We start from the raw sequence: 71,639 nt of genomic DNA, 5'->3' as shown, positions 1-71,639 counted from the left end.
CATAATCAATAATATCAACAACCACGACGAGTGCTACCCTGTGATTCGTTCCATCTTCCAATTATTTTTCAGCACTTGTTTTGTCCCGTTGGCCTGTGCGTAATATGATTTTTGAACGTATATACTTCCATTTCTGAAATAAGTTTGTGTAAACCATGCGTTTGAAGATTTATGGGTGGAGTTCAAATACTGCAATCCATGTAGCGTGTCTCTGAAATTCAGTAACAGAATGTTTGCTGAATCGAGCTGCAGGCCAAGGTTCACAAAGCAGAGCAGAAGACCACTGCCGTGGCCCGTGGTTGCCGACACGACATTGATTACGCGACCAAGTGTCAAAAGTTGCTACTATTATATTGAGTGAGGAGAAAGATATTTTTAGGTGGGATCTGCATGGGAAGGGCCGATTCACAATTCGTTCAATGTCTAATGCTTTGATACAAACTGCTGGTACTTTACCAAGGAAGTGTGTTTTGTGGAAATTAAAGGTTCCTCTCAAGATTAAGGTTTTTCTATGGTATTTGAATAAAGGAGTGACTCTCACCAAAGATAATTTGACCAAAAGAAGTTGGCAAGCAAGCACTAAGTGCCGCTTTTTAATGCATCTGAAACAATACAACACTTGTTTTTTGATTGCCACTGGCTCGGTTCTTTTGGAATACCATTTACATTGTTTTTAATATTCGACCACCTTCTAATGTATCTGCCTTATTTGGATCTTGGCTAAAAGGATTTTCATCTAAGCTTAGGATCCAAATTTTAGTGGGTGTAGCGGCTCTATGTTAGGCTATCTGGTTGAATAGGAATGATATGGTTTCCAGTAGAACTTTTACTAAATCTTCCTTGCAGGTGGTTTTTCAGGGAGGACTTATTGGATCAGAGAGTGGTCGTTGCTGTTTAAAGAGGAAGAGAGAGATGAATTAAGAAAAGGATGCCGGATTCTGGAGTCTAGTGTTATGGAGCTTTTCAACAACTTCGGTTGGAAATTCGGTTATATGATTGAGGCTCAGCATTCAATCCTTTTTTTTCTTTATTTTTTTAGTCTATGTACTACCTTGTACAGTGTGAGGCTGTATACATCCATGATCCATGGGTGTAGAAGCTGGAATTTTTTTCCCTTTATCTATAAAAAACTGGCAGCGCCGGCGGTACCCTACCACTATTATGACAGGTGCTGCTGCCAATGATAAAAACATAGGCACCCGGCCGGCCATTCCAGTATAAAAATAATGATGTATTAATTATTCCGTTTCATGCTATATTTCCAAATAATGATATATTTAAAAGGGATACCCATATTGTATTGCAAAATCTTGGATGTCGATTCATCCAGGAATAATAAGTTTTAATGCTGGTGATGTTTGTTAACATTACTTCCGTGGGATAACAACAGTGAAAAATATGAAGCTATGTAAAAACTAAAAATGGCAATTTGTTGGCCTAGGTTTCATGAAGTGAGGCCTGCAATACCCAAATCTGTTATCCAGTAAGGAGAAGTGAAATTAAATCTATCATATATCTATCTTTATATCTATCTATATATCTTTATATCTATCGAGGAAGGAGGTCTTTAGTCCTGGGTGAATGATCCGGGATTAAAAAAAGGGACCTTTTGTCGTGAATAGTTAGTTTCGATTGGTTTTTCAGAATCTATGTGTCTTACTAACCAAATTTTCCACCAATATCTTAATATGCAGTGCAGCGATATATATTAAAAAAAGACACTGCATGCACATACATAATTAAAAATCCGTAATCGATTGGCTGAACATTGCAACATGATGTTTTGTAGAAATCAGGATATAGATTATTTTAGAGTAGGATTTAGGAAAATTTGTTTTTCCAAAAAATCTACTTTACTACCCTCACCTATTCACGTTTTCCGTTTAACCCCTGATGAAAAATTTAGTTTCGATTTACTCCCTCAATTATTTTTGTTGGTCCACTCCAACCTACCCCTTATTGAGATTTGTATTTTTTTTTCTCCATGTACAAGTTGAGTTTTGAGTTCAAATTTTTATAGGTGGATTATAACACAACGCCCAATATTAGAAAAATAAATTATGAATTTTCATGATTACTTCTCATGCAGTTTTGTATCCTAGGATCAATTTCGTATTCAATATTTCTAACATATGAAAATAAACATAAAAAATCTTAATATATCTACTATGTGCCATCATTTTCGTTACCTACTCACAAAAGTTGAATTTGAGAAATAAAAAAGACAAATTTTATTAGGGGTAGATTGGACCAACTAAAATAGTTTAGAGGAGTAAATTATTCCTAAATTTTTTTGAGGAGGTTAGATGGACAAAACACATATGTGAGGGTAGTAAAATTGATTTTTTCCCAATTTTTTTGGTTGAAGGAAAAACGGCGTGCGGACGAAACACTTTGGGCTGCTTGTGGTTTGGGGGCCATTTCGGGCCTGTTTAGATGTATACGCATACATACGCTGGGCCGCTGCTGGATCTACCCAAGATGCACAAGCTATTACAGTCCTCTAGTTTGGGCCTTCTTAGCTGGCTGGCCCGCATTAGAGAAAGAATTCGTCAAATTATCCCATTTTTGAGCAAGATCAGATTGACAAATTTTAGCTGTCGAGAATGAGAGATCAAAATATTAAGTGCATAAAAAATAAAGTGAAAAATCGGCGAACTGATAGCTTGCTATCACAGTCGTGCAATGCTTTGTCATTCACAAAATTGGAAAAATAAAATGAAAGAAGTTGCTCCAGCTAGCATATGCATATCCTACCAAAAAAAAACGCCTTAGCATCTTGGCTACAAATTAAGTGCTTAAACATTTCCATACACAATTCCACAGATAAAATACAAGAGCAAAATGTCACCCTCGCAGAGGAACAATACACTCAAGACGCCAAAAAAAAATAAATGTTAACGGAAAAGAAACTTATAAACACTAGAAAAATCTGCACATGTTTCCTATCCTCTTAAGCTTGTCGATGAATTTGGGCCAAATGTTCATATTCAGGAAATGCCTCTGCGATTCGCTCAACTAGGCCGCCCGGCAACGTTTGGGCCCGCAAAGCGGGCTGGTTCTGCACCAGGCAAAGGATCACTTCTTGCACGTCCACTTCATCTAGAGAACCTGCACTTGCTCAAAGAGAGAGAAAAATATATGGTCACAAAACCATCCCATTTTTTTTAGAAAAAGAACATCTCTACTATAAAAAAAGCAAAACCAAGACCAATTTTTCGTACGTCGTACCCTCCGTGATCCCTTTTCATCCCGCGCTATACTCAATTTCCTCCGTCCGCTACTCATGCACCGATCTCTGCCCTTGGTTCTGGTTTAACACGCGAACCTCGCCCACCCCCGATGCCTCCTGCCTCCTTCCTTCCACCGCCACCCCCTGGGATTCCTGCAGCCTCCCATCCGCCGCCACCCTGCGGGAGCCACCTAGGCGACCTACTCCGCATCACCCTAGGCCTTGGGCCACACTACCGCAACCGCAAGTGCCTACTTCGCCCTGCTGCACCCTCGCCGCAGCACCCGCCCTACGCCGCCCCGCACGACACACCCAGCTCACCGCCACCCTTGCGCCTCCTCCCCATCCTTGCCGTCCGCTCCACCCCCGCTGCCCACCTCCCCACTTTTTTTTTCCGTTCGCCCCCGGCGCCGTGGCCAGTGGGTGCAACACGACCAGCGGTCTGTGGCGCTAGTGGGGCAAGGTGAGGTGGCGCCTTGCTCCGCGAGGATTAGTGCGAAGGCGGGATGCGGCGTCGGAGACGGCGGGCGCGTATCGAGCGGACGACAGCGCCCCTCTCTCTCCCTCGCTGCTTTGTCTCTCAGATCCGGCAACCGCGAGATCCGGCGGCGAGGGCAGCCGCCGCATGCGGGATCCGGTAGGGACGGTCGGCACGGCCAGCGGGTGCGGGATCCGGCAGTGGGGACCGCCGGCACGGGCGGCCGACACAGGATGCGGCAACAGCAACGGCCGACGCGGGTCGCGAGACCTCCCAGGTACACCTCTCTCTCTCTTCCCTCCCTCTCTCCCTTCCTCTCTCGGGTCGATAGCGACCGCCAGTGGGTGTTGCTTCGGCGGCTGGTGGATCGTGGTGGCGCGTCACCGCATCGGCCGGCGGGTCGTGGTGCCTCAAGCACCACTCCTGTCCTTCGATTCATGTGTCACCTCTTTGTCCAGGAGATGCAGTGCCCGAATGGATCCTTGAGACTTGCAGTTCGCCGACATGACCCAGCTTAATCCTGTGATGCAGCTCCCAACTCTATTTGTGTATCCTTTGATACACTTCTCAAGAAGTGAGAATCTACATTATCTTTCTTTGCTCATTAACCTGATAAACACTTACACAATCCAGACAGGATGTCAATATGATCAGTAGTCAGGAAGAAACTGTTAGAACAAAAGGTTTTTGACCTAAGATATTCATCTATGTCCATTAGGGTTTTTGAAGTGGTCAGGTCCAGTAATTGTAAAACAATTTCTGTTGATTTAGTTCATGTGCTGACATGTGATATCTACTGGTACTTATGCATGTCATATTGATTTTGAGTTTATTGTATGAAACAGTTGCCAATTCTGTCTATTGCAAGGAGAAGAAGGCTCCTGAATGATGAAGTTTTGACTGCTCTTGCTGAAAGCTCCAGGTAATTCCTAGATATATCTGGATCTGACGTAACTGATGTTGGTTTGGCTACTGTAGCAAATGTTTGTAGTAATCTATGGGCAGTTGATATTAGGTAAGGGTTTGTGTCTTGTCAGCTGTTACTTGCTCGAAGTTCAAGAAACTATATCTTATTTATGACATATTGTTCTCATGCAGTCGCTGTGAAAAAATTACTACTGCTGGTGTTTCTGAGATTGTAAGCCATTGCCTATCCTTGGAGATATTGAGATGTGGGTATGACTTCCAACAAATTGCATGCATAACCTTATGGTCAATCAATCTCAGTTCCAACCAAGCTCCTTTAATCATACATTTGATGAAAATACCCTCTACATAGCGACTTTATTTATGCAAGCTTCACCATATAAGTTCCCTTGTATTGGAAGCATGAACTGTCTTTGTGTGGTGTAGAATGGGCAGTAATCATGCGATATGACACAACACTGGGGAAATATGATGGAAAGCCTCGCTCTGGAGGAGTGCAGTCAACTCTTTGTGTGTCATCACAGGTAAATATATCTGTTTTTTTATTGGATGTCAGGTGCTCTTAAGTTTGGAAAAACTTGTTTCCAATGGTTCAAATCTTTTGCTAGGAGGCCTGTTCAGATCTTTATTCTCATCAGAGTACTATGATTTATGATTTGCGCTTGTGACTTTCTTGTTAATGGTGTTAATTTTTCTTCCACATTACTAAACAGGTTGGGTGCAAGATGGGCTGCAGATTCTGTGCTACTGGAACAATGGGCTTCAAAAGCAATCTGTCTTCTGGAGAAATTGTAGAGCAGTTGGTCCATGGCGCTATTCTTAGATTCGAAATATTGTTTTCATGGTAAGTTAATTCATGTAGTTTTAAGTTGCCTAAAATTTCTATTCAAAACAAAGAAAAATAATGCCAGTCAAATGCAATGATTATGCACCTTCCGTAATCCCTTCGAGTGATATTTTCATCTTGACCAAGCTGACCATATGTAACAGTGTTACTTGGTTTTCTTGTTGATTCTGTGAATAAATAAGGTCAGTAAGATTCATAGATTGGAAAATTACATCTTTTCTTTTGCTGACATGGGTCGCATGTGACCATCACATTAGATGGTACTCCTAATTTGATTATTGCGATAATACTGAGCATTTTTACCCTGATTTTTTATATACTTCACGTACAGGCAATTTTCTTGCATACAAAGAAATTGGTTTTGCAATTATTACTGCTGTAGAACTGGTAAAAGATTACTGCAAGTATTAGTAAAATATTTTTTATAAACTATATGCTAATGCTGTATGCAGCCTACTGTGAAGTGGCTGCTGCCTGCTGGTAAACTTCTAGGTGTCCTACTACATTTCTTCTGTGATAAGCCATAGGGAAGTATCCAGGTGCATGCCCTGCTCCGATTACCCCTTCATAATGAACATATTGTTGGAGGTATGCCCTAGAGGCAATCATAGAGATGATGATATTCCATTTGTATCCATGATTTGTATATTGTGTTCATTGAATATCCATTAAAGGCTACTTGAATTGATTTGCAATTATGTGAATTGTATGTGAAACTCTTTACTTGTATGGTTATTCTAAAGTTGTCCCTAGTCGGAGTTCATGTGAGGACACACATGAATATTAGACTAGCACATGTATTAGTTGATGACTATGTTTCACAAGTCATGGATATGGAGATGTTGAACTAATAATGTGGACACATGTGGAGACATGTGTTAGGACTGACCCAACACGAGAAATAGTTCTCTCTTTAAACAACATATACGCTTTGTCCTTAGACCTGAGATTGTCGCATGTATTCTAGATGTGGATCGACCTACTTAGGGGCTATCAAACGCTACGCCGTAACAGGGTAGTCATAAAGGTAGCTTTCGGGTTTGTCAAGAAGCATGCTATGAGACATGGTCAATCAAGATGGGATTTGCCCCTCTCTGATTGAGAGTGATATCTCTGGGCCCCTCGAGTGATCGGATCCGAAAATGCATGGCCATGCTACGTACGGTTAAGAGTTAACCTACAAAGGGATTCCGAATCACAGGATCGAGAAAGAGTGGTCGGCTTGAAGCTAGACCAAATATCGTGAGGCAAAGGGAATAGCATGTATATTATGTTGTGATGGTTCATCTGATATGATCTTCGTATGCGTATAGGAGTTGGCACGTCTTTCTAGAGGCCGCTACCGACTATTGGGCCGAGTAGGAGTACTCGGGCCATGTCTATACGTATCCGAACCCATAGGGTCACACACTTAAGGGGCTGGAAGCCCAATTCGGATCTGATCCGAGTTGGATTAGGTTTAGGAGTACTAATGGGCCTCGGATCCAGAGGCCCATCAGGAACCCCTATAAATAGAGGGGTGGGGGCGCCCTAGGGTTTTACACCTTTTGGCGAAACACTTCTGCCGCGCCTCCCACGCCCTCGCCTGTTGCAACTCGCGGATCTAGCAATCCGGCTTGCGACGCTTCCTCCCTGCACGTGTGGATACCTTGGAGGTGTTGCGCCTGCAGCACTTGGACGAGCCATCGACGAGCCGCCGACGAGCCACGACGAGCCGACGACGAGCCGCGGCACCGGAGGCGATCTTGCTGTGCACGTGGACGAGCTGCTGAGGAGCTGCTGGACGTGATCGACTACGTACGACTACGTTGATCGACTACGTACGACTACGTGATCGTCTTCACTGCACCGACGCACATCTACATCTTCCGCACCAGTAGTGCGTCGAGTGGTAATCCCGTGATCCTTATACGGCAGTTCTTCCTGGTTATACGCGGTAGAATATTTTATTTTGCGCTAGCGTAGCCTACCTCGTATCCCAACAGTGGTATCAGAGCCGTAGCTGCTTAGTTTTGGATTCGGGATGTGTGCATATGGAGATATGCGAGTTCTCTGTTTGATCTATGTCCTGATTTCGTGCCCTTGCTGCAATGGTAGTGTAACGACATACTCCTACCGGTCGGTTTCCGCCATCGGAGTTAAGTGATACACGTAAACCCAGTTGCAGTGAGGGAAGATCAATATGATTGGTCGAATCGAGATCCAGGGTCATACGCCAGGCGCATTAGATGTGCTATAGTAGATGTGATCTACTGCCGGGGTCGGGATTTTGCCGTATGCGCATGCTTCGGTAAATCAGCCGTAACTTTTCGGTACGATCTCGGATCGAGGCGATTTCTATACGAAAATTGATCTACAGAAAAAGTTACACGTGAATTTCAACCGCTTCGCCGTTTTCGGCGAAATTAGATTTGCCAAATTCGGCTTGGAAGATGGAGTTTCGAGCCTCCGAAGTTTGGAACGTTAGGACGCCTAACTCTATTTTGCAGGATGTATGTATATATCTTGTGATCAGTATGGCCCCCTTGTGTATGTGATGCATGTGTGTAACTTATTCGTGACCTGCGTGTCACGCGTACGGCAACACGGCAGGAGCCATATGTGTTGTCACTTTAATGTATTTAATGGTCTGCGTACCAATCTGTGATGATCCAAGCAACTGTGTAATCTTCATTACTAGATTCTTTACTAGCTATTAGGCGTAATAGCATAGTTCTTGGAGGACTCATCACCAGGAGGATGGCGCACATGGAACATGGAGATGGAGATCACCATGGTGAACAGGTTCTATGGAGATGGAGATCACCATATGAAAAACGGGCCATACTGTGTCACAACTGTGTGAATGCTATTCTGTTTATGTTTTACTTTCTGCATGCTGTGATGTTAGAAGTAGAACGATCCCTCACAAAGTTTAAGTTAGTATGCCCTCCCAACTAAAACTTGCACCGTCCCATGTCTTGTACAATTAGTGGTGGGTCTATGAAATTAGGGTGCCACTAGTTTTCCTTGACTAGACGGGTTTGTGTCGGACACTTACACGCATAAGGGTTGGTTAGCTTAACGAGGTCATCTTAACGGTTAAGGACCTTGGGGCATAAAGGTTGGGCGCCGAGACATAGAGATGTCACCCAACAACAGGAATCATATGTGATATGATTAGCAAAAGTTGCTTACCGATCTACCTCGTTTGCTAGCGGTGATGCTAAAGCTCACTAGTAGACTTGTTAGTTGTGGATCCTGAATCACTAAGTTTCAATAGAGGGATATTGATTTTAGTGGGAGTAGATTCTGTTAAAATAGTTTAATGTAATTTTCTCTATCATGGATACGTTTGTCTTAGTGTATTTTGCATTACTTTTGTTGTAGATTAAATGGCACCTAGCAACACCACCACATCGTTTGCTTTGCGTTCGGTCCTTGAGAAGGACAAGTTGAATGGAACAAACTACTCGGATTGGATCCGCAACCTGAGAATTGTTCTCAGGGCTGAGAAAAAGGAAGATGTTCTAGACAACCCACTACCAGAAGAACCTGCTGAGGATGCACCCGCTGCTGCTAAGAATGCTTACAAGAAGGCATGTGATGCTAACCTTGAAGTAAGCTGCCTTATGCTTGCTTGCATGGAACCCGAGCTGCAGATGCAGTTCGAAACAAACCATGAGGCGCACGATATGATCGTGGCGCTTAGAGACATGTTCCAAACACAGGCCAGGACTGAAAGGTTCAATGTGTCTAAGGCCTTTGTTGAGAGCAAGCTAGCAGAAGGCGCAGCAGTAGGACCACACGTAATCAAGATGGTTGGTTACACTCAACGGTTGGAGAAGCTAGGCTTCCCACTGGGCCAAGAGTTGGCCACTGATTTCATTCTTTCATCTCTTCCGGCTAGCTATGGGAACTTCATCTCGAACTACCATATGCATGGGACGGAGAAGGGTCTGAATGAGCTGTGTGGTATGCTCAAGACAGCAGAGGCTGACATAAAGAAAAGCGCTAGTACCAGCCATGTGATGGCGATACATAACAAGCCCAGCTTTAAGAAGAAGGGCAATTCTTGGAAGAAGAAGGGCAAGGCTGGAACGTCCAAGCCAAACCCACCGCCCAAGGTTAAAGCTGGACCTGGACCTGCTCCAGATAAAGAGTGCTTTTACTGTCATGAACTTGGTCACTGGAAGAGAAACTGCAAGCAGTACCTAGCTTCCTTGAAGAACGGCGGAAGTAAGAGTACTTCTACCTCAGGTACGCTTGTTGTTTATGTTATAGACAACATATTTCTCGCTGATACAGTTATTAATTCTTGGGTATTTGATACCGGATCGGTTGCTCATATTTGCAATTCGATGCAGGGAATGATAAGAAGTAGAAGCGTGGAAAGAGGAGAAGTTGATTTCCGCGTGGGCAATAATGCAAGAGTTGCTGCTTTGACCGTCGGGACGATGCAACTCCACCTCCCGTCAGGATTTATTATGGAGTTGAATAATTGTTATTTTGTTCCTAGTTTAAGTCGAAACATTTTATCTCCTTCATGCTTGATGAAGGATGGTTATTCATTTGCGAGTGAAAACAATGGTTGTGTGATCTCTAAGAATAATATGTTTATGGCTTTTGCACCCATTGTGAATGGATTATTTGTTTTAAATCTTGATGGTTCACCTGTCTGTAATGTAAGTGCTAAAAGGCCTCGGCCTAATGATTTGAGTCCTACCTACTTGTGGCATTGTCGTTTGGGTCATATAAGTGAAAAGCGCATGAAGAAGCTCCATTCTGATGGACTTCTAACTTCGTTTGATTTTGAATCATACGAGACATGTGAGGCTTGCTTGCTAGGCAAGATGACCAAGACGCCTTTCACAGGATTTCCTGAGAGAGCAGTAGACTTGTTGGAACTCGTACATAGTGATGTATGCGGACCAATGAGCACGACGGCTAGAGGAGGATTCCAATACTTCATAACTTTCACTGATGATTTTAGTAGATACGGCTATGTCTACTTGATGAGGCACAAGTCTGAAACCTTTGAAAAGTTCAAAGAATTTCAGAATGAAGTTGAAAATCAGCGTGGCAAGAAAATTAAGGCCTTACGATCTGATCGTGGAGGCGAGTATTTGAGCCACGAGTTTAGCAATCATCTAAAGAGTTGCGGAATTGTTCCACAACTTACGCCGCCTGGAACACCTCAGAGAAACGGTGTGTCCGAGCGACGTAATCGAACTTTGTTAGACATGGTTCGATCAATGATGAGCCAGTCGGACCTACCGTTGTCATTTTGGGGATACGCTCTAGAAACAGCAGCTTTCACACTAAATAGGGTACCATCTAAATCCGTAGTTAAGACACCATATGAGATATGGACTGGAAAGGTTCCCAGTTTGTCTTTTCTAAAGATTTGGGGATGTGAAGTGTTTGTCAAGCGACTTCAGTCGGACAAGATCACACCCAAGTCGGATAAGTGCATTTTCGTGGGATATCCAAAGGAAACTTTGGGATATTATTTCTACAACCGATCAGAAGGCAAAGTGTTTGTCGCTCGGAACGGGGTTTTCCTAGAGAAAGAGTTTCTCAAAGGAGAAAAGAGTGGAAAGACAGTGCATCTTGAAGAAGTTCAAGATGAGCCAATCGGGCAAGAATCAATGAGTGATGCTAACGTAGCAGAACAAGTTGAGATACCCATGGCAAGAGAAGCACCGCCACAACCACGAAGGTCGGCAAGGCTCCGCGAAATGCGGGAAATATTATTGTTGGACAATGATGAGCCTGCGACATATGCAGAAGCAATGATGGACCCAGACTCCGAAAAATGGCAGAGTGCCATGCAATCCGAAATAGAGTCCATGGGAGACAATCAAGTTTGGAACTTGGTTGACCCGCCTGATGGTGTTAAAGCCATAGAGTGCAAGTGGATCTATAAGAAGAAAAAGGACATGGATGGAAATGTTCACATCTACAAAGCACGACTTGTCGCAAAAGCTTTTTGACAAGTTCAAGGAGTTGACTACGACGAGACCTTCTCGCCCGTAGTGATGCTTAAGTCCATTCGGATTATTCTAGCTATAGCTGCATATTTCGATTATGAGATATGGCAGATGGATGTCAAGACAGCTTTCCTGAATGGAAACCTAGCTGAGGACGTGTATATGATACAGCCCGAGGGTTTTGTCGATCCGAAAAATGCTGGAAAGGTATGCAAGCTTCAGAGATCCATTTATGGATTGAAGCAAGCATCTAGGAGTTGGAACATTCGTTTTGATGAAGTAGTCAAAGGGTTTGACTTCACCAAGAACGAAGAAGAGTCTTGTGTTTACAAGAAGGTTAGTGGGAGCTCTGTAGTATTTCTAATCTTATATGTGGATGACATATTACTGATTGGAAATAACATTCCTATGCTTGAGTTCGTAAAGACTTCACTGAAAAATAGTTTTTCGATGAAGGACTTAGGGGAAGCGGCATATATTCTGGGTATTAAAATCTATAGAGATAGATCGAGAAGGCTTATAGGTTTGAGCCAAGATACTTACATTGACAAAGTGTTGAAGCGGTTCAGCATGGAAGAGGCAAAGAAAGGGTTCTTGCCTATGTCACATGGCATACATCTCAGCAAGACTCAGTGTCCTTCGACTGCTGATGAGCGGGATCGCATGAGTAGAGTGCCATATGCCTCGGCTATTGGATCTATCATGTATGCAATGATAAGTACTCGCCCAGATGTTTCATATGCGCTAAGTATGACAAGCAGACACCAATCTGATCCAGGTGAGAGTCACTGGACAGCGGTGAAAAACATTCTTAAGTACTTGAGAAGGACTAAAGATATGTTCCTCGTCTATGGAGGTCAGGAGGAGCTCGTTGTAACAGGTTACACCGATGCTAGTTTCCAAACCGACAGAGATGATTCAAAGTCACAATCAGGATTTGTGTTCACGTTAAATGGTGGTGCTGTTAGTTGGAAGAGTTCCAAGCAGGAGACGGTGGCCGATTCTACGACAGAAGCCGAGTACATCGCGGCTTCGGAAGCCGCGAAGGAAGGTGTTTGGATAAGGAATTTCCTCATTGAGCTTGGTGTGTTCCCGAATGCGTCCAGCCCATTGAATCTCTACTGTGATAACAATGGGGCAATTGCGCAAGCAAAGGAGCCAAGGAACCACCAGAAGAACAAACACGTAATGCGGCGATTTCATCTCATTCGAGACTTCGTTAACCGGGGTGAGATCAAGATATGCAAAATACACACGGATCTGAACATTTCTGATCCGTTGACAAAACCACTCCCGCAGGCTAAGCATGATGCGCATGTAAGAGCTATGGGTATTAGGTACCTTCTAGATTGACTCTAGTGCAAGTGGGAGACTGTTGGAGGTATGCCCTAGAGGCAATCATAGAGATGATGATATTCCATTTGTATCCATGATTTGTATATTGTGTTCATTGAATATCCATTAAAGGCTACTTGAATTGATTTGCAATTATGTGAATTGTATGTGAAACTCTTTACTTGTATGGTTATTCTAAAGTTGTCCCTAGTCGGAGTTCATGTGAGGACACACATGAATATTAGACTAGCACATGTATTAGTTGATGACTATGTTTCACAAGTCATGGACATGGAGATGTTGAACTAATAATGTGGACACATGTGGAGACATGTGTTAGGACTGACCCAACACGAGAAGTAGTTCTCTCTTTAAACAACATATACGCTTTGTCCTTAGACCTGAGATTGTCGCATGTATTCTAGATGTGGATCGACCTATTTAGGGGCTATCAAACGCTACGCCGTAACAGGGTAGTTATAAAGGTAGCTTTCGGGTTTGTCAAGAAGCATGCTATGAGACATGGTCAATCAAGATGGGATTTGCCCCTCTCTGATTGAGAGTGATATCTCTGGGCCCCTCGAGTGATCGGATCAGAAAATGCATGGCCATGCTACGTACGGTTAAGAGTTAACCTACAAAGGGATTCCGAATCACACGATCGAGAAAGAGCGGTCGGCTTGAAGCTAGACCAAATATCGTGAGGCAAAGGGAATAGCATGTATATTATGTTGTGATGGTTCGTCTGATATGATCTTCGTGTGCGTATAGGAGTTGGCACGTCTTGCTAGAGGCCGCTACCGACTATTGGGCCGAGTAGGAGTACTCGGGTCATGTCTATACGTATCCGAACCCAAAGGGTCGCACACTTAAGGGGCTGGAAGCCCAATTCGGATTTGATCCGAGTTGGATTAGGTTTAGGAGTACTAATGGGCCTCGGATCCAGAGGCCCATCAGGAACCTCTATAAATAGACGGGTGGGGGCGCCCTAGGGTTTACACCTTTTGGCTGAACAGACTTGCCGCGCCTCCCACGCCCTCGCCTGTTGCAACTCGCGGATCTAGCAATCCGGCTTGCGACGCTTCCTCCCTGCACGTGTGGATACCTTGGAGGTGTTGCGCCTGCAGCACTTGGACGAGCCATCGACGAGCCGCCGACGAGCCACGACGAGCCGACGACGAGCCGCGGCACCGGAGGCGATCTTGCTGTGCACGTGGACGAGCTGCTGAGGAGCTGCTGGACGTGATCGACTACGTACGACTACGTTGATCGACTACGTACGACTACGTGATCGTCTTCACTGCACCGACGCACATCTACATCTTCCGCACCAGTAGTGCGTCGAGTGGTAATCCCGTGATCCTTATACGGCAGTTCTTCCTGGTTATACGCGGTAGAATATTTTATTTTGCGCTAGCGTAGCCTACCTCGTATCCCAACACATATATACATAAGAAACTTGCAGCTGTTGGAGATCAAGTCATCAGCTACTGAGGATAGAAGATTAAGAAAATTAAAGTCATCAGCTGTTGGAGATCATCAGCTACTGAGGATAGAAGATTAAGCAATTAAAGGCATCAGCTGTTGGAGATCAAGTCATCAGTAGAATATATGGTTTCTATTTAGTTATTGTAGTGACAAAATATGTATATGCAAATAGCTTTTGAAAATCTAACTTATTCCTCTTGTCATGTCTTCCTCCTGTACTTGTATTTTCGTAGTCACAAAAACATATATGTATCTAAAGTAAATAATAATCAGACTAAATTAATGTAATATTTGTTCTTATTTTCATACTATTATTGTCCCGTTGGATGCTCCCATATATTGCAATATTAATATTTTGTAGACACATATTGCAATATTAATATTTTGTAGCCCGTAGCAACGCACGGGCACGATCCTAGTATACAAATAAAACAATGCAAGAAGTTTACCCAATTTGATGTCTTGGGTTTCCTCATCCAGATCTCCTTCCTCGACAACCTCGATCGACTCACCCGCAGCCGCCAGCGCATATCGTTCGAGGAATTCTTCTTCCGTCTCTTCTCGCACATCATCATCCTCCGAATCCTAATCGCATTGTTTCTTTTTATGTTTCGTAGCGCGCTCAAGCGTGGCAAGAAAAGATAGAAAGCGTAATTCTAGATTCTGTTACCTCATCGTCATCATCGGTATCTTCCTCCTCTTCCTCATCATCAAGATCTTCAGCGCCATCGTTGTCGTCGTCATTATCCCCATCCTCTTGAACTTCCTTCAGCTGAATGCAAGATTCCATCAATGATACATAGCAGTCTTGCAACAGTTTAGTGCCACCCATGGAAAGGACCAAGAGACGCTCAATCACAGTCGATAACGTTAGCACTGCATGAAGGTAGCAAGCAGTGAAATGTTGACCAACTTTGTAAGATGACAAAAAATATCAACAACATTAAACATAGCAGTGATCAGTACAGAGCTACTTACAAGCTAATTTGATCTCGGATTCAGATGACAGGCCAGGACTGAATGAGCTGCTTGAGACTTGTGCCAATGCAGATGCCCAGATTGCATAACCATTACCATCGTAGTTGTTCAAGACTTGTTCAATGACATCTGGATAGCAAATGTAGCATGACGAAATTGCCAGCAAAAGTGGTTTCCATATCCCAGCAGGACTGTCAGATGTAGACTTGAAATGGGAAAATGCTGCTTGCGCAAAGGATACAGCAACAGTCTTTCTAGCACCTTCTGTTCCAAGGGAGAAATTTGGAGCATGCAGTAGCGTATGGATGCATGAGCATGCCCTCCATGTGGCAGATGGGTAGGCTGCAATGGCCCTCGTGACAAAATTAGAAACCCGGCCAATGATTGAACTCTGTGAACCATTTTCAGACTGCGAAGGAAGCATTTTTAGGAAGAAACCGGTGAGGTCAAATCTTTGGTGGAAATTGACAGCTTCTTTAATTGTATTGAAAACTTCCTGATCCTCCATCTCCTCCCAGGAGTCCCAGTTAGCAATAGTGTCAGCCCATACAACTACTAGTTCAAAGACCTTCATACTTGCAGTTTCTTCCATGCAAGTCGTAGACCTCATGACAAACTCAAGTAACACAGAAGCATCATTTACGCACGACGGAGGTGGCAATGCAGAACAAGAGTCCTCCTGAACTGGCAATAACCAAGCTTTTTGTAGCAGCAACGAAAATGTTTGAGCAATAGCAGACTGGCCTGACTGCCAGACCCCCTTTTCATGTTTCCTGTTTTCATCTGGCGCAGAGCTCTCCCAAGCTTGAGCCATCGCTACCAGTGAAGCAAAACCCTGTTCAACAACCTAAATAGCACATACATTTAATAGTGTGGTTGGGATTTCCTCAAGGAATCCAATACGCTAGGAATAGGATACCATACAAGGTGACAAGGGCATGAATGTGAGGAAACATGCATTTCGTTTTTTAAAAAGTACACTTTCAGTAGTTCCACATGAATGGATGATGGTATTAATTATTCCACTGAAAGAAGTTTACAAGGTGGATTCAGCTTCTTCTCTCCGATTTCAGTTCGAATGAGTATGCTGAATCAGCTAAACCGTAATTTCCAGAAGGCATGTAGTAATTTTATTTATATGGAAGTAATAATTGGTGAAATGATTAAAAGCAAGCAATGATGATTTAATCTGCTTGCACAAAGTATCAAAATATTGGACACATAGAAGATGGATGCACTATTACCTGAGGCCAGGGCTCTGGAACAGGGGGCAGGAGCTTCATTATGGTATTGGCAATGTTAGACACAATTTCAGGAATATGAGGCAGAATTTTTTCTTGCCCACCCTCAACTATAGTGCCCAGAAGCTTAAACAGAAGAGCAGACTCATTTTCATCTCCAGTACTTATTCTTTTCACAACCGCTTGCAAAAGAACGAGCCAGTCAGGTGCAGCATAACTGTTCTGCCAAATGCACAGAGAAAATACCTCAGTTTACATTTCCAGGGGCAGGTGGACCACATTGAAAAATACAACGTTGACTGTTACCTCAATGAGTTCTGCAATAGCACCAGAAGCAGAGGCATAAACTGGATAGCAAGTTATATCCTCCACATCCTCCATGGTCAACGCCTTCATTAAGGAATGATAAATACTCTTGCTCATGGCCTACAGGTAAGCAAATAAAAATTAGAAAGTCAAATATAGAATGTACAAGAATATACATATTACATGAAGCCTTTTACTCTGATACAGTATTTCCTATGAGATGAAGAAATTAAGAAACAAGGAAGTAACCTTGGTAGGCATATCGCAAGCTGTCCAATAACCCAATTAGCTGTTGAAATCAAATATGGGCTGCATGGATCCAACGAATACAATGGAAGAATCCGATTCCTGATCAATGCAACTGTTAAATCTTTCTTCTCAGTCAGGAAACTGTAAGACGGATACTGAAATGAATCAGCATTTATTATAAAAATAGATTTGTCAAATAAGATAGCCTATTATGAATGTAATGTACAAATCTTACATCTTGGAGGCCTCCATATGCCATTCAAACGCCGAAATAACTGAAATGAATGATAGTGAAATCAACTATTTAGTACATCAGGAGTTCAGGAAAAGCTGCATTTCTGTAATTCTTTCTTTTACGATAAAATTTATTATGTTCTTACTTCCGCGAAGCAATTGATGATGCATTTTCACCATGGGAAGGTATAGGAAACTTTGATAGGAATAGGATGACCAATAACTCCCCAATGGAGCTCCTTTCTAATTTTCCTTTACTTTTATCACCTTTCTTGCGCTTGGATGCTGCAGATGCAACTGGTGGACCCTGAAACCAAAAAAAAAAGGTGCGAGTAAATGAGTGGAGCATCTGCACATTTTGTATTAATTCAACAAGCTACCTGGTTCGATAAAAAAAATAAAGATGAGTATGAACTGGGAAGTTTGTGCATATAGCCATAAAAAGCACTCGATACAGAATGAGTAAGTCATGAACTACAGTATAGCAATTCAATATCTAAAAATATGTTTGCTCAGCCTGAACTCAACAGTACAGTGTGCTCAATAAACTAGAAGAAAGAAAAAGAATCACAACCTTTGACAGCGCTATAACACCAAGTATGTGTTTGGGAGACAGGGGCTAAACTTTAGCCCTATCACGTCGGATGTTCGGATGCTAATTAGGATGATTAAATATGAGCTAATTACAAAACTAATAGCAGAACCCTTAGGCTAAATCGCGAGACGAATCTATTAAGCCTAATTAATCCATCATTAGCGAATGATTACTGTAGCACCACATTGTCAAATCATGGACTAATTAGGCTTAATAGATTCGTCTCGCGATTTAGCCTAGGGGTTGTGCAATTAGTTTTGTAATTAACCAATGTTTAAAACTTGTAATTAGTGTGCAAACATCTGTCACAGGCTAAATTTTAGCCCCTGTGTGCCAAACACCCAAATTGATTGCATTTTTCCTGGCAGTAAATAAATCCTCAGTCCATCCTGAAATTTCATCCTGCCAATAAATAAATCAGTCGACAGCATGAACACCGCAAACAAAACTACAAATGCTGCATCCTGCACTTACAAGTTCAGCAGGAAGATTCTTTTGCACATACTCATCAGTATCCTCCTCCCACTCTGCTATATCCTAAATACAGACAAAAATTAGACAAAAAAGTATATAATGGGCATGTGCTATTTATGAAAAAAAAAATATGTAGCTAACCTTCTCATTCAATGCTAATGCTGGAAAAATTGCTGAATCCAGAAGTGAAGAAAAATGTGGCGAAACAAGTCGCCATCCCTGCAAACAAGAGAGCAGATGGACACCAAGTTCGAACATATGAGACTATTATCAATCCGAACTATTTAGTGCAGATACTTACTGGTCCTGTTTCCAATCACTGGTAGAGAATTAGCCTTTAGTCCCGGTTGGTAGGGTGCATATCTCCCAAAAATCCATCCGAGATAAACCAACCGGGATAAAAGGGGGGGTCTTTAGTCCCAGATCTTTTAACCGGGAGTAAAGGTCCCCCTTTAGTCCCGGTTGGTGTCCAAGCGCGGGACAGGCCCTTAGTAAAGGGCTCCCCTTTAGTCCCGGTTGGGTTTCCCAACCGGGAGTAAAGGGTTACCCTTTAGTCCCGGCTGAATTCCAACTGGGACTAAATGGCGCCCTGCATGGCACTGCCTGGTGCCTGAATTTTTCATGCATGCATCATGTATGTAGTACCACGGTCATTTTGTTAACCTTTAGTAGTTGAGATTTTTTTAGAATGAAATCAACTAGTATTTAAACGAATGTGATTTGTAATTATACAATTACTATATATATACACAATTCTTATACACAATTCATATACACAATTCAACTAGTACAAATCGATCATAATTAGCGCATATTATATATACAAATAAATCAAAGTATCTATCTACAATCTTCCCATCGAGGTGTTGCTGATCGGAGTGTCTAATTGTTGTCCATCGTAATAAAATTCTCCTTTTGGATCTACCACCTCGTCCATTAGGAATCCAATGAGACCTTCACATATTGCCGCTACTCTTTCTTCCTTCAAGAGTCCTTGTTGAATATTTAACATCTGTAATTTGGAAATTTGTGAATGTTACACGAACAAATACATATAAGGAGCTAGAAAATAATAAACTAGTAATAGTTTTATTTTACGTACTTTAAAGTTGTGCGGCGTCATCTTTAGTCCCTTAGGTCCCATAAAACTGTGCATGTGCTCACAGATGTAGTAGCCACATAGATTATTTTCGGGTTCCTGTCTTAAGCACTTCAGTGCGGAAAAAAATAAGTTATGAAATATTCTTGTTATACAATGTAATAAATGTGCAGATTTCATACGTACCGGGAAGTCTGTGTTCCATGTAAGTTTTTCTTTGAATGGACCTTTGTGTGTCCTTATGAATTGTTTCCATACGCTGCGGATTAGAATAATGAATGATATAGTGTAACAGGGATAAAATTTAGGAAACAAACTTTTGCATAGAGATAAAGGTCCAGAATTATTACAAGCCTAGCATGTCTTGCATTTCTTGGTACTCCACCGGATCTTTCCTCAATGAATCGAAGATAGTGACGTGGCTTCTTTCAGGCTCAATTATAATAAGGATCTAGTGAAAGCTGCATGCGTAAAATGTTCATGCATATTAGAGCTAACTAACATGTACAGATAAGGAAAAAGACATCGAAAGTAGACGGTATACACACACTTACTTGAAGTTGTATGGAAGTAGTATGAAATCCTTGAATGTTTGTTTGTCTAGGAAATTGTATACTTCCACCAAGGTTTTTTCCGGCGCTAATTGTATCTGTTGTTGGTTCACTACCGATGGATCCATGAAGCCTATATGTAGGTACGCCTCTCGGCGGCATGTCTGAATTAGCATCCTACATGAAATGGAAGACGAAGTTAGTACGGTGACGCACGCCAAAATTTATATGTAGAGATAAACGGACACTTACAGAACCCAAGCGCTGATCAGAGAGACGTCCAGGGCATCATGATGGTACACTTCGTATATATCCTTGAAGTCTAGCCACAACACTTTCTCGCCTTCGCCGTGAAAATCTATCGATTTTACCTTCAGGCCGAGCATCTCCCTCGAGTCGGCGGATGCCATCATGTACCATTGATGGAATGCGTACATCTTTGTTGATAGCTTTCGTACTAATGAAGGCTTTACTAGAGGTTTGCCTAGCTCATAAGGCCATCTCGGCTCAGGGGGCGGTGCAGTTGGCGTCTCAACTTACCCTAGGCATTCATCAAGTCCCAGACCTGTTTCTTGCATGAACTTCAATACTTCTGCTTGTTGATGCAAGGACATTGCTTTTACCCGTTGAACGTCTTTTTTTTATAAATGGCTGAGGTTGGGGACAGCACCGCTGGAAGATGACTTTCCTTTCCTTTTATCCTTTTTATCAGCCTTTACTAAATCCCGTTCATAGTTTGATAAGAGTGGTATCCTTTTCTTGGCTCCTTCTTCCATTCTGATAAAAAAGTTTAAATCTCTTCGAGGGTGAAGAAGAAACTTTGTGTATCATGATCAAGGAACTTTCGTGAACATTATGAACCGGGGGGCCTTTTATCCCGGTTGGTGACGGGACCCGGGACAAAAGGCCCTTTAGTCTCGGGTACCATTACGAACCGGGATAAAAGGGGGGGCGGGGTTAAAAGGCACTGTACTCCCTTCTACCCCCCGCCAGTTACACTTAGCAAAATTTTTGCCAAGTCCCACGCATTCTGCTCCGCCGTCGCCGCCCGTCCGCCTCCCTCGCCGGCTGTCGTCGTCCCACCGCCAACCCCGCCCAGACATCGTCATCCTCCATCGCCCCGGCCGGCCCGCCTCGATCCTCCTCGTCCGTCGCGCCCGGCCCCCACCTCGTCGCCTCCGGCCACTGGCTCCATCCTCGTCGCCGCCTCCATCCTCGTCGCCGCCTCGTCGCCCCTCGTCGCCGCCTCATCGCCGTCCCGCCGTCCCGCGCGCCTTGGTGGCTCATCGTCGTCGCCTCGGCCGCCGTCCTCGCCGCACCGGCCGCCGCCGTCCCGCCGCCCGGCCGCCGCCGTCCCGCCACCCCGGCCGCCGCCGTCCCGCCGCCCGGCCGCCGCCGTCCCGCCACCCCGGCCGCCGCCGTCCCGCCACCCCGGCCGCCGCCGTCCCGCCACCCCGGCCGCCGCCGTCCGGTCGGCCACCTCGTCGCCCCGGCCACCGTCGACGACCGCGCGCGAGAGGTCCGCCGCCGCGCCGGCCGGCAGCGCCGGGAGGGCCTTTTTTTTTAAGTTAGAAAATTAAGTTATATTTTTATGATAGATTTTTAAGTATGATTGTTAAGTTAGAAAATTAAGTTATATTTTTAAGTTAGATTTTTTAGTTAGATTGTTAAGTTAGATTTTTAAGTCATATTTTTAAGTTAGATTTTTAAGTTAGATTTTTTTTAAGTTAGATTTTTTTAAGTTAGATTTTTGTATATGTGTCCCCTCCGCCGTCCCGCCGCCGTGACCGCCGCCGTCACAACCTAGTAGGCACCGCCCGTGGTTCCGGGGAACCGTCCCCGCCTCCGCTGTACCGCCGCCCTGACCGCCGCCGTCACAACCTAGGCACCGCCCGTGGTTCCAGGGAATCGTCCCCGCCTCCGCCACCCTGACCGTCGCCGTCACAACCTAGGCACCGCATGTGGTTATTGCTAGAAATTCGTAGAAATTCGTAGAAATTTGTATAAATATTCCGGACTTTGTAGGATTCATGTTATTTTATGATTTCATTATATACACGTATGATTCCGGACTTTGTAGGACTTTGTAGAAATTTGTAGTAAGACGATTTCTATGACTGTCATGTATGATTCCATGTATGTTTCAATCAATAGTTGAAATGGCAGACGATGAGACCGCAAGGTATATCATGGAGCAGATAATCGCTGGTGATGGTAGTGGCGACAATGTTCCACTATCATACACGGATGAAGAGGGCACCCAGGCGGACATGTTCCTCAACATGTCCGCCGATGGGAATGAAGAGCAACAGCCGCAGCAACAACTTGCCGTGGCGGAAGGTTCCAGCGAGGTATATAGAACCATTCTTGTATTGTTTCACGCCACCATTACTACTACGTACTAATTAACGAATCTTGAACTGTTAGCCCTTCGGATCGACACAAGGGTAGAAGACCCGAGGTCGTACAAAGGTGATGGAAGGGAGGCTTGTCATCACGGAAGTGACAGAAGAGGGCAGGCCGGTTGCTCCCGAGAAAGTAGCAAAGAAGTACGTGAGTCAGATCGGGGCAATCGTCCGGGACAACGTGCCTATCAGCATCAGAGAATGGAAGGGCAGAAGCACTAATCCGTACGCCCTCCCGGAGACAGAAAAGAATATGCTGTGGGAAGACGTGAAGAGACATTTCACATTCCCCGAAGGATATAGTGAGAAGGATGTCAAAGCGTGGACGCTTAAGAAGATGGCTACTCAATTCCAGACATTCAAGAAGATGTTGGATACCCACTACATTAAGAAGGGCCGAACTCCAGACTTCAACGCATGGCCAAAGTTGAGGGACCACTGGGATGCATTTGTTGAATATAAGAGGAGTGAAGACGGTATGAAAAAGATCACGACCAACACAGCAAATGCTAGTCAGAAGGGCTACCACCATCATTTGGGGCGAGGTGGGTATGGCTCAGAAATTCCGAAGTGGAGGAAGATGGAACAAGATCTGATCGAACGGGGAATCATACCTGCAACTATTGAATGGCCCGAACGATCAAAAAATTGGTACTACGCTCATGGAGGCTCCCTAAGCTAAGAGGATGGGACGTTGATTTTTAATGACACAATACGTGAGAAGGCCGAACATCTTGTGAAGAACATTGAAGATTCTAAGGCTGGGAGGTTGAAGGTGGACCGAGAAAATGATGAGCTCACATTGGCCCTTGGTAATCCAGAGCACCCAGGATGTTGCCGAGGGTTCGGGGTGGTTCTGTGGAAGTTTGCTTTCCGAGGCGACAGCGCCTCGTACAGAAGCCGGAAGCAAAGAAAGGAACAGATCGAGGAGAGCTGGTGGCATATGCTAGAATCTAAAGTGCAGGCACAAGAACAAAGAATGATGGATGAAATCAATCGGCGGGTGGCCCTCGCAGTTGCGGAGTTGGCCCAATCTGGAGCATTGCCGATTCCTAACACCGCCAGCCCTTCTCAATGCCTCTTGAGCAGTTGTGCTTCTACAGGGGTCCCTGATGCGCAGACGCCCAGGTTACCCGTGGAGGAGCAACGGTTCCCCGTGGATGCCATCACACAATGGACCTCATGTGAGCTGCATGCACCGATCGGCAACCTCACTATTAAGGTATACTTATACATAATATTTATGCAATCTTGTCAATTGATCCAGGCCTCGAGATCGGAGTTCAACTTGTTTACTTCTGCTATATGTACAGGTAACGTACGAGAGTGCGTTAGCAACCCTGGCGGGGCAGAGCAGTCATGGCATGGAAATTCCACCAGGCTACGCCAGTGTCTGCGTAGAGCAAATAGTTGATAGCCAGTATGAAGGTCTAGAGCTCGACTTCCCGGGAGGCGACGGGGAAAAGACATTGGTAGATGCGCTTCATGGGATCATTCTATGGCAAAAACGCTACATCATTATTCCCGGCACGGAGCCATCTCCTCAGACCTCAAGACCGCTCCCCGTAGATCCCCAGCAGCGACCTTCTCCTCATACCTCGAGACCATCATCTCCTGCTCCAGGACCGTCCCTTCCATCTATATCAAGGTCTCCATCTCCACCACATCCTGGTGCTGGGAGCGACGACGACAATAACAACACCCCTCCCCGATCACCGTCGCCGACACCAAGAGCAGCCCCCTTGAAGGAACTTGCACCACCACTAAAGAAGTCACGAGCACCGCCTCCCAAGCAAAGACAGAGAAAGAAGAAAACAAAGGAGCCTAAAGTGACTCGTAAGGAACGCTAGGAGGCAATGTCTCATGCAGAACAGTGGACAGAAATCCAACGAGAGGCCAGTGAGTGGTTCAAGAAACAAGCCGAAGAAAAAAAATCAAGGGAGATGGAGCCACCGCCAGTAAGTCGGCGAGATTTATACTTTTTTATCAAGATGGAAGAAGGAGCCAAGAAAAGGATACCACTCTTGTCAAACTATGAACGGGCTCGAGAAAAGGTTGATGTATTAAGCCTGTCCCAGATGACCCTGCATGCCAGATGCGACCTAGGCTAGCCAGGGAAACAAACCAAACACGCACGTAGTGTTTCATGGAAATTTGTCGGCAAGAATAACAATGAGAAAACAAAGATTATAAACATCAAAAGAAGGACCCCAGATGTTAGAGATCTTACATGGGGGTGCCAGAAATCCAATCGATTATCCTGGATCTTGCAAATTGCAGTACACAAACTGTGAGCTAAAGCCGATGGCTGGCTGCTCCTGCTGCCCTGAAGGGCCTCAACCATCTCGTTCCAGAAGAGTGCTCCGTCCGGGAAGAAGGAAATCCAGCAAGCACCCAAGCCACAAGAGACCAGACATCAGCAAAACAAAGAGGCAACCATCTAAATGGGTGTTCAAGAAGAAGCTAGACCTAATGGTACCATTGGAAAGTATAAGGTTAGACTTGTGGCCAAAGGTTACATACAGAAAGAAGGTGAAGACTTCTTCGATATCTATTCACCTGTCGCTAGACTGACCTCTATTCGAGCATTACTCTCTCTGGCTATCCCGTATAGTCTTATCGTCCACCAGATGGATGTCAAGACATATTTCCTAAATGGAGAGTTGGATAAGGAGATCTATATGGATCAACCTAATGGGTTTGTGATGAAGGGTCAAGAAAGCAAGGTGTGTAAGTTATTGAAGTCTTTGTATGGCCTGAAACAAGCACCTAAGCAATGGCGTGATAAGTTTGATAGAGCTTTAACTTCTGCGAGCTTTGTCATTAACGAGACTGATAGATGTGTGTACTATTGTCATGGTGGGGGTGAAGGAGTTATATTATGCTTGTATGTGGATGACATACTGATCTTTGGCACAAACATTGATGTGATCAATAAGGTCAAGTCTTTTCTATCACGTAACTTTGATATGGAAGATCTGGGAGAAGCTGATGCTGAATATCAAGCTGATTAAGGATGAGAATGAGTACTCTTTTGCAATCCCATTATGTGGAGAAGGTCTTGAACCGTTTTGATTATATGGACAACAAAGCCTTCTCCAACACCTTATGATCCCAACGTGATACTTAGAAAGAACAAGAAAAATGCTAAAGATCAACTGAGATACTCTCAGATTATTGGTTCACTCATGTACTTGGCTAGCGCAACAAGACCCGACATAGCTTTTTCTGTGAACAAATTGAGTATGTTCATGTCAAACCCGGGTTCTGATCATTGGCATGCACTTGAAAGGGTTATGCGCTACTTGGTGGGTGTGGCAGAACCGTCCAACTTAAACTGGTTTAAATGCGCCTAATTGCTGCCGACGCAGCAATTATCCGAAATGCACTTAAAACAGTATAAGTCCGGTCGTCCGTCGAGTGTCCCTAGGACTCCTCACAAGATCCACGTTGAGTCTCATAGCCATACATCAGGATAGTATCCGCGATGGGATAGCATTAACAAATATTACATTTTTACATACATACAATAGGTACGAGTTATTACAAGACTTAGTTTGAAACAAACTTAATAGTGCAGTGTTAGTTGGAGTTCTAGGACTTAAAACATAAACGGTTCAGGTGGAGATGAGCATTTAAAAACTTCTTCTAAGGGTATTGTGAGACTCATAACAATACCCTAGGGCTTCGGGACTTCCTCCTCGGTAGACTCCTGCGGTGCTTCTGAAAAGATAGCCACAAGGGATAACCCTGAGTACGGGGACGCTCTAGAAACAACAGCTTTCACACTTAATAGGGTACCATCTAAATCCGTAGTTAAGACACCATATGAGATATGGACTGGAAAGGTTCCTAGTTTGTCTTTTCTAAAGATTTGGGGATGTGAAGTGTTTGTCAAGCGACTTCAGTCGGACAAGATCACACCCAAGTTGGATAAGTGCATTTTCGTGGGATATCCAAAGGAAACTTTGGGATATTATTTCTACAACCGATCAGAAGGCAAAGTGTTTGTCGCTCGGAACGGGGTTTTCCTAGAGAAAGAGTTTCTCAAAGGAGAAAAGAGTGGAAAGACAGTGCATCTTGAAGAAGTTCAAGATGAGCCAATCGGGAAAGAATCAATGAGTGATGCTAACGTAGCAGAACAAGTTGAGATACCCATGGCAAGAGAAGCACCGCCACAACCACGAAGGTCGGCAAGGCTCCGCGAAATGCGGGAAATATTATTGTTCGACAATGATGAGCCTGCGACATATGCAGAAGCAATGATGGACCCAGACTCCGAAAAATGGCAGAGTGCCATGCAATCCGAAATAGAGTCCATGGGAGACAATCAAGTTTGGAACTTGGTTGACCCGCCTGATGGTGTTAAAGCCATAGAGTGCAAGTGGATCTATAAGAAGAAAAAGGACATGGATGGAAATGTTCACATCTATAAAGCACGACTTGTCGCAAAAGGTTTTCGACAAGTTCAAGGAGTTGACTACGACGAGACCTTCTCGCCCGTAGTGATGCTTAAGTCCATTCGGATTATTCTAGCTATAGCTGCATATTTCGATTATGAGATATGGCAGATGGATGTCAAGACAACTTTCCTGAATGGAAACCTAGTTGAGGACGTGTATATGATACAGCCTGAGGGTTTTGTCGATCCAAAAAATGCTGGAAAGGTATGCAAGCTTCAGAGATCCATTTATGGATTGAAGCAAGCATCTAGGAGTTGGAACATTCCTATGCTTGAGTCCGTAAAAACTTCACTGAAAAATAGTTTTTCGATGAAGGACTTAGGGGAAGCGGCATATATTCTGGGTATTAAGATCTATAGAGATAGATCGAGAAGGCTTATAGGTTTAAGCCAAGATACTTACATTGACAAAGTGTTGAAGCGGTTCAGCATGGAAGAGGCAAAGAAAGGGTTCTTGCCTATGTCACATGGCATACATCTCAGCAAGACTCAGTGTCATTCGACTGCTGATGAGCGGGATCGCATGAGTAGAGTGCCATATGCCTCGGCTATTGGATCTATCATGTATGCAATGATAAGTACTCGCCCAGATGTTTCATATGCGCTAAGTATGACAAGCAGACAACAATCTGATCCAGGTGAGAGTCACTGGACAGTGGTGAAAAACATTCTTAAGTACTTGAGAAGGACTAAAGATATGTTCCTCGTCTATGGAGGAGAGGAGGAGCTTGTTGTAACAGGTTACACCGATGCTAGTTTCCAAACCGACAAAGATGATTCAAAGTCACAATCAGGATTTTTGTTCACGCTAAATGGTGGTGCTGTTAGTTGGAAGAGTTCCAAGCAGGAGACGGTGGCCGATTCTACGACAGAAGCCGAGTACATCGCGGCTTCGGAAGCCGCGAAGGAAGGTGTTTGGATAAGGAATTTCCTCATTGAGCTTGGTGTGTTCCCGAATGCGTCCAGCCCATTGAATCTCTACTGTGATAACAATGGGGCAATTGCGCAAGCAAAGGAGCCAAGGAACCACCAGAAGAACAAACACGTAATGCGGCGATTTCATCTCATTCGAGACTTCGTTAACCGGGGTGAGATCAAGATATGCAAAATACACACGGATCTGAACATTTCTGATCCGTTGACAAAACCACTCCCGCAGGCTAAGCATGATGCGCATGTAAGAGCTATGGGTATTAGGTACCTTCTAGATTAACTCTAGTGCAAGTGGGAGACTGTTGGAGGTATGCCCTAGAGGCAATCATAGAGATGATGATATTCCATTTGTATCCATGATTTGTATGTTGTGTTCATTGAATATCCATTGAAGGCTACTTGAATTGATTTGCAATTATGTGAATTGTATGTGAAACTCTTTACTTGTATGGTTATTCTAAAGTTGTCCCTAGTCGGAGTTCATGTGAGGACACACATGAATATTAGACTAGCACATGTATTAGTTGATGACTATGTTTCACAAGTCATGGACATGGAGATGTTGAACTAATAATGTGGACACATGTGGAGACATGTGCTAGGACTGACCCAACACGAGAAGTAGTTCTCTCTTTAAACAACATATACGCTTTGTCCTTAGACCTGAGATTGTCGCATGTATTCTAGATGTGGATCGACCTACTTAGGGGCTATCAAACGCTACGCCGTAACAGGGTAGTTATAAAGGTAGTTTTTGGGTTTGTTAAGAAGCATGCTATGAGACATGGTCAATCAAGATGGGATTTGCCCCTCTCTGATTGAGAGAGATATCTCTGGGCCCCTCGAGTGATCGGATCCGAAAATGCATGGCCATGCTACGTACGGTTAAGAGTTAACCTACAAAGGGATTCTGAATCACAGGATCAAGAAAGAGCGGTCGGCTTGAAGCTAGACCAAATATCGTGAGGCAAAGGGAATAGCATGTATATTATGTTGTGATGGTTCGTCTGATATGATCTTCGTGTGCGTATAGGAGTTGGCACGTCTTGCTAGAGGTTGCTACCGACTATTGGGCCGAGTAGGAGTACTCGGGCCATGTCTATACATATCCGAACCCATAGGGTCACACACTTAAGGGGCTGGAAGCCCAATTCGGATCTGATCCGAGTTGGATTAGGTTTAGAAGTACTAATGGGCCTCGGACCCAGAGACCCGTCAGGAACCTCTATAAATAGAGGGGTGGGGGCACCCTAGGGTTTACACCTTTTTGGCGAAACACACTTGCCGCGCCTCCCATGCCCTCGCCTGTTGCAACTCGCGGATCTAGCAATCCGGCTTGCGACGCTTCCTCCCTGCACGTGTGGATACCTTGGAGGTGTTGCACCTGCAGCACTTGGACGAGCCGCCGACGAGCCATCGACGAGCCACGACGAGCCGACGACGAGCCGCGGCACCGGAGGCGATCTTGCTGCATGTGGATGAGCTGCTGAGGAGCTGCTGGACGTGATCAACTACGTACGACTACGTGATCGTCTTCACTGCATCGACGCATATCTACATCTTCCGCACCAGTAGTGCGTCGAGTGGTAATCCCGTGATCCTTATACGGCAGTTCTTCCTGGTTATACGCGGTAGAATTTTTGAATTGCGCTAGTGTAGCCTACCTCGTATCCCAACAAATGGTACATGATGGCATCTGCCGACTCGAGGGAGATGCTCGGCCTGAAGGTAAAACCGATAGATTTTCACGGCGAAGGTGAGAAAGTGCTGTGGCTAGACTTCAAGGATATATACAAAGTGTACCATCATGATGCCCTGGACGTCTCTCTGATCAGCGCTTGGGTTCTGTAAGTGTTCGTTTATCTCTACATGTAAATTTTGACGTGCGTCACCGTACTAACTTCGTCTTCCATTTCATGTAGGATGCTAATTCAGACATGCCGCCGAGAGGCGTACCTACATATAGGCTTCATGGATCCATCTGTAGTTAACCAACAACAGATACAATTAGCGTCGGAAAAAACCTTGGTGGAAGTATACAATTTCCTAGACAAACAAACATTCAAGGATTTCATACTACTTCCATACAACTTCAAGTAAGTGTGTGTATACCGTCTACTTTCGATATCTTTTTCCTTATCTCTACATGTTAGTTAGCTCTAATATGCATGAACATTTTACGCACGCAGCTTCCACTAGATCCTTATTATAATTGAGCCTGAAAGAAGCCACGTCACTGTCTTCGATTCGTTGAGGAAAGATCCGGTGGAGTACCAAGAAGTGCAAGACATGCTAGGCTTGTAATAATTCTGGACCTTTATCTCTATGCAAAAGTTTTTTTCCTAAATTTTATCCCTGTTACACTATATCATTCATTATTCTAATCCGCAGCGCATGGAAACAATTCATAAGGACACACAAAGGTTCATTCAAAGAAAAACTTACATGGAACACAGACTTCTCGGTACGTATGAAGTCTGCACATTTATTACATTGTATAACAAGAATATTTCATAACTTATTTTTTTCCGCACTGAAGTGCTTAAGATAGGAACCCGGGAATAATCTATGTGGCTACTACATCTGTGAGCACATGCACAGTTTTATGGGACCCAAGGAACTGAAGATGACGCCGCACAACTTTAAAGTATGTAAAATAAAACTATTACTAGTTAATTATTTTCTAGCTCCTTATATGTATTTGTTCGTGTAACATTCACAAATTTCCAAATTATAGATGTTTAATATTCAACAAGGACTCTTGAAGGAAGAAAGAGTAGCGGCAATATGTGAAGGTCTCATTGGATTTCTAATGGACGAGGTGGTAGATCCAAAAGGAGAATTTTATTACGATGGACGACAATTAGACACTCCGATCAGCAACACCACGACGGGAAGATTGTAGATAGATACTTTGATTTATTTGTATATATAATACGCGCTAATTATGATCGATTTGTACTAGTTGAATTGTGTATATGAATTGTGTATAAGAATTGTGTATATATATAGTAATTGTATAATTACAAATCCCATTCGTTTAAATACTAGTTGATTTCGTTCTACAAAATCTCAACTACTAAAGGTTAACAAAAGGGCCGCGGTACTACGTACGTGATGCATGCATGAAAAATTCAGGCGCCAGGCAGTGCCATGCAGGGCGTCATTTAGTCCTGGTTGGAATCCAGCCGGGACTTAAGGGTAACCCTTTACTCCCGATTGGGAAACCGAACCGGGATTAAAGGGGCACCATTTAGTCCCGGTTGCTTTTACCAACCGGGACTAAAGGGCCTGTCCCGCGCCTGGCATGGCAGGCCCTTTAGTCCCGGTTGGTGACACCAACCACCGCCTTCGCTCACCCTCGCGGGGGGCTGCGCCGCCGCCTGCCTGCCGGGGGTCCGCGCCGCCGCCTGCGCTCGCCCGCAGGAGGGCCGTGCCGCTGCCTGTTGTGTGGGAAAAAAAGAGATGGGGAAGAAAAGGAGCTAGGGTTTTCACTATGACTTGATGTGAATCTAACAGCTCTGGTTTAGTTAGGAGATCCAACGACTGATATTTATTGGGCCAGTATAGTGTCGGCCCAAAAACCGTGTCGTGCTCATGCTAGCCCTGCGGGCCGAGATGGCGGCCCAGGCACGGCACATACGACCGGGCTGTGCCAGGCACTAGCACGATGGGAGTCGGACCGGGCCGTTCCTGGACCGTCCTTCTTAGTGCCGTGCTTGGATCGGCCCATAGTGCCCAGGCCAAATGGCCAGCTATAAGCTAGACCATCCAACTGTCCGATCATCATCTGGCCTGCGAGCCATGCGCGGTGCCCCTAGCGAGCCAGCGGAGTAGCGAGTCAATCTTTTTTTTCGCTCCTTCACGCCATCCAGCTCCATCCCCCGTCCCCAATCTTCTCCGCTGCTGCCACCACCATCCAAAATCTCGCTCATTCCCCGTCGTCGCCACCTCCGCCACCGAGGGGCTGGGTGGCGCTGCTGCGGGATGTGCTTGTGGCCGTCTTCCGCAAGCTCGACCATGTCGAGATCCTCATGGGCACCGGGCGGGTGTGCCGCTCCTGGTGCCACGCCGCGCGAGACGACCCCGCGTTGTGGCGCCGCATCGACATGCGCGGCCACGCCGACCTCCACCGCCGGGTCGGCCTCTGCGGGATGGCGCGGGCTGCCATCCACCGTGCGGTGCGACGCGTTCTGGGCCGAGTACGCCGCCGATGACGACGTGCTGCAGCTCCTCGGCGAATACTGAGATTTCAATCCATCCCAAATTCTGTTTAGGATTTTTAAGTTTCGTCCTGAGTTTTCTTTGCTGCAACTATGGAGGTGATCCCGCTGGTGCAGGAGACGCCCAACTACGGCGGCGTCATCATGTGGAACCGGTACGACGACAAGAGGGATCGCTACGGCCTCCGCATCAAGCTCATGGTCTGATCAACATCGACTTGCATCGAATGTTTGATGTGTGATACAAATGTCTGTTCAAATTTGTTTGTGCTTTTCCTATAATAAGTAAATGAATTGTTTGTGCTTTCCATTGTTAAATAAAACTTGCATCGTCTATCGTATGCAGCTAGCTAATATAGTAAGCTGCTGGGCGTGGACGAATAAAATGAGCTTCGGATTTGATGTTTTAAGTCCTCAAATTATATCGCATTTGGTATGTTGACTACGATCTGATTATAATTATTGAAATAAATCTGTGCGTGTGATTCTCTTAACAGCTCAAGTACTTGATTTGATGCTTAAGGAGCTAACCAAAAGATTTATAAGGTATTTGCCAAGAAAAATTGAGGGAAATCGGTGAGTCAAACTTATCTTAGCTACCTTATTATTATGAACTTGGCTGACATTTCTAATCAACAACAAGCCACATTTACACTGCTGCAACTTATACTGGCATTCTGGCACCAAACAATACTGATTCTCAAGATGAAATGTTCTCCAAATACAAAACATAAATTGTACAAGCACTAAATAAAATTTGTAACCCGTTGACGATGAGCATCAATACTTTCTGGATGCCACAACAGCTTCTAAGGTGTTTCTTTTCTAAAATCAGAATATATTGTTTGCAATAGAAAGCATAGGGAGTATTACTTTCAGATGCATGGGCGGACCTAGTCAAAAAACGAGTGAGGGCCTTCTCTTGATTGGACTCTGGCAACCTCACCAAAATAGGACCAAGTCAAATAAAAATAAAAAGTTAAGTGGGAGCCTATGCCCTCACGGGCCCCTTCTTAGGAGCTTTATCCAAATCACAGCATGTTATTTGCTATAAGCAATGAACAAAATATTACCATGACTAGTGCACGATTAACACACTATTTTCCTCAAACAATATCCCATTAGTATGTTTTGTTTTTCTCCGAGCACATTTTCGTAATCAGCAGGATTGATTGTTTTGGAAGCTACCGATTTACTAGGGGGTGTTTGGTTCCCACCCCTAAAGTTTAGCCCTGTAATATCGAATATTTAGATACTAATTAGGGGTATTAAACATAGACTATTTACAAAAGCTATTGCACATATGGAGGTTAAACGACAAGATGAATATATTAAGCTTAATTAGTCTATGATTTGACAATATGCTGTTCCTATGATAGAATGGGTGGATCAGATTCTGTAATTAGCATGGTTTTCTTTCATATTTTTTTTGTCTCTTAATCTTTGTAATCCTTTTGTAGATATTTGTCTTCTTTAATATATATATAGCCTAAAAAAATTGTGTTAATATATATATAGCCTAAAAAAATTGTGCTACTACAGTAACCATTTGTTAATGATGGATTAATTAGGCTTAATAGATTAATCTCGTCGTTAAGCCTTCATCTGTGCAATTAGTTTTATAATTACCTCGTATTTAGTCCAACTAATTAGCGTCCAAATATTTGATGTGACATGGACTAAATTTTAGCTCAACTAACTCATATTTGACATTAAAAAAAGAGTACACTCCCCACAAGAGCTGTGGCTCCTTCTGCTGACGTTGCAGGTCACGAGCGCCAGCGCGCGGTGTGCGCGCCCTGAGCGGGATCGCATCGCATTCAAATGCGCCTCCCGGCATCGGCCGTGGTGCCACTCCGCCGGCCTCATCATCACCATCCACCACTCCCCGCATTTCTCGGTCGCGCGTGCCCTCACTCGGGCCGCCTGTCCCTCGCCAGTCGCCATCTCCTTTGAAAATTACCATCCAATTTATGGAGCAATGCTTTAAAATTGACTAGTACATGAAAAAAAAGGGAAGTGCTAGCGCCCGACATTCGATAATTTTTTTTATCGGACGCTACGTCGCAACATTAAAAAATAACTATCAAAACATCAAAACTCAACACTTGCAACTACAAGGATTGCAACACCTTTACGTGCATGAAACATCACAAATCGCTTCATGCAACATTCAAAATAGACACATTGCAATAAAAAAAGCATCTCTTACAGCATTGCAACAACGTAAAGAAGAAGAGACCGAAACAAAGAAAAGAACTATATGCAACATCATGAACAAGTTGGTGCAATACCCGATTGCTGGCAAGTCAGACTGTTACAAAATAGATGAAGCATCAAAAGCCACCATTGCAACATCCAAAAATAACTATTGCAACACCATGAGGTACCTATTGCAACACTCAGATCAACGACAACCAGCCTGCCTGTTGTCGGCCGAAGGAGAGGAGATGCCACCGGATCTGAGGAGGCTGCCGCCGGTCGGGGTAGGGGAGGGTCAGGGGCTTGCTCAGATCTCGCCAGGGTGGAAGGTTGAAGAAAAAGGGGATGGGAAAGAAAAAGAACTGTGGGAATGGATAGGAAGCGGAGGGGAGCGGAACGACGTCCGACGCGTCCGGACGCTCGGAAGGTAGCATTTCAAAAAAACATGCCAGAAAGTAAAATCGACCAACAAAGAGCAATAGAACTCTATCGCATCCAACTATTGTTCCTGCACAGGTAAGTGCGGTGCACTCCCTCTCCGTGCTCTGGCAAGTATATATAGTTGGCCATATGGCCCAGGGCCCATGGGCCAGCCCACGGCATAGGAATTAGGCCCAATCTAGGCACAGCACGGCACAGCGGTCGTCGTGATCGTGCTAGCCCGGCCCATACCACGGGCCGATACCTCAGCCCACGTGTTGGCCGGGCACGGCCTGGCCCTGGCCCCGTAACGTTTAAGTGGGCAGCCCGGTCTGTTAAGGCTCACTCGACCCGCATATAAAAATTCCCCACCCCAAACTCTACCTTCCTATACTTGTTTTGCCGCCGCCTCCCTCGTGCCCTCCGCCACCTCTCCTGCTGGGGCCTTGAGCTCTGCACCGGCCTTCTCCATCGGGGCCCCGAGCTTCGCACTGGCCTTCTTCGCTGGGGCTCCGAGCTCCGAGCTCCGCGCCAGCCTTCTCCGCTAGAGCCCCAAGCTTCGCGCTATGCCTAGAGGTTGTGCCCCAGCCTCCACGCGCCGTGACGCGCCGGAGTGCCCACAACCCAGCCTTCATGCGCCTGCCCGTCTGGAGATGAGAGAAGGAGATGGAGAGAGAGGAGAGGGGAAGAGAAGAGAGAGGAGGAGATAAAGTTGTTGCGGCACTGGTGGAGGCGGGCTGGCACAAGCACGGCGAGACCGTTAAAGCTCATCGAGTTAACGTGCCAGCACGGCCCGCCTAAGGAGGCAGCAGGCCGTGCTTGGGCCGCTTCGCTGGCACACAAGTCAGCACGGCACGACACATTTACTATGCGGTCATTGGTCATTGGTCATTGGTCGATGTCATGTGTACCTATGATCTACGAATGAACATATGGTTGCATGGAACGTGTGTGGCTTGAATCGTCGGTCCAGGCACATGGCGGTACATGAGCTAGTTAGGTCGAGAAGATTTCCCTTGTTTGTCTCTAGGAAACTAAGGTCAACTCCGTAACTGATGCACTTATTTTAGATATGCTTGGTCTTGATTTTGACTATGCCGCGCTTAATGCCACCCACACACGCAGGGGGGATCTCGATTGCTTGGAATGTTAACGTGTGATTGATCTCCAACGCATCCCTGGGCACTAATTCAGTAACAGGGCAGATCACTCCTTGCTCCAACCTCACTGAGGGATATATGGGTACCCCTTAGGTCCCCCACCGACAGGACGTAGGGTATTACTCTCTGGAGGTCCGAACCTATCTAAATATTTGTGTTCTTGTGATTACCTTTGAGTTCTTGGTCTCACAATCCTCCGTACCTACAAATCTACCACTTGGGTAACTCCCTGGTGAACTGTCGGGCTATTAAATCCGACAGTTGACGCGCTAGGTAGGGGTGATTGTGAGATTCTCCCCAGCAAGCTCGATAGCATCTCGCCCTGGTATCATCTTCCCCAAGAGCATGGAGGACATCCTGGCCAACCCGATCCATCTTCATTTCGGGACCATGTCAGTGGATTCCGATTACACCGCTTCCTTCGTCGACTCGGCGTCCATCGCTAACTCGGCGTATGTTGGATCTGCGCCAGCAGAACAAGATCTCCACCCGGAAACCTTCGTGCCGCTTGCCCATCAGAAAGATCTAATCGGACTTTAGAACCTTTGCACTCATGAAACATCAAAAATGCATAGGCAGGAATGCACACCCAGAACAAGCTCATTTAATTTCAAAAAATAATCAATTATTTTTCCTATACTAAATTTCTTGTAAAGAAAATAAATATTATGAAAATTTTAAAATTACGAGAAAATGATTGTTTTATTATTCTTCCTAATTACGTCCTGAGATTTTTGAATTTCAGGACGTGATAATCTTGCTCTAATCCTCAAATGTACAAAAGTACACACTCAATTCAAAGGGACCACACCAATTTGACCTGTCGTTGGTCCGAATTTTAACAGAACCATGAGAATTTGCATTGAATACAAATACGTCTCCGTCTCGAAGCAAAGGACACGTCGTTGGTCCGAATTTGAACAGAACCATAAGAATTTGCACTGAATACAAATACGTCTCTGTCTCGAAGCAAAGGATACGGTCGGTGGCCTGGGTCCCCACAGCAGCCGCCGCCGCCATGGATCTGTTGCCGGCGGCTCCCGCCCGCCCCTCCTGGCAAATCCTCGACCGCTTCATCCACCGCACCGACCGGGACGTGGAGGACGAAGCGGACGGCACAGCGTCGGAGATCTCCTACACCTGCACCGACAGGCCCATCCGCGCCTCCATCCGGGTCGCCGACTCTCCCGCGGTGTCCCGCCTGTACCTCGACTGGCCGAGCAGGCCGGAGTTCGGATGCCGCCTGCGGGAGCCACGCGTGATCGCCGCCCACAACCACTCCATCCTCTTCAGGGCAATCGTGCCCCTGGAGGATCCAATGTGCTGCAAGGACACAGGCAACTTCCCCGTCGACTTGTTCGTCTACTCGGCCTTCTCGTCGCCGCCATCGCTCCATCGGCTTCGCACTTGTTTCACCGGTGGCGTCAGCAACCCCGATGAGGACATTTACTTCAAGCCGTACCGACGCTGGCAGCAGAGATTCATGGCGGAGCAACATATTGGCCTCCTGTGCCACGGCAGCGAAGGCGGGTTCACGGTCGTGGATTTCACCAACTTCGGCCTAGAGGGCGAGCTCTGCCTGCTGCACCACCCTGCTCTTCCTGCTTCTGCATCGCACAAGAGCACTGAAGAAGCAGACTGGATGATTAAGAAGGTGCGGTTACCCCCGGGCCCCAGGATTCGCCGTTGGATCACTGACGCCATCATCCCCCTCCATGGACGCTACTTGTGCTGGGTTGACAACTACCAGGGCATACTTGTTGTTGACGTCCTCCGTGCCGCCAGCGTCAAGAGCGCCACAGATCAGCTGCTCCATTACATCCCGCTGCCTGACGAAGCTTTGCAATCTGACCGCCGCCCACATCCCGATGGAGACTGCCCTGACAGAGCTCGATGTGTCTGCGTCACTGCTGATTTCACGCTCAAACTCGTCTGCGTTACCACCCGTAAAGCCAACCGAGCGCGCTCTCCTTTCACAATAAGATCATGGACATTGCCTAACTTCTACCGAAGTGGGCAATGGTACAGAGGTCACACCATGGAGGCAGCCGAGTTCTGGGGTCTTTACAATGGCCAGAGCCTTCCACGGGTGAAGCCTTGGTATCCTCTGGTTAGCTTGGTAAATCCAAATGAATTCTGCTTCCTGTTGAAGGAGGACCACACCACTTACTGGATAATTGAAGTCGACATGGGGAACAAGATGCTCAAGTCATCCGCCATCTATATCAATGAAGAGGAAGAAGGGTGCACCACTGACAGGCCTAGGGCTCGCAGGATCGTCTTTGATGGACACTCCTTCATCCCTAGCAGAATCTCCTATTACCTGGGCATGGATGATGCCAACAAAAGGTAACTTTACATCTTCTTTACTTTGTCATTTGTTTACGCCTTGTGGCTTATCGTTTCTGCACTTCCAGTCTTTAAACTATTTTTTACTACATTTATCGTGTTTAGCAGCCTCTAGCTAGTGCATTTTTTTTTGTACATTTTGAAGCATGAGGAGGACACGATGGGGGATGTAGTGTAGGTGATTAGCATATTGAAACGTAGCAAATCTTCTTCTTTTTTTGGTTTGAGTTAAATTAATGGCCAACCTATCTCTGAACAGTATGTAGTTTGATGTGTTGATACATAAACCCTTCCTAATCATTCCTCTAAATATCCATTCAACTGTTTCTTGGTATTGTACATTGTAATTTTTATCCCATCAATCTTATCTGGAGTAAATTCAGACAGGCAGACTATCGTCTAGTAGCAAATTTATTGTTTTATCAGCTGGATGCTGGCTCTTAGATTGTCGAAGCACCCCCACATCATCATTAAGCAGTTTGAGTGTACCTGGTATACTTATGCCCCCCTACGTGCTAAGTTAGAATTATATTGTCTAAATCTATGTGATAAATTATGCCGAACTATTTTCTTCTGTGGTGGATAATCCAACCACATAATCATGTCCACCTAGTTAATAAACGGCAGCTGAATCGGATCTCTGTCTGATTAACCCACAAGAACCCAGCAGGCAGCCATCTCGGAAAGATACATCCTGTTATATATTACTGTCGCTGTGAATTAATGAACTAGTGCTTGTTGTCTACCTTTTTCTTTTTCATGTGATCGGGAACTAGTTGCATTGCGGGATTAGCCTTGTGACTATTTCTTCTTTTTGTGCAGTCAGGAACTAAGTGAAATGATGCAGAAGGCAAAGCAGCGCAGGGTTGCGCAAAAGAAGAGTCAGTTGGAAGTGGAGCAAGCCGAATCGAAGGAGCATGTTGCTGAATCGAAGGCAGCCAAATGCCGTGCTTGAGCATGGGTAATCGAAGGAGCATGTTGCTGAATCGAAGGCAGCCGTGCTTGAGCATGGGTTGGTGGTGATAGTCGAGGAAGTGACAAACTATCGCCTTACAATTATTTCAAGTAGTATATTACTGCCAATGGCTTATGTTTGGTGTGATGGACTTTGAACACCTCTACAGGCCACAGAGCCCATAGTGGTGGTGCTTGCTGTTTAAGAACTACTAATTTATTAGCTGTAGCATGTGAGAGAGCAGTTGTGTCGTTATCAAGATGAGCGGATCAAGACTACAGCTAGTAAATTTCTTTTATGCGCGTAAGGCTTCGGATGGTAGCGTGAAAGAACATGGGATTAGACTAGTTCGGGCAAGAAAAGCCCTACATCCAGTGTGAGGAGCTGCTCATGTTGCTCACGCAAGGTCTGTAGTAGGGTTTACAAACGGGCGGGAGAGGGAACTGATCCAAAGTCTCTTGGGTGTGCACTGATGCTCGTGACGTGGGTGTGTGTGTTCTGTTGGCTTTTTTCCCTCCTCTATCTCGGGGCCCCTGGTTCTCCTTTTATAGCGCAAGGAGGGTTTAGGGTTTAGGGTTACAAGTGAGACCGGGTGTCTTGAAGAAGTAAAAGAGATAAGCTAAGTAAAATAAGATACAAGGAGAAGGACCAAGTCCCCGGGTCGCCGCCTTCTGCTCCGGCCTTCAGCTCCTGTCAGTGCAGCCACCGGAGGAGGGCGGCTGCCGCCGGATCCTGTCGCCGGTCCTCCGGGCGACCGTCGCCGCCGGGCATGATGATGGTGTTCGGTCGTGGCAACTGTGCACGTTGGGGGAGACGGCTGACCCCTGTTGTCCTGCTTACGTCCCGTGGAACACGGACGTCACGTCCCTGTCGCCAGATACGCTGGGCACGAGAACGGGTGGCACTCCCTCCTGTGCCGGGCGGCGCATGCTATGAGTGCCCTATGGCAAATCAGGGGGAGCCGCAGCCATTGTAGCATGTGCGGTCGTGCCTATAGTGTTCCGCTCGGGTACTTGTGGCGGGTCACATCGAGGGGCGCAGGCGGCTTTCTGCGCGCCAGAGCCGCGTCGCATTTATGACAAGATCGGTGAGGGGCCCACGAGATCCGCGCCCTCATCTGCCACCCCGCGCCCGACGCGGACCCTTATCTTGTGGGCCCGGTTGAGTCCAACCCCCTACGCCTAGGGTCAGGCGAGGTGGAGCCTTGCGGCGAGGGGTCAGGCGCACCCGACCCTGGGACCGTGGGTCGGGCGAGGCGGAGTTTCACCATCGAGGGGTCGGGAGTGTCCGATCCCGGGGCCCTGGGTCGGGCGAGATGGAGCGGGATGTTCCCTGCCCACGCTGGGTCAGCGGTAATCATCATTATCGCAGTTGGGCCTGGGCCTTCATGATTGTTGATTTAAGGGGCATTAGGAGGTCGTTAATATTTCCCCCCAACAGTAGCCCCCAAGCCTGTGGTGGAGCAAGGATGCTCCTCCATAGGCTGCTTTCATTGTTCGTCGGGGATCTCTGCTCGTCATGCAAGCTGCAGTTAATCAGGGATAGGGAGTGTTGTTTGCTCGGCTTGGCTGGGGAGATTGATCAGGCAAGGTGTCCTATGGATGACTCGGCGCGGGAGGATTCCTTATTGTTCCGTAGGGCACTCCCGCCTGGAGACCTAAAATCGCGACCATTCGCGTGGTCATTGGTTGCGATGCTAGCCCCCGAGCCCCCGTGCGTTGCAGGAGACCGGTCGGGAGGCTAGATCGACTTTTGATCATTACCCCTCAAGCGTCCGTTCGCTGAGACAGAGGGGGTGAGCCGTGCCACGCTATCCTCGCCAGACGAACTGTGGTGCTCGTTGAGCTGCAAACGGGTTGATTCGAGTGGGGTCTCGGTCCGCATTCGGGGGGATCCGGTTCGGGCCAAGCTGGTGGCATACCCCAGATTCCGGCCGGCCATTTCATATAGTTCCTGGGTCCGTTCGTTCGGATCCGGGGGCTCGTTGCCTTTCTTCGAGGAAAAACCATGAACTTTGATGCCAGTCCGGACTCGAACGTGAGGTCAGGATGCCCTAGGCTGTCGTACGCCCGGGTGATGGCCGCTAGCAGACCCATCCCTTCTCACCCCTCACTCGGGGTTATCCTGGGGCGGCTATTGAACCCGTAAAGGGCCAGCCTTCGAACCCCTGGACCGTAATGGGCCGTAGGGGCGTTTTCAGCCCTGTATCCCTTTCTTACCCTTTGGTGGGCCTTGGGCTGGACATGGAGGAGGTTGTGCGCGTGCGTTCCCTGGGAGGCGAAGTGGCGGAAGGTGCCGACCCGCAAAACGAGGGAAGAGTGGATGTTTTCCTGCAGAAGGTCGTGCGCACGAGTTCCCAAAAAGGTGGGCGTGATGGAGCGTACCTGGCGCTGCATTAATTGCGATGGGGCCACCTGTTTCTCTTCCCACGCGCCCCCTATAAGACGGGGGGGGGGGTGCCTCGCCAGTTCCACCCACACTTGTTCTCAAAGCTTTTCGCCTTCTCGCGCGCGCTTCACCTTCCTGCTCGTCGTTCGCCTTCCTCCGCCTAGCGCAGCAGCCTCCCTCGCCCCTCGCCGTCGAGTCTTCCACTCTTTGGTGATGGATTCATGGTCGCGTTCGAGCTTCAGTTCCTCACGCGCCAATGGCCTCATGAGGAAGGGCCTCCTCTGCGAGAGGACCACGAGGGACGAGTGGCGGTTTCCCGGGGATGAAGATGTGCCGAATCCGGGCAGCGGCTACGTCGTCCCATTCACGCACTTCCACGAGAGGGGGTTCGTGACCCCGCCGAGCTGCTTCTTCCGTGGGTTGCTGCACAACTATGGGCTCGAGCTGCACCACCTCAATCCCAATGGGGTCCAACACATCGCGGTGTTCGTCGCGCTGTGCGAGGAGTTCCTGGGCATCGAGTCCAACTTCTCGCTCTGGAAGTACTTCTTCGCGATCAGCCTGTACCAGAGGACCGAGAAGAAGGGGAGCCAACAGCGGGCGACCCCGGTGCTAATAGGGTGCACCGCCATCCACCTCCGCCAGAACCGCGCCAAGGAATATATGGCGATGAAGACCACGGCGTCCCACAAGGGGTGGCATCAGCAGTGGTTCTACGTGAAGAACTACGCTAATTTCCCCTGCCGGTGTTCACCGGCCGCGTCATCGAGGCGGCGCCATAGCTGTGGTCGTACAGCTCAGTGGAGAAGGAGAAGAAGCGGATCACCGGTTTGCTTTAGGCCATCGAGTACCTAAGGGAAAAGGCCTGACCGGGGCCGGAGTTATCGGGGCGTACCACGCTCGGAGGGTGGCGCCACTGATGCTCCGAATTCGCTCACTTGCCGACACCGAGATCCGACAGCGAGTTCGGGAGGCGCTGGATGACAAGGACGCCGATTACCTGGTGCCCGGTCACCCTCCGATGCGCCCGGATGAGAATTTTGTCGAGCTGGTGAGGACTTCGCGCTCTCGTTCTTCTCTTCTGCATTTCTTGGTTCATCGCTCTGATGAGGGATTCTCGTGTCTGCAGGGCCACATGACCAAGGTCGTGGACTCACGCCCGCCGGTGCCAGAGGACGCTGAGTGGCGGCAGTAGAACCGTCTCCTCACCGAGAAGCAGAAGAGGCGCAAGGACAAAGAGACGGCGAGGAAGAAGAAGAAGGCCACCAAGGAGCTCCATTGGCGGCGGTGGGGCAAGGTCGTGTCGGACGACAACGATGATGATGATGAGGATGAGGAGGAAGACGAGGAGGAGAAGGAGGAGGAGGAGTACATTCTGGCCCCCCAACCGGGTGCGCTTGTCATCCAAGAGTAGCACCCCCAACCAGCCGCAGGGGACAAGCCGAGCGGACCGCCTACCCGGGACCTGACCCCGCAGGGCTCTGGGGCCGCGGCCCAGGGTTCAGCGCGGGATGCGCCTCGGGAGTCGATGGAACCGACCCCTGACCCTCTACCCACGCCTCGCGAGCAGAGGAGTAGCGGTAAGCGGCCACTACCAGATGCCCCGGGGTCGGCATCGAGCTCGGAGGCGAAACGCGCCCGTCGTCCTCGCGCTAAGGGGGTGTAAGTAGAAATTCTTCACGCATCTTATTCTTTTCCTGGCATCGAGCCGTTTTTGATGATGTTGTTGTTGTTTCATAGCGCCGCCCCTTGGGACTTCGTCCTGCCGCTGGCGTCGAAGAAGGCGCTACGGGTGTCATCCACCTCCGCGGGGCGAGCCGCGACCCCACCGGCAGCGAGCGGCGGCGTCGCTGGGGAGACCGTGGAGCTTACCGCGAAGGCAGCCCCTCCGGCGGCAACCGGGGGAAGGGTGCCGCAGCCAGGCATAGGGTAGGGTCCGACCCCTGCTCCGCCTTCAGCCTTTGCGGCCGACCCTGCGGGACAAGGTGTTGCCCCCAAGGTTCGGCTAGCGAGGTGATAGACCTCAACGATGAGGCAGAGGGGGAGCCCGCGGGGGAGGCATTGGCCGCGGAGGGGGCTCCGACGGTGACGGCGGAGATGGCGGCGGAGGAGATGGGGGCAGTTGCCCTACTGGCTGCGACGGAGATGGCGGCGGCGGAGGAGGAGGGAACGTCCCCCCCTCCCCTTGGCCGCGACGGGGACAACGGCGGTGGTGGAGGCAGGGACGCCTGCCCTGGCGGCCACGATGGAGGCGGGGACGTCTGCCCCAGCAGCCGCGACGGAGGCCGCGGTGGCGGCAGGAATGGGAACGCCCGCTCCGGCGGCCGCTAGAGCGCACAACTATTGTAACTAGCATACACCACCACTGGCGGCATTGGGCAACAAAAGCACAGAAGCTTCGCATGTCCTACGTGGCAGGCCCTCATTGGCTGCACACCTGCTTGCCACGCTCATCAACAGGCTTGACGTTGCTCTAATCCCAAACGTAGAAAAGTACACACTCAATTCAAAGGGAATACACCAATTTGACCTGTCGTTGCTCCGAATTTGAACAGAAGCATAAGAATTTGCATCTCTGTCTCGAAGCAAAGGATACGATGGTAATTTTGGAGGACAGGAATATAGCTGAGGGGGAGCGGCGGATACGGTAGGTGGCGTCGGTCCACTTTCCTCATCCCCTTCCTTCCCCACAGCAGCCGCCGGCGAGAGGAACCCTAGATCCCAACTCCATGGATCCATTCCCGTCGATTCCCGCCCGCCCCTCCTGGATAATCCTCGACCGCTTCATCCACCGCACCGACCGGGACGTGGAGGACGAAGCGGACGGCACAGCGTCGGAGATCTCCTACACCTGCACCGACAGGCCCATCCGCGCCTCCATCCGGGTCGCCGACTCTCCCGCGGTGTCCCGCCTGTACCTCGACTGGCCGAGCCGGCCGGAGTTCGGAGGCCGCCTGCGGGAGCCACGCGTGATCGCCGCCCACAACCACTCCATCCTCTTCAGGGCAATCGTGCCCCTGGAGGATCCAATGTTCTGCAAGGACACCGCCAGCTTCCCCGTCGACATGTTCGTCTACTCGGCCTTCTCGTCGCCTCCGTCGCTCCATCGGCTTCGCACTTGTTTCACCGGTGGCGTCAGCACCCCCGATGAGGACATTTACTTCAAGCCGTACCAGCGCTGCCAGCAGAGAATCATGGCGGAGAAACATATTGGCCTCCTGTGCCACGGCAGCAAAGGCGGGTTCACGGTCGTGGATTTCACCAACTTCGGCCTAGAGGGCGAGCTCTGCCTGCTGCACCACCCTGCACTTCCTGCTTCTGCCTCGCACAAGAACACTGAAGAAGAAGAAGCAGACTGGATGATTAAGAAGGTGCGGTTACCCCCGGGCCCCAGGGTTCGCCGTTGGATCACTGACGCCATCATCCCCCTCCATGGACGCTACTTGTGCTGGGTTGACAACTACCAGGGCATACTTGTTGTTGACGTCCTCCGGGCCAGTGACAAGAACACCACAGATGAGCTGCTCCATTACATCCCGCTGCCTCACGAAGCTTTGCAATCTGACCGCTCACATCCCGATGGAGACTGCCCTGACAAAGCTCGGTGTGTCTGCGTCACTGCTGATTTCACGCTCAAACTCGTCTGTGTTACCACCGGTAAAGCCAACCGAGCGCGATCTCCTTTCACAATAAGATCATGGACATTTCCATGGAAATTTCCTCACGTCTTCCCAAGTGGGCGATGGTACAGAGGTCACACCATGGAGGCAGCCGAGTTCTGGGGTCTTTACAATGGCCAGAGCCTTCCACAGGTGAAGCCTATGTATCCTCTGGTTAGCTTGGTAAATCCAGATGAATTCTGCTTCCTGTTGAAGGAGGACCACACCACTTACTGGATAATTGAAGTCGACATGGGGAACAAGATGCTCAAGTCATCTGCCATCTATATCAATGAAGAGGAAGAAGGGTGCACCACTGACAGGCCTAGGGCTCGCAGGATCGTCTTTGATGGACACTCCTTCATCCCTAGCGGACTCTCCGATTACCTGGGCATGGATGCCATCAAAAGGTAACTTTACATCTTCTTTACTTGCATTGTGCCATTTGTTTATGCCTTATTGTGGCGTATCGTTTGTACACTTCCAGTTTAATTTTAAACTATTTTTACTAAATTTATCGTGTTTAGCAGCCTCTAGTGCATTTTTTTGTACATTTTGAAGCATGAAGAGGACACGATGGGGATGTAGTGTAGGCGATTAGCATATTGGTATTGTACATTGTATGTATGTCCTCTAGGATTGAATGTTGCCCCTCAAGTAATTTTTATCCCATCAATCTTATCTGGAGTAAATTCAGACAGTCCGACTATCGTCTAGTGGCTAATCGTTGTGATTTGGCAACACATGATATTAACTAATCAATGTTTTAGGCCCTACTTTAATCCTTCATACTCTTTATGCTGGAAAGAAACCTTTCTTGCTTATTTTAGCCCGTGCATTTTGTCATCAAGGATTTTATAACCTTCAGGTGCAAACTTGTGATGACATAAGAAACACAAGGTAAATATAGCAACACATAAAGAAGCTTGATTTTATGAAGTTGTCAACTGGGCCAGCTGACCGAAGGCTGAGGGAAATGAATTGAATTTCTAACACTTAGCGCCCTAGAACTTGTACGGCCACTTTTAGGGTTAGGAAAGTGGAACATCTATTCTATGTGCCACCCTCAATGTGTAGAAATTCCATTGGGTGGTATATAGAGTGGTCGTCATATTCTTTCATACACAAGTACGTTGTTGATACAATCTTAGTTTTTGGGAAATTTTGCCATGGGAACTTCGTGATTAGGTTTTTGCTCAACACATTGACGACGTTGATTTTTACTGCTGTGCACTCTCAATGTGTGTAAACTTGCTGAGGACATAATTTAGTGTCTTTTGGCAAATGTTCAAAAAACAATGATCTTTGCCAAAAGACACTAGATTGTGCCCCCAGAAAATATTCACACATTTGGGAGTCTGCAGCAGCAAAAATCAACTTTTTTTATGTCTTTGAGCAAACAATCTCTAAGCCGTAGTATCCTGTGGCAAAATTTGCCTAGCTTTTTATATCATCTATATAGGTGAATCATAAAAGACTCTGATTTAAGACAGCATTGTATGATTTGGATAACCCGGCAGTAACATTTATACTTGTATGTCCAAAGTGAAAAATATTTATTAGACTCATGCTAGACTACTTTGAAAATTTATTGTTTTATCAGCTGGATGCTGCTCTTAGATTGTCGAAGCACTCTCATATCATCATTAAGCAGTTCGAGTGTACCTGGTATACTTATACCCCCCATGTGCTAAGTTAGAATTATATTGTCTAAATCTATGTGATAAATTATGCTTAACTATTTTCTTCTGCGGTGAATAATCCAACCACATAATCATGTCCACCGAGTTAATAAACGGCAGCTGAATCGGATCTCTGTCTGATTAACCCACAAGAACCCAGCAGGCAGCTATCTCAGAAAGATACATCCCGTTATATATTGTTATTGCTGTGAATTAATGAACTAGTGCTTGTTGTCTACCTTTTTCTTTTTCATGTGATCAGGAACTAGTTGCGTTGCGGGATTTGCCTTGTGACTATTTCTTCTTTTTGTGCAGTTGGGAACTAAGTGAAATGATGCAGAAGGCAAAGCAGTGCAGGGTGGCGCAAAAGAAGGGTCAATTGGAAGTGGAGCAAGCAGAATCGAAGGCAGCCAAATGCCGTGCTTGAGCATGGGTTGGTGGTGACAGTCGAGGAAGTGATCTGCCGCTGAATCGAGGAAGTGGTCTGCTGCTGAATCGAGGAAGTGACAAACTATAGCCTTACAATTATTTCAAGTAGTATATTATTGCCAATGGCTTATGTTTGGTGTGATCGACTTTGAACACCTCTACAGGCCACAGCCCATAGTGGTGGTCTTCCACGTTCATTCTCTATGGAGATTTTCTGGAGGCTATTATGCATCTTTATATGTAATATGTGTTAGATTGATCTCTTTCCCGATTGGCCCAAAGGCCAATCAGGACCTTGATCTGCGCCCTGATCGGGGGCGCTCACCCTATCAATGGGTGGTGGGCCCCTGTCGTGCTGCGCTATATAAACAGGGTGGGGGACCCGGCTCGGCTCACGAGGTTCGCCGCAGCCAGCCGCCCCCACCGACACACCTACCGATCTAGGTTGCGCAGTAGCGGCGGGAAGCACCACCGCCACCTCACCGGCGACCGGACTACACTGCGCGTCGCTGCCTTGCGCAGACTACACCAACAGAACCCGCGATGGCCAGCAGCTCTGCTGCTCCCACCTCTAGGGGTGAAGGTACCCCTTTACTCTCCCTCTCACACTCGGCACTCACCAGGAACACCTAGTCCCTCATGTCTCTCTCGAACCCGACTAGATGTGCTCTAGAGATCCTAGGCTAGGCCCTAACAATGGTATCAGACACCTCCTAGAAGCTATTCTAGATCGGGAAAAGCAGTAGATCGAGAAAAGAACGACGATCGAAAAAGACAAAAAAAAAGAAACCCTAACCCTAACCCTAGATCTAAAGAAGAGAGGGACGCGGGAACACTTACCTGCTGTCGCCTTCACCGCCGCACGTCCACCGACGGCGAGCGGCAAAGGCCGGCCGAGCCTCGGGCTCGCCGGAGAAAAGGCTCACCCGAGCCGCTGGAGCATCCGCTCGGGGCCCGGGGGGCGCAAAAGCACCACCACAGGACCGCTCGATGGCGGCGCGCCCAACCCTCGGGGTGGACGCGCGCGCCGGCGAGGGGACCCGCGGTGGCGCCGGCCCTTCTTCTCCATCTGGATCTCGACCCTTCGGGTTTTTGGAGGGAGGTAGGGGGGAGGCTAGAAGAGAGGGGGAGGAGGGGGCTGCCGCGGCCGTGCGCCGGCGGGGCCATCCCTCCACCGCCGCCGCCAGCCATCGCCGGGCGCGGGAGAGACAGCCCCGCCGCCGCCGCCGTGGCGAGAGCGCACGGGGAGACAGGAGCAAATGGCGTTAGGGTTAGGGGCGCCGGCCGACGGCCGGTTTTGATCCGCCGAAAATGACGCTCGGCCGTTGATTTTAGACGAACGGTTGAGATTATCCGGGCCAGATTTGGCCCAGGCGGGAGAAAGAGCTAGGCCGCTTTGGCGGCCCAGGCCCAGGTTGTGGCCTGCAGACGCGCGCCGCGCGAGAGGCCGGCGCCGAGCCGCTTTAGCGGGCCGCCTTCGCGGGCCGCGTTGGCAGGCCGCAGGCGTCGCGCGAGCGGGCCGAGCGCGGGAACGGACTGTGGGCCGTTTTCGCGCGCGGGCCGTTTTTCGCGTTTTGCACAGTAACTTCTGTTTTTTGTTTTTTCTATTTCCAGAAGCATTTAATTGATGTTTTTTGCATAGTTTTAGTCTCTAATCTAATTTGAACCAACGGGATAATTAGTATTAGAGATTAATAAAGTTTGTACAGTGTTTTGCTTCTGAAAATAGATTTATTTCACAGTTTCCACTGCAAAAGTCATATTTATTGCTCCATTTAAATTTAATTTGAACCAACGAGACAATTAAATTTTGTGAGAGCATGATAAAGTTAATTAGATCATGGTGCTGTTATTTTCTGACCAACGTTGTTAATAACTCTATCATGATTTAAAAAGTTCTTTTGATGTTTTTAATTCTATTTCTGCCCAACGGTGATATAGTTTTAAATTGCATCAACAGTTGTATATTTTATTTTTTGACCAACGTTGGAAATGAATCATGCAATTGTCGTTATGATCTCACTTATGGATTGTGAATTTCAGGATCATTCAACTTAATGGCGTGTCTCAAAGAGATACCCATTCTCAAAGGCAACAACTACACAGAATGAAGGAAGAAGATTGAGTTCTCCTTCGTTTGTGGAGAAGTTGACTGGGTGCTGACCACACCGCAGCCACAAGCTCCACAGAAGCCAGTGAGGGCTGATGGTGATGATGATGCTGCATGGCAGCAAAAGGAAAGGGACTATGCTCCACTGGAGTTGGCATACACCCTTGAAAACAAACAGTGGACCACTGCCAACAAGAAATGTATGGCTTTGGTAAAGAATACGATTGAGCCTGCCATTTTGGGCTCGATCGCAGAGTGTGACTCCGTTTCAGAGTACCTCGACAAGATAAGGAATCAGTTCACTGGTTCCTCAAAGATATATGCTACCCAGCTGTTCAAGCAGCTGGCCACAGAGAGGTACAATGGCGGAGGGACTGGCATAAGAGATCACATCATGAGGATGTATAACTTGGCAGCACAGCTGAAGCCTATGGATCTTGAGCTCAAGCCTGGGCACATTATGCATTTGGTTTTTGCTTCTCTGCCTAAAGAGTTTGACACTTTTGTTGTCAATTACAACATGCAGCCAGAACAGTGGGACATGGAGAAAATGATCGCCATGTGCGTACAGGAAGAGGACAGACTTAGATCCTCACATGGTGGCTCATTGCACTATGTGAAGGATAACAGGAAAAAGATTGCTAACCCCTCTTTCAAGGCACGTGGAAAATCTCCTATGCAGCAGAATCACCAAAAGCCTCTCCCAGTAGACAAAGACCAATGTCTACATTGCAAGAAAAAGGGGCACTTCAAGAAAAACTGCCCCGACTGGTTAAAGTCAATAATGGCAAAAAGAGGTGAGAATATTATTTCTTTTGTAAATGAATCCTTGTATACACAGTATTCGAAATCTACTTGGTGGATTGACTCAGGTGCAACTGTTCATGTTGCAAATTCTTTACAGGGATTCCATTCGACGAGGACTACGCAAAGAAGCGAAAGATGCGTTGAAGTCGCAAATGGAGTCCAAGCAAAAGTTGAAGCTGTTGGCGATGTCTCTTTAGAGCTAGTTGATGGTTTCATGCTTGTACTTAAAGATGTGCTTTATGTTCCCTCATTACACAGAAACTTAATAAGTATTTCACGTTTGGACCATGATGGTTATGAATGCCATTTTGGTAATGGAAAGTGTGCCATTTGGTTCGATAATGCATGTGTTGGTGTTGCCATCCTTCACAATGAGTTGTATTTATTATCATTGCGTGAAAAAGTTAATTCTGTGTGTGATGTGAATATGAATGTATCCTCGTCAGAGAAAGAAACAAAGAAAAGAAAGAGAACTCATGAAATATCGTCGAAATTATGGCACTGTCGTTTAGGCCATATTTCGAGGGGGAGAATAGAAAGACTAGTTAAGAATGAAATTCTTCCTCAATTAGAGTTCTCAGACTTAGAACAATGCGTTGATTGCATTAAAGGAAAATTTGTAAAGCAAATTAAAAAAGGCGCTAAGCGTAGCACAGGAGTTTTAGAGATAATCCACACTGATATTTGTGGACCTTTTCCTGTGAAAAGCGTGGATGGTTATGACTTGTTCATAACATTTACAGATGATTACTCCCGTTATGGTTACATTTATCCAATCAAAGAAAGATCAGAAGCGTTGGATAAATTTAAGATATTTTAAGCTGAAGTTGAAAATCAGCATAACAAAAGAATCAAAATAGTAAGATCCGACCGTGGGGGGGAGTACTATGGTCGACATACCCCATTTGGCCAAGTTCCTGGACCTTTTGCAAGGTTTTTGCAGGAAAATGGCATAGTAGCCCAGTATTCGATGCCGGGCGAGCCTCAGCAAAATGGAGTAGCTGAAAGGCGTAACCGTACATTGATGGATATGGTGCGCAGCATGATGAGCTATTCCACCTTACCATTGGGACTGTGGATGGAGGCGTTGAAGACCGCCATTCACATTCTAAATAGAGTACCAAGTAAGTCGGTGCCCAAAACACCATACGAACTATGGACAGGAAGAGTACCCTCACTAAACCACCTACGTGTGTGGGGGAGCCCAGCTGAGGCCAAAGTGTTTAACCCAAACATCGGGAAACTAGATCCCAAAACAGTAAGTTGCCACTTCATTGGCTATCCGGAAAAATCAAAGGGTTTTCGTTTCTACTGTCCAGACAGATTCACAAAGTTTGTAGAAACGAGACAGGTGATTTTCTTAGAGGATGAGATGGTGAGGGGGAGCATGGTAGCTCGAGAAATTGATCTTGAGGAGAAGCGGGTGTGTGCACCTAATCCGATGATTCAAGAACCATACTTCTCACTACCTATTATTCCCGCACCAATAGTTCCTGAGGTCGTGGTGCAAGCACCTGCTACAGTCCCTGATATTGCGGTGCAGGCACCTGCTATGATTCCACCCGTGGAAACGATGAGTGAAGTTTTGGAACCTGTCCTTCAGGAGCCAACTGAACCCATCATTGCACACGAGGAAGAGTTGCAGCAGCCATCTCTGAACAGTGTGCCACAAGCAGAGGCACAGAATGTGCCTGAAAGTGAGGGGCCTAGAAGATCTCAAAGGGTCAGAAAATCAGCTATCCCTGATTGTTATAAAGTTTATAATATAGAAGAAGTTCATATAGAAGGTGATCCCACTTCATATGAAGAAGCCATGAAAAGTGTTCACTCATCGAAGTGGCTAGAGGCCATGGAAGATGAGATGAAATCGATGAGTTCCAACAATGTTTGGAAACTTGAGGAGATTCCTAAAGGAGCCAAAACAGTAGGCTGTAAATGGGTCTACAAGACTAAACGTGACTCCAAAGGGAACATAGAAAGGTATAAGGCGAGACTTGTGGCAAAAGGTTTTACACAAAGAGAAGGAATAGATTATAATGAGACCTTTTCTCCTGTCTCATGTAAAGACTCCTTCAGAATCATAATGGCACTAGTTGCACATTTTGATTTAGAGTTACATCAGATGGATGTAAAGACGGCATTTCTAAATGGGGATTTGGAAGAAAATGTCTACATGAAACAACCAAAGGGTTTTGTCATGGAAGACAAAGAGAATATGGGATGTCGTCTAAAGAAAATCCATTTACGGATTAAAGCAAGCCTCTAGACAGTGGTATCTAAAGTTTAATGATATAATAAAGAAATTTGGGTTTCAAGAGAATATAGAGGACAATTGTGTCTATGCAAAGTTCAAAAATGGGAAATACATTTTCCTAATCCTGTATGTGGATGATATTTTACTTGCAAGCAGTGATATCAGTCTACTGCAAGAGACAAAGAAGTTCTTGTCCTCAAACTTCGATATGAAGGATCTTGGTGAAGCAACATATGTTTTGGGCATAGAAATTCACCGAGATAGATTAAATGGGGTCATAGGGTTATCGCAAAAGGCATATTTAGAAAAGGTTCTAAAGAAGTACAATGTGCATGCGAGTAAGGCCACACCTGCTCCTATAGTCAAGGGCGACAGTTTTGGGAATTTTCAATGTCCCAGGAACCAGTACGAGATCGATCAAATGAAAGCGGTTCCATATGCTTCAGCTGTCGGAAGCTTACAGTATTCCCAAGTGTGCACTCGCCCTGACTTAGCTTTTGTCACCGGGGTTCTCGGTAGATATCAAAGTAATCCAGGTATAGAACACTGGAAGATGGTAAAGAAGGCGTTGCGCTACGCGCAAGGCACAAAAGAACTCATGCTTACATATAAGAGATCTGATTCCCTAGAGATAAAAGGGTATTCAGATGCAGACTTTGCGGGAGACAAAGATGATAGAAAATCCACGTCTGGATACGTATTCACTCTCGTAGGAGGAGCTATCTCATGGAGAAGCTCAAAACAGAAAGTAATTGCGTCATCAACGATGCACGCAGAATTCATAGCATGTCATGAGGCCACGGGGCAGGCAATGTGGCTAAAGAAATTTATACCCGGATTGAGAGTGGTTGACTGTATTCACAGACCACTAAAGATGTACTGCGACAATGAACCAGCAGTATTCTACGCTCACAACAACAAATCAAGCAATGCTTCCAAAGCCATTGAGATAAAGTTTTACGTTGTGAAAGATAGAATCCAGGATCACACTATAAGTCTCGAGCATATAAGAACAAAAGATATGCTTGCGGATCCGCTCACGAAAGGCTTACCTCCCAATGTGTTCAGGGAACACTTAGCCGGCATGGGTTTAAGGGAAAGCCTATGATTCCTGGATTGGATAAGGCCCAAAAGAAACAGAATTGTTTCAAAATAGAGAGGTGTGTTGTAGCTGTTGATTCTATCGGCAATCAAGCTGTGACGATGAAACATGCTCTACATATTAATCTACGATGAAACGAATAAAAGTGAAAAGTGTAAAGCTAAAAGTAAATGATGAGATCAAGGGGGAGAATGTTAGATTGATCTCTTTCCCGATTGGCCCAAAGGCCAATCAGGACCTTGATCTGCGCCCTGATCGGGGGCGCTCACCCTATCAATGGGTGGTGGGCCCCTGTCGCGCTGCGCTATATAAACAGGGTGGGGGACCCGGCTTGGCTCACGAGGTTCGCCGCAGCCAGCCGCCCCCACTGACACACCTACCGATCTAGGTTGCGCAGTAGCGGCGGGAAGCACCACCGCCACCTCACCGGCGACCGGACTACACTGCGCGTCGCTGCCTTGCGCAGACTACACCAACAGAACCCGCGATGGCCAGCAGCTCTGCTGCTCCCACCTCTAGGGGTGAAGGTACCCCTTTACTCTCCCTCTCACAGTCGGCACTCACCAGGAACACCTAGTCCCTCATGTCTCTCTTGAACCCGACTAGATGTGCTCTAGAGATCCTAGGCTAGGCCCTAACAATATGCGAATGCATTACCCATCTGAAGTGGTTATTAGATTAATGCGGTTTGAATTTTGAATTATGGGAGAGCACATCATGGCTCAGTTTTGAAGCGATTGACCAGCAAGTGCACTGCCTCGATTGTTGTCAAACTTGCACATCGGTTCCTCCATCCGTCTTTGAGGTTTAGGACGAACCACGCTGTATATCATTTAGAAACACGGGGAATACTAAATCAATTGTGCACTGCCTCGGTCGTTGTCCGGTGAAGCAAATGGAGCAAATCAATCGAGGCCTATTTGGAGACCCCAGCTATACTTTAGTTGGCTAAAAATTAGCTCTGGAGCTCCAAACAGCTGTGCTCAGGCATCGATCTTGTCACCGTCTTTCGGGTGGGTGCGGCGGGCGGCTAGCCGGATCCGGCTCCTTCGGCTGAATTTGGAGGAGGCAAGTCCCGCGGTGCTTTGTCGGCGAGCTCAGCATTCGGCATGGTCACGTGGCAGCTGCTGGTTTGGGGCTACATGCTGCCTTACTGCCGCATGAAGATTGGGGTGCGAAAGTCGTCGGTGAGAGCTGTGCTTGGTTCTTAAACCTGTGGCAATGGCGATGTCTGCGGACGACGTTTACCTCCATGGAGGCATTGCCAAAGCGACTCCCACCTCTCTTGGATTTCCCAGGTGAAAACCTATTCCTATTCCGGCTAGCCAGATGAGCGAGGGTGGTGACTGAACGCCACATCCTCGTTGGAGGCGCTGCTATGGGATCCATCACTTCAAGTTTGGCCGTGGTGGAGGTGCCCCTATCTCCGTGCAAGAAGCTCGTGAGGAATTGAGTGAATGATGCAGAAGAAGTTAAGGTTAGTCTTTCTAGCTTTTTTCTGTCTCTTGTGTTCTTTTTTTTTGAACCGTTGTCTCTTGTGTTCTCAGTTTTAGATTTTGAGTATAAGTACTCATGTAACGATTTAAAGTCTTAAGTGCTCTTGTAACTTTTGGTCCTATATATCCACTCGTGGATATAGAGACCGGATTTCCATCCTTTATCTAAAAACACCCCCTGAGATTTAGAAAAAATGCGAAGAATTTTACATGTCGTATATTTAAAGAGGAATAAAAGAGTTACTTCTAAATACAGTATGCCGTACTGAACCTCGTAATATCTCTACCTAATATTAAAGCAAGCAAGGCTTTTGCCTCTTTTTCCGTCTATCCTGACAAGTGGGTCCCACCTGCCAGAGGCCTCCCACGCCACCTCAGCCCGGCCATAGCCGCGCCACCTCGGCCCCGGCCACTCGCGAGTCCTGGTCAAGGGCGCGTCGTAGAGGGCGAATCAGCGGCGCCCTGCTCGGGGGCATCCTTCTAGGGGTTGAATACGGGCGCGTTGATGCGGGGGTCGCAACGTCTTCCTCCTCGGGGCATGGCTGCTGGCGGAGCAGTGGTTGCGGCATCCTCCGTGGATGCCACTGGAGCAGGGGTGGCAGCTTCCTGTAGGTTGGGGTGGCGTGCTCCTTGGGGGCGTGAATGCTGGAGCATGGTGTCTGCATCCTGCTCGGTGGATGGGCAGGCAGGTGGAGGCGACTCAAGATTTGGCAGAGGAGGGACGCATGGTCAAGCTAGTGGAGGCGGCTCAAGATTTGGAAGAGGATAGGCTTGAGGATTTCAAGGAGATTCGGTGTGCCAGTGTGAGGTTTTGACAGCCCGCGTGCAGAGGCGTGCGGAGGAGATTGGGAAGGTGCGCGGAGGAGATTGGATTTTCAGAGGGGCAGTGGTGATTTGGTAGAGAAGAAGGGCGCGCTCGGGGTGGCGGTGATCGGCGGGGAATGAAAACAGATAAGCTAGGGTTAGGCAAGGCTGATTGGTGGGCCTCTTACGAAATTTTTGCGCGCGAGTGTGGGCCAAGAGCGCGCGATGAGCGAATTGGGCCTGATCCATGTATACCGATGGACGGTTCGAGACATGTATTAGGTAGTGCCGACCGACCGTTCAACGATACGTCCAAATCTCTACCTAATATCAAATCAAGTAAGGCTTCTGTCCCTTTTTTCATCCATCCTAACAGTGGGTCCCACTTGCCAGAGGGCTCCCGCGTCGCCCCGGCCCGGGCCGGCCTCCCGCCCGGCTTGCGCCCGCCGTCCGCCTCGGCCGGGGGAGAGGGAGTGGGGTGTAACACCCTGGGTGTTTAAATTGTAATTAGAATCATCTCCATAAACATGAGGATCATGGCATTGCAATCGCTTAAATCCGTTTTATTGTTGTTTATTGTTCAAATGCAACATTATGAAGTAACTCAAAATTTTGCTATGTAACTATGCCTTCAATTATATTATTTAAATACTAGATGCAAAATGATGAATTTATAGAATTTTTCCATATTTTTTGTGTGATGTTTGCTAGTGTTAAAAATTCAGTGAAGTTTCAATTTCAACTATTTTACTTTTCAAATTTTGGGTGATCCTTTCTATCTTTGGAGTTGGTTCAAGCTTCTTTGTGTTCTTTGTGATTTTATCTTTCCAATGGGTATTTTTGGGGAATTTTTGACTACTTGCACCTTGCTCTTTTGAAGGGGGAAATTTATTTTCAGAAAAATAGGGCGGGCCCACTCGTCATCTTTGCCTCCTCCATGCCCCCATCCCTTTGTTCCCTACCGTTAGAGACAGCAGGGCAGAGCGCATGCCGCTTGCATCACACCACGCCACCTACCCCACCGCCCGGCTTGGCCGTCCCCCTCCCCTGCACGTGGTCAAACCCCCGTGCACGCCATGCCGCTGACGTCCGCGCCAACGCTTCCCCGGCCGCGCTCCTCACTTCTGCGGTGTCAGCGCCATCCTAGCACCACTACTCACTCTTGTGCCGTCATTGCTCACTCTTGCACCACCACTGTTTGCTAGAGCTAGAGCATGACCAACGACTGTCGCTCGCCAGCCTTATCCTCTCCAAGCAAACCGGCCTCCTCTCCACTTTCTTTTTCTTCCTTTTTCTTCTCCTCGAGACCGAACAGAGCCGAGCGGAGAAAGGCGCCTTCACTAGCCAAATTCCCCACCCCGACCTCGCCAAAATCAAATCACCACCACCCCAAGCTGGACAACCTCCCCATCTACCTCGGCCACCTCTTCTCACCCGCCGCCATGCACCCTAGCACTGGAGATTGAAGTCCCCACGCAAGCCATTACCGCCAGCCACAAGACTCCACCCCACTGTCAAATCCCACGTTTTCGAACTCCCTTTGCCCCACCAACTCCAAAAATGAAACCTAGGTGAGCCCTTGGACCTCAAGCTCTCGCCAAACTGCTGTCTCAACCATGTTTCCATGCGCGTTCTCATGCATGCTGCCAGGCGTGTGCCACTGCTCGCCGCCAGGATAGCTAGGGTTTGGGTTTTGCGAAGTTGAGTAGGGGAGGTGATGCGCCTGCACTAGGGGAAGCTCGTGGGGTAGTCTCCTGGGTGGGGCGCCGCAATCTTGCACCGGCATGGCCGCGCCATCGCCGCTGCCACCGTGCGTGCATGCAGGCGAGCCCAAGGTAGAAGAAGGGTAGGGGGTCGAGTTGCAAAGGAATAGGAAGTTCAGGGGGTTATGTAGAAATGTTTAGGTTTAAGTGTGAGGTGAGAGTTTGTTAAGTGGCCTAAGTGAAAGATTCAAGGGCTAGTTCGTAAAAGGAAGGGCGGATTTGCTAGAAAAGGTTTTTTCGGAGGGCTTTCCTGCAAAAGCATTTTTCTTTGTTTTTCAAGTTTAATTTTGTTTAAAACGGTTGAAGCTTGTGAAATCCATAGAAAATTGTAAGAAAATGATAAATAAATTCTGTTAGGTTTCTTATGAACTGTTTACCTAGGAAAAATTACTTGTTGAGGTGCACCATATGTTTCCGATACTAAATGAAATGCATGTTGTTTAATCTCCTTCTATTTGGAAGGCATAGCTATGTTGTTCATAAAATCTTTCTAAATTCTTGGTAGTATAGATTTGTGATGAAAACTATTATGAGAGGTTTTCAGCACCAAATCACTGACATAACTCTAATTATAATTTATTCTTTATATCTGCCATGTCACCATGTTTGATTTTTAGTAATTTCTGTGTTAATCCAATTGTCGGCGTGAAATCTGACTGACAAGTAATTATTTGTAGTTTTGCCGCGCGTTAATCAGGTATGTCCTAGCATGCAATGACATAGGATCTATACTGGTTTGGACAACGTGCCCTACGTTCAGTTAGAGGTCGGTCGTTGACTTTATTCCTAAGCCCAGGTTCTCAAAATTTGCAGTGGGGGTACAAGCGAGAGGAGGAAGAAGAGGGGGTGCCTTAGTCCTGGTCTTGTCCTCATCACGGTGGAGGAGAGAGGCAGGAACCCAAGCGTGCGCTAAGTATTAGGAGTGTGGTGAAGCATAAGGGTGCATGTGTGCATGCGGAGTAACGTATGTGTGTGAGCTAGAGAGTGCGTAACCAATAAAGAGTAGGGAGGGGGGTCTAGAATAGCCATATTGGTCAGGAGAGAGTGAGTGTATGAGTGCTGCCTAGTCTTGTCGAATCCCATGCTAGCAGATACGGTATGGCCTCCGTCCTTGGTCCCTATTCTCCTTGTCAGGCCATCACGTCATAGCGGGTAGGTTTACGGTGCCACTATGCAGACGTGCACAGGGCGTGACATTGGGGGAAGGCAGTCCCGTTGGGGACCCCGGGTCTACAGACCTGTCAAGAGCCCCCGAGCCCCTTTGGGGCTTTGTTGAGGCCATGAAGGGGCTATCGGTCAGAATGTTCCGTCACGGGGAAGCAAACACACAGGGGTGTCATTCATTTTTGTCTTGTGTGAGAGGCGGTCAGGCCTTATTGAGGGGGCTAGCCCCATATCCAAGACGATAAGGATGGACCCCACGTGGGAGTCATACCGATGCCTCGTGACCTGGTACTTTCCCCTTGGTTTTTGACGTGCAGTAGATGAATTGTCATATCCAAGCCTGACACCTTTAATGCGCGGGTACTGAACCATCGCCTCGATGTCAAGCTCTTTTAGGGTGCGTCCATGGGCACGGATGGTAACCGCTTTTGGATCGTGGCCATCTGCCCAGCTTTAAATAGGGGGGTTTCCGCATCTAGAGTTCCCATATCTCGGATTGTAGATCCCATGGCTCAAGCCGTAGATCCATTAGGTTTTAGACTCTTGCTCTTTGCCTTAGGCGGCTTTGGCCATTCCTCACGATGCCAAAAGAACTCTCGCAATAGGCATTCCTCATCCCCCATGTAGCTTCTCAAGGCATGCCCGGATGCTATGTTGTGAGAAGAACTTTGGTAACATGGATCCGGCATGAAATGAGGTGCTGGATGAAAGGACGAGGGAGCCACCTCAGGAGGTTGGGAAGATAGGGCTTCCTCATCCTCCATGCCATACTCGTACCCTAGGCCGTCAATCGCCTGAGGTCATTCTACCCCCATCTCATCCTTCCAACCTGCCGCACCTGGAAGCACGGCGGCGAAGGTGCATGCTGAGGAGGCACGAGATGAAGGCATTGATGCTAGCCGACTGGGAGTAAGTGAAAGCCAGTTTGCCCATGGTACCGGGGCACGATACTTGTACTCCATCCTTGCCTCTCCTTCCCTATTATCCACGTTGTCCCGATCGAAGGAGAAGACTCTGGGGAGCTCTGGGGTAGCACCTTGCGCTCCCTAAGTTCTTTTATCTTCTTCTTCCCTCGGTGCGTCTTGTTCGGAGGGAGGAGATCGAAGAAGATCTAGTGAGGACGGGTCAGCGAGCGAGGTTTCGAGCGTAGCCCTCTTGTGCTCTTTTTGTTTATTTTGGTCCCGAGTTGTTGGGTAGTCCCTAGGTTGTGCTTACATGCTTTGCATGATATTGTAGAACGTTTGGGTTCTAAGTTTGCACGCTTTGCATGCTATTATAAAGCCTTTGGCTCATGCTTCCATCTCTAATGAAACACTTGTCTTTGATGTGTGATCTTTGTGCCCGTCACGTCCTTGGGGAGGATTGTTGTTGTTGGGACTTGGCAATTTTTACCCTTTGTTCGCCGCGTTGCGTAGGCCACTCAAGTAGGTTCAGGCGTTCTAGCCCCCGAGCAGGTACTAGCGCCTAGTCCTTGATGGGACGTCTGGAAGAGGCTGCAGGTGGCGCATTAGATGTGTACTGATGCCCAGCTCCCAAGGAGATGACTGGTGTGGGTCATAGGGATGCACCGAGTTGTGTGGGGTGTCTTGTTCCTAAGGACTCGCCCATAGTCTGTATTTTGCTAGTTTCACGCGAGCGGACCCGGGGGGTCTAGCCCCCAAGCCTGCAGCCGATTAAGGAGTTGGTCAGAGGCTGAACACTTGGGTGTTTCTTCGATCAGAGGCGAGTTGAATGGGATGTTGGCGCTTTCCTTCTAGAGAGGAGATCGACTATTGGTACGGTTTCTGCTGGGTGCGCGCGAGCGCACCTGGTGGGTGTAGCCCCTGAGCATGTGGACAACCGGAGAGTCGGGCAGAGGCTGAACACTTAATTGTTCTTTTCAGGGGTCATGAACCTAAGTGTCCCCATTGGTCAGGAGGGTGTGATGTTAGTCGGGATGCTTTGCCCATGTTCCGATCATGACTTGTGTCATCGGTCGTGTCCTTGGCTCGGGATCTATCAGCCTGAGCCCCCGAGCCCAGTCGAACTCGGTCAACATCAGTTGGGTTTCATGCATCACCCCGTCCTTAGTCTCCGTGACCAGAGGGGCTGAGCTAACGATGCTTGCCTCGATGGTTTGAGTGACGCACTCGGTGAGCTCGGTAATGGGCATGTTCGAGCAGAATCTGGGTTCGTCTTTCGTAACGGAATCGGCATAGCCTGCATGGGACATTCACTGCTCCTCAACCTGCATCCCGGTAGATGCCCAAGTCATTTCGGAGACCAACTCAGGTGGCCCGCTGGCCTCACCTCGATGGGGATTCTATGGGATTGACTTGAGGTCGGGGTCGAACAAGAAGGTCGAGATGGTCCCTAACTGCTATTGAGCAGGTCGGGCGAAGACCTGAAGGACCAAAAAGGCGACCAGAGGGAGGGTGAATGGGAGCCTAAAATATTTCTTTTGAAATCTTAGGATTCTGTCCGAAATTAAAACCCTAAAACCGTAATGAGCAGAAGCCGAGAGGTCCACGAGCCAACTGAATGGTTGGGTGTCTATGGTGATGACCGATAACACAACGGGACTCTCAAAAAATAACTAGAAGAAAAACTCAAAGATCTGGAAAGCAAACTCCAAAGATCTGAGTCAAAACAAGAATCAAAATGCTCCTGTCGGAAGTTCCGACCCCCTATCGGAAGTTCCGATACCTATCAGAAGTACCGGGGATCTCCCGACAGGAGCTCTTTGTCGTTTCAACAATTTTCCCCTTGGAACTTCTGACACAGTGTCGGAACTTCCAACACGTGTTGGAACTTCTGACACGTGTTGGAACTTCTGACAGCACAGAAATCAGCCTTCATGAGGAGAGAAGAAAAATCCAAAACTTGATCAAACAACCTTCAAAAATCACGAAATTTTAACCATAGTTTCTGAACAACATAAGAAACATGTTCCCAAGAGATCTCCTCAAAAAGATCAGCCAATCAAACGGAATTAAATATCTTTTGAGGAATGCTGGTTTTTCAACCCTACAGCTTGAATCATCCCGACCTATGAATTCGTGAGGAGTTAGATGAATTCCTTTGGTGAAAAGGCTTCACTCACATCCTAGTTCATTTTCCGATGATCGGTTTGATCCAAGACTCCTCAGAAATCATGAATCGAACAAAAATGTGAGCAGGGAAAAATGGTAGAAACTAAGAATGTGAAGAACTCAAGCGAGAGTTGCACAAATCGTCATCCCCGAACACAAGGAGGACACGAGGAGGTTAGGGCCTCCATTCCCACAACTAAAACTCGGTTCAATACAATGACTCGGTGCTCAAAACATTCGAGGACCTCTAGAGAGATAAACTAGAGAGAGAGAGAGACTACACTAATGAACTACTAAAACCCTAGATAGATGAAGTGCTTGGAGAGGTGCTGAAACAACCAGCCCCCCATCTCTATTTATAGTTCCAAACTAGTTACTAAACTACCCCTACTACTACTACTACTAGGATAACTACCCACATAGGGGCATTTTGGTCCAAGTTTTTCTAAACTCATCGGACGGACACGCCACCTTCACAACTTTGCTTCGCCTCGATGCAAGCTTCGCAATGATGCCACGTGCCCTCCTTCTCGAAACTCCGGCCACACCGGGCTCACCCCCGGTTTCGAGGCCCAAACCGGCAAACCTGCTCCTCGACACGTGTCACCACCATCCTCGACCGCCCGGCCGCCAAGTCTTCTAGCACCCTTGCTTGACTTGCACGTCCACCATCTTGACTTGGTCAACACGGTCACTCCTCCATGTACACTTGCACTTGTCGATGTCCCCAAGTGTCAGGCATCGCGGCTGATCCTCCGGCGCTCTAGTCCCTCAGTCCAAGCCTCACGTCCGTCCTTTACCGCTCCCGGTCCATCGGCACGACCCATCTCTACTGGACCTTCACCTCGCCATTGATCACCGCCTCTGAGCTCCACACCTGCACATCACAAACCAAGAGCAACATCAAACCAACTCAATGTTGTCAATCACTCATCATCCAAGGGTGACCACCACTGGTCCTCAATCTCCCCCTTGATGAGTGCATTGACAACACCCCACAACGTTTGTGGTGCACCACAGTCTCTGAGACAAGTCGAAGATCATTTCACAAGGTCATTAGAAACTATTTGTAGAAAGATTGATAAAGTTCTAGAGAGTATGAACAAGCTAGCAGTAGACATCATTAAGCCAAAGGACCCAGAGTTTAAGAATGTGCATCCTAGGTTGCAAAGCCCTCGCTTCTCACCATTCTTTGACAATTGTATTGGAGCTATAGACGGTACTCATATTCTTGTAGTAGTGCCAAATAACAAGGTAGTTCAACATATGAGAAGACATGGATATACAAGTCAGAATGTCATGGTCATATGTGATTTCGATATGAGGTTTACCTTTGTGGTGGCTGGTTGGCTAGGTCAGTGCATGATATGAGGGTGTTCAAAGATGCAATTGAGAAGTTTGGAGACAAGTTTCCGCAAACACCGGAAGGTAATGACAATTGTATGATAGCATGTTCTCAATATTACATCAATTTCTCTATGACTTAAATAATCCATGGTTTTATAATTGTGCAGGCAAGTACTACCTTCGGCAGGATCCAACAACAGTTGCCCCCCTCCGACGGCCACACTGACGGGATACAAAGGCCAAAGAGGAAGGCGGCGACCTAGGGACTCGGATCCTCTCCCTGTGTTTTACTTTACTTAGCTTATCTCTTTTACTTCTCTAGTCGCCTGGCTCATCCGTAACCCCTGTGCCCTCCTTGCGCTATAAAAGGAGAACCAGGGGGCCCGAGACAGGGACATTTCTCAAGCCAATAGAACCCACACCCTCTCCTCACGAGCATCAGTGCACACCCAACACACTTGGGACCAGCTCCCTCTCTCGCCTGTTTGTAACCCCTGCTACAGACCCTGCATGAGTAACACGAGCAGCTCCTCATACTGGATGTAGGGTTATTCCTGCTCGAACCAGTCTAACCCCGTGTCCTCTCACGCCACCATCCGAAGCCTTACGTGCAAAAAAGAAATTTACTTGCCGTAGTGTTGACGCCAGATTTTGACACATGGAATCGGCATCAAGGAAGGAAAGGACTGGCCGATGCGGCAGATTAAAAGGTCACGATTGGGAATCGGCCGATTGGTGCTACAGTTGGGGATCGGCCGATTGGCACTATAGTGTTTTAGCGGACAGAGTTAGAGATCGGCCGACTGGAAGGCTGGAGCGATTGGGCCAATATGAGCTTAAAGTGGATCAGGGAAAGAAGATAAAGAAAGATTGGCCCACAGGATTATAATAACCAACTCCGGTACGAGTTGTGATTGTAAATATTTGTTTTCGTTTAAGATTAGAGATAGATCCTAGTTGGTTAGGAAATTGGTTGTAACAGGCTATAAATAGCCGCCTTTAGAGATTTGTAAACAACATATCAATCAATACAAACAAATCTACTTTTTCCTCGTACTTTACTTTCAAGTTAGCGACTTCGCCAAATACTTTTCTTGTTTCACATGTTCGTACAGGTTGGCAGGATTGCATCGGCAGATCTCCAGCCGATTCTGTAAGTTCCGTTTAGCGAGTAATATCTAAGCTTTAACTTTGAGCGCATCGCTGTCGTTTCATTTCGATTTATTCACCAGTTATCGATATTTACTAGAATTATAGGTTTCATCTATTGTTCTAGTTTTATCACTAGTTATCCAGCTTGAAATTTGAACTATCGGCTCCATTGTTGTTATTTTTCATTAATCATTACCATATAGCCAATAAGATCTATTTCAAGTGTTGCTTTCGTAGCTTTGTCTAGTTCACTCTAGTAGTTTTCTTTACAATCGCTACGTGGTCGTCGGCTGCATTATAGCTGATTATCTTTATATAGCAAATCGGCCGATTCGTTGATAAGCTTTTCGAGATCGGAATCCTAGCCGATCGGAACCCTTGGAATTTGACATGTTTCCTTCCTTGCCAATCAACAGATCAGATTGGCTAGCACGCCACGCAAACCGCACTAGAGCGATTACCGAACAGGAGCTAAGCAGATTCTCTCGGGTCGTGTGTCCAACGCTGAGGGTCAATCGGCTGACTTTTAGCGCCAACACACTTTTGGCACGCCTAGTGGGACGACTTCAACCTTCAACATGTCGAAATCTGCCAAAATCTCCGAAGACAATGTCATCGAAGTGATGGAAGCAGATCTTAAGGACGACCAGAAAGAAGAGTTGGCAAAGCAAATGGAACAATACAGAAAAACATTCTTGCAATCTTTCAGTCGTACCAGGAGCCGGGAGACCGTCAAGAAAGCTCCTTTTCCAACTCCCCGCCAGATCACCATCACTGAGGATTCAGCCAAGATGTCCGATATGATCCAACAGTCTGTCTACCAGGCCTTCATTGACCAATCTCTGGTGATGGCCAACACGATGTACAATGCCGTCGTCAGCTCCCTGGCCAACGACGTAACTCAAGGATATCAAGGGCCGGCGTACGCCCCACCCATTGCAGCCCCAGTCAGGAGCTTATCGGGCACATCGCAATCGGCTCCTCTGCCGATGCTGACATAGCATGGAGGACACAACACTTCACTACCTACAATGCATCCAAGATATAACGGTGCACCATGCTTTCAAATACAAGCACCGCCACAGCATGTTCAAGTTTCATCTATAGAATCATCACCATCAAACTCAGTGCCTTGGGGGCACCGTCGACAGCGGCCATTCCGGAACAATCAGCCGGCTATGGAGGCTCTCCGATCCAGGAACCATTCCAGTCGGCCACCCGGCCGACGGTTCCACAGTATCAACCAGCCACATCAGAAATCAGCAGGGGGGCAGACACTACTGAAACACTCCAAGGTGCGGCGCCGATGATACTGTATGATGAAGCGGCCGGTTCACTGCGCCATCAAATGTCAACCACTCAGCCGGCCACATTACCACAGAATCCGCCGTACGCTTTGATTCAGCACCCAATCATCCCGCTGCCGATCCACCAACATGTGCCGATTCCCCAGCCAGTAATCCATCAGCAGCAAGTAGACTGGACGACAAGGATAGCAGAAGTGATCCAAGATCAATTCGGATTGAAGCCGAAGGTACAAACCTACTCGTACAAAACGCCATACCCGCCTGCCTACGATCCACTGCCGTTTCCCCATCGGTACAAAGTCCCCGACTTCACTAAGTTTTCAGGGCTGGATGACACCTCAATTGTGGAACACGTAAACAGGTTCACCATCCAATGTAGGGAGGCCGCTACACAGGATTCCCTGCGGTTTCGTCTATTCTCATCATCCCTGTCCGGTTCGACTTTCCAGTGGTTCACTACGCTACCACCCAATTCCATCGTCACCTGGGCCGATCTGGAAAAACAGTTCCACAAATACTTCTACACGGGAGTCCATGAGATGAAGCTCTCAGATTTGACCAGCCTCAGGCAGAGGAGCGACGAGCCCGTGACCAATTATGTGCAAAGGTTCAGGGAAGTTAGAAACAAATGCTACATCCTGGTCTTGACCGATGCGCAGCTGGCCGACATTGCCTTCCAAGGCCTCTTGCCACACATCAAAGAGAAGTACGCCTCCCAGAAGTTCGAGAGCCTGAGTCATATCATCCACCAATTGGCCGGTCAAGAAGTACGCCCCTTTGATCAGCGAAGAAATTTTCAGAAGAAGGTGGCATACTTGGAGGGATCTGAATCTGAGGAAGAAGTGGAAATCGGCCTAGCAGAGTGGGTTAACGGAAAGAAGCTGATATCGTGTCCTTTTAGGAAAAAGGAACCGGAGGCGTTCGGTTTTGACACGTCAAAGGCCGGCAAAATTTTTGACCTACTTTTCCAGGAGGGACAAATCAAACTCTCACCGTACCATACGATCCCATCGGTCGAGCAACTAAAAAAGATGAAGTATTGCAAATGGCACAATGCCACGTCCCATGACACAAACGAGTGCAAGATCTTCCGTTAGCAGATACAATCGGCCATCGAGCAAGGCAGGCTCAAGTTCGAGGTCCTGACAAAGCCAACAAAGCCAATGAAGATTGATCAGCATCCTTTTCCCACTAACATGGTTGATACGGGAAGAAACGCACTTCAAACCAAGATGCTGACGTCAGAATTGGCTAAAAGGAGTAGCACTGTGGACCCCAGAAATCAGGCTGCTATGGAAGATGTCAAGGGGAAGAGATGGGTTGACGATGAGGGTGAAGGATCAGAAAGGCCGCGCAGACCTATTACTTCCCAATTTCTACTCGACAAATATCAGCAGCAATAGGAAAGTTCGAGATATTGCGAAGAAATAATGCGATGACACGAAGATCATTGGTGATGTCCTTTCTTCATCCATTGCTAGGAAAATAACCTCAGGTTGCCATCGGTTGACAATTGCCCGGAGTGCAGCGGTCCATATCGCAATAATCGCCCGTTCAAGAGGTCTCGCTCCAGGGATAGAGGATCAGAGCCAATCAGCAGAAACTGGCGAGAGCAAGAGGATCGGCGCCTTTCAGTGCGTGATCGGCTGGGGGGCAGAGTTGACCGATATGATCGGTCAAAGGACAGACGTGAATAGTATGATCGGCCAGGGGGCACATCTGACCAGCATGACCGATCGAGGGGCAGAGTCAGCGCACACGATCGGCTAGAGAAGATGGCCGACGCTAGGGTGTCAGATGAAAACCCCCTAGGATGGGAACCAGACTAAGAACATGCCAGACCGCCGGCCAAACCGGTGAACCCCAGGTGGTGTCCTGATGGATTGACCAAATCCCAAAAATGAAGGATCCAATGCCTGCGCCAATGGGAACAACAGGAAGAAGGGCAGAGGCAGGTGGTGGATAAGAGAGACGACAGGTCTCGAATCTGGCGCCCTAAAAGAAACAATAATGAAGAAGATGGCAACCAAGAATCGGCAGCTGACGTCAGCATGGTGTTCATCTTGCCGATGGAGTTCATGGCTCCCGCCGATCGGTATGACACGATGAAGATGGAGGAACAGATGGCGCAATTGGCTTTGGAGCCGATGATAGCCCCTTTTGAGAAACCCGAAGATGAAAAATGACAACACCTCAAGGCACTGTTCCTCAAAGGGCACGTCAACGGTCGATCTGTCACCAGGTTACTAGTAGATGGAGGCACTGCAATCAACATCATGCCGTACGCCATGTTCCGGAAACTAGGTAAAAGCGATGAAGATCTGACCAAGACGGACATGATGCTCAAGGACTTCGAAGGCAACGTGTCTCCCACCCATGGAGCGCTTTGCGTCGACCTCACCATCGACAGTAAGACCCTTCCCACTACTTTCTTTATTATCAATGGCAAAGGGTCCTACAATATGTTGCTCAGTCGTGATTGGATACACGCAAATTGTTGCGTCCTGTCTACAATGCATCAATGCCTCATACAATGGGTCGGCGACAACATCGAGATAATCACCGCCGATTCCGCCTATAGTGTTGTTGTGGCCGATACGCAACAATAGAGCTGCGAACATGTCAAGTGCATATCTGGAAGAACTTGGGACACCGATTTCCTGAAAGTGTCCTATTTTGGCCTACAGCCGATCCGAGCAGTCGGCTCTGAAGATTCAGATTAGATGGATCAGTTCATCCGAGAAGATGAGAAGCTGGGGCACGGGTTTACGTCGGCCGATTCATTAGAGATGATTGATTTAGGTGACGGCACCAAATCAAGGCCGACGTACATTAGTGCTAACTTGGATCCCGAATACAAGTGTAAATTGACAAACTTATTAAAGGAATTTAAAGATTGTTTTGCTTGGGAATACCACGAGATGCCTGGCCTAGATCGGTCCATTGTTGAACACCGGTTGCCCATAAAACGAAGATATTGGCCGTATCAGCAGCCCGCATGATGATGCAATCCTAAAATTCTACCTGATATAAAGGTCGAAATTACGAGACTGATTGAAGCAAAATTTATTCGGCAGTGCCGTTACGCCGAGTGGATCTCTACCCGTATATAAGAAAAACGGAAAGCTGTGCATATGCATTGACTTTAGGAACCTTAATCAGGCTACACCAATGGATGGGTATCCAATGACGATAGCCGATGTGTTGATAGCTGCCGCCGCAGGATATAAAGTCATCTGTTTTATGGACGGTAATGCTAGGTACAATCAAATATTAATGGCCGAAGAAGACATCTCGAAAATGGCTTAGGTGTCCGGGCCACCTCGGTTTATTCGAGTGGGTAGTAATGACCTTCGGATTAAAGAACGCTGGCGCTACATATCAACAGACTATGAATTATATCTTCCACAAACTCATTGGCGTCCTGATGAAAATCTACATCGACGATGTCGTAGTCAAATCAAAAGGGCATCAAGAGAATCTGGCCGATCTTCGAGAAGTATTGCAGTGCACAAGGAAGCATGGGTTGAAAATGAACCCGAACAAGTGTGCATTCAGCGTATCGGCCGGGCAATTTCTGGGTTTCATGGTTCACGAACGTGGGATAAAAGTCAACAGAAAAATCATAGCGGCCATCAATAAGGTTGTGGCCCCACAGAACAAAACTGAGTTGCAATCCCGAATCGGCAAAGTTAACTTTATCAGAAGATTCATATCCAACTTGTCCGGGCGTATTCAAGCCTTCACACCGTTATTGAAGTTAAAGCCCAATCAGGAATTTGTGTGGGGAGAGGTACAGTAGAAAACACTGGAAGACATCAAGCAATATCTGATCTCGCCACCTGTATTAGTCCCACCACAAGCTGACAAGCCGTTCAGACTACACTTATCGGCCGATGAACGGGCTATCGGATCGGCGCTGGTACAGGAGTTCGAAGGAAAGGAACGGGTGATATATTATGTTAGTAGAAGACTTCTGGACGCCGAGACAAGATATTCCCCGGTAGAACGGCTATGTCTATGTCTTTATTTCTCATGCACCAAGCTCAGACACTACTTTTTGTCGACAGAGTGCATAGTTGTATGCAAACATGATGTGGTAAAGTACATGCTATCATTGCTGATTTTGAAAGGACGAATTGGAAAATGGATCCTGGCTCTGTCAGAGTTTGACCTAAGGTATGAATTGGCCAAAGCTGTCAAGGGTCAAGTCATGGCCGATTTCGTGGCCCAGCACTGCAGACCGGAAATCGCTATCGTTGAGCTGGCTCTATGGACTCTATACTTTGATGGTTCGTCATGTGGGGCCGGATCAGGAATCGGCATCGTTCTCATATCACCTTGGGGGGCAAGTTATGATTTGTCTTTGCCGATAGAAGCTTCCGCGACCAATAATCAGGCGGAGTACCGAGCTATCCTAAAAGGCATTCAATTATTGAGAGAGATCAAAGCCGATGCTATGGAGATTTTTGGAGATTCCATGCTCATTGTAGACCAGCTGACGGGAAGATTGGAATGTAAAGATGATGTCTTGAGGATTTACTACGAAGATTGTCTCCAACTTTTAAAAGAATTCAAGACTACAGTTATTGAGCATATTCCCAGGAATTATAATGAAGAGGCTAATAGGCTTTCCCAACACGCATCCGGATATCGGCCGATTCAAGGTGCCATGACTCTGGAACTTGCGGCCAATGATTGGCGAAAGGAGATCGCCGATTAATTGAGGGATCCGTCCAAGAAAGTGGATCGACGTGTGCGTTTTCAAGCCACAAAATATGTATTACTCGAGGATGACTTGTTTTACCGGGCGATCGATGGGGTTCTGCTCAAATGCCTGGGGACGGAAGAAGCAAAGATCCTAATAGGAGAAATCCACGAAGGCGTGTGCGGAGCTCACCAATCGGCTCATAAAATGAAGTGGATGATTAGGAATAACGAATATTATTGGCCGACGATACTCGAAGACTGCTTCAAATAATATAAAGGGTGTCAAGAGTATCAGAAGTTTGGCAACGTACAACGTGCACCGACATCGGCTATGAATCCGATAATCAAACCATGGTTGTTCAGGGGTTGGGGATAGATCTCATTGGACAAATTTATCCTCCATCAAGCAAGGGACACAAGTTCATATTAGTAGCCACTAACTACTTTACCAAATGGGTGGAGGCGATCCCATTAAAGGCTGTAACATCGGCCGCTATGGTCGATTTCGTGAGAGACCATATTGTTTATCATTTTGGTATCCCTCAAACCATCACAACTGACCAAGGGATGATGTTCACTTCAGGAGAGTTTGAGGAGTTCACTGCCGATATGGGAATTAAGTTACTGAATTCTTCTCCATATTATGCTCAAGCTAATGGCTAGGCTGAATCGTCCAATAAGGGGATAATTAAGTTGATCAAAAGGAAGATTGAGGAATAACCTAAAAAGTGGCACTTATGTTTGACCGAGGCTTTATGGGCTTACAGGATGGCCTACCACAGGGCCACTAAAATATCTCCTTATCAATTGGTGTATGGTCACGAGGCAGTATTGCCTTGGGAATTAACACTAGTAGAGAATCTGCTTTCGATGCGCCCCCTTTTGTCCCGGTTTAAAGTTGGCCCAGGACAAAAGGTTCACCAACTGGGACTAAAGCTCGGTCACTTGTGGGGGGCTTACCAACCGGGACCTTTTATCCCGGTTGCAAAGGCTAGTGGAAAAAAAAGACCCTGAGAGGCCTTTTGTCCCGGTTTGAAATACCAACCGGGATAAAAGACCCCCCCCCCTTTTATCCCGATTGGTAACACCAACCGGAATAAAAGGGTCGAGAGCCTTTTATCCCGGTTTGTCATACCAACCGGGATAAAAGGGGGTCTTTTATCCCGGTTGGTGTTTCAAACTGGGATAAAAGTGTCCCCAATAGGGTGGCTAAAAGAGGACTAAATCTTTCAAACCCTTTTATCCCGGTTTGTAATACCAACTGGATAAAAGGGGGTCT

The 71,639-nt window shown here is 47.2% G+C and overlaps 4 protein-coding genes across 4 annotated transcripts; 3 read left to right on the top strand and 1 right to left on the bottom strand.

Annotated features, from left to right (window-relative positions):
- Nucleotides 1–15,249: 15,249 nt before the first annotated feature.
- On the bottom strand, nt 15,250–16,931 carry LOC101756862. The gene is made up of 3 exons (XM_022829588.1): nt 16,805–16,931; nt 16,502–16,720; nt 15,250–16,104 (listed from the first exon to the last, which is right to left on the bottom strand). Exons 1-3 carry the CDS (start codon nt 16,919–16,921, stop codon nt 15,250–15,252), a joined length of 1,191 nt encoding a protein of 396 aa, XP_022685323.1. The 5' UTR covers nt 16,922–16,931.
- Nucleotides 16,932–31,424: 14,493 nt separating this feature from the next.
- Nucleotides 31,425–32,236, top strand: LOC105915014 (putative F-box/LRR-repeat protein 9). Its single transcript, XM_012848304.1, has 3 exons — nt 31,425–31,436; nt 31,682–32,008; nt 32,129–32,236. The coding sequence occupies exons 1-3, from the start codon at nt 31,425–31,427 to the stop codon at nt 32,234–32,236; spliced, it is 447 nt and encodes a 148-aa protein (XP_012703758.1).
- Nucleotides 32,237–36,829: 4,593 nt separating this feature from the next.
- Nucleotides 36,830–39,358, top strand: LOC101754436. Its single transcript, XM_022829587.1, has 2 exons — nt 36,830–38,160; nt 38,983–39,358. The coding sequence occupies exons 1-2, from the start codon at nt 36,830–36,832 to the stop codon at nt 39,113–39,115; spliced, it is 1,464 nt and encodes a 487-aa protein (XP_022685322.1). The 3' UTR covers nt 39,116–39,358.
- Nucleotides 39,359–44,163: 4,805 nt separating this feature from the next.
- Nucleotides 44,164–47,519, top strand: LOC101756054. Its single transcript, XM_004980858.4, has 2 exons — nt 44,164–45,572; nt 47,160–47,519. Exons 1-2 carry the CDS (start codon nt 44,233–44,235, stop codon nt 47,269–47,271), a joined length of 1,452 nt encoding a protein of 483 aa, XP_004980915.1. The 5' UTR covers nt 44,164–44,232; the 3' UTR covers nt 47,272–47,519.
- The last annotated feature ends 24,120 nt before the right edge of the window (nt 47,520–71,639 follow it).

Source organism: Setaria italica, chromosome VIII (genome assembly GCF_000263155.2).
Source record: "Setaria italica strain Yugu1 chromosome VIII, Setaria_italica_v2.0, whole genome shotgun sequence".
In the NCBI taxonomy this organism is placed as follows: domain Eukaryota; kingdom Viridiplantae; phylum Streptophyta; class Magnoliopsida; order Poales; family Poaceae; genus Setaria; species Setaria italica.
This window is presented reverse-complemented; position numbering and strand designations above follow the sequence as displayed.

Bases quoted from the DNA above. Each gene is read 5' to 3' on its own strand.
- LOC101754436 (XM_022829587.1), top strand. From the start codon at position 36,830: ATGGATCTGTTGCCGGCGGCTCCCGCCCGCCCCTCCTGGCAAATCCTC. The intron at 38,161-38,982 runs GTAACTTTACAT...CTTTTTGTGCAG, and splicing joins ATGGATGATGCCAACAAAAG to TCAGGAACTAAGTGAAATGA.
- LOC105915014 (XM_012848304.1), top strand. The intron at 32,009-32,128 runs GTACGCCGCCGA...GCAACTATGGAG, and splicing joins TGCGACGCGTTCTGGGCCGA to GTGATCCCGCTGGTGCAGGA.
- LOC101756862 (XM_022829588.1), bottom strand. From the start codon at position 16,921: ATGAGCAAGAGTATTTATCATTCCTTAATGAAGGCGTTGACCATGGAG. The intron at 16,721-16,804 runs GTAACAGTCAAC...TGCATTTGGCAG, and splicing joins CTATTGCAGAACTCATTGAG to AACAGTTATGCTGCACCTGA. The intron at 16,105-16,501 runs GTAATAGTGCAT...TGTGCTATTTAG, and splicing joins TTCCAGAGCCCTGGCCTCAG to GTTGTTGAACAGGGTTTTGC.
- LOC101756054 (XM_004980858.4), top strand. From the start codon at position 44,233: ATGGATCCATTCCCGTCGATTCCCGCCCGCCCCTCCTGGATAATCCTC. The intron at 45,573-47,159 runs GTAACTTTACAT...CTTTTTGTGCAG, and splicing joins GGCATGGATGCCATCAAAAG to TTGGGAACTAAGTGAAATGA.